Below are 72,089 nucleotides of genomic sequence, written 5' to 3'. Positions count from 1 at the left end.
TGACTGACTCATCATTTTTCTCCAAGTAAAAGTAAATTTAAATTTCAAAATAAAGCAAATTTTACTTATATCTTTGGCACAGAAGCAGATGTTTCCCTGACATGTGCACACAAGCTGTTGACTGTGACCTTGCAGGATAAAGCAGTTTTGAAAATTAGCTTTTGTCTCCCAATCTGGGGAAAACAATGCTGCAGTGAAGATTTAATAAAAAGTCATAGCTTCTCGCAGAAGCTTATTTCAGCAAAGTAAACTATTAATTAAAATAACAAATGTCAGCTGTTTTGGAGGCTGACAGTTAACACAACGCAGCATTTGCTTACCTTGACGTACAGGATGCATGGGACACTGGAAGGATCCATAATTCATTCTGGGTATGGCTCTCTCATGCCCTAATATAGTGATAACAGAGTGATAAATTAGCTCCCGTTCAGCAGTTTCGTTAGCAAAAGCACTTGGGGACTTGGGGAAAACCCATCTAGAGAGGGCCTTTTGGCAGGCTGAAGGAATACACGCTTGAACAGCTTGAGTGAAAGTTTCGTGGCATTCCTGGGAAACTTGAGGACCAAGAAACACAGGTGGGGAAAATGTAAAACTAGGTGAGAGACAGAGTAAAAGCAGTGCATCACAATCTGCTCTTGGCCACAGTGGGGGGAAAAAGTTATTAAGTGTGGGAAAGACTGTATCACCTCCAAGAGACTGGGGGAAAAAAGAGGTTGGGGGAAAAGAGAGGATCAGATTTCAGAGACAGAGGCTAGATCCTGGAGGGAGGGAAGGAAGGGAAATTGACAAACATCCCTCACCATCTCTGAAGTCAACAACTTAAGAGGTTTGGGGGCAGATGAGGCAGAAGTAAGACATGTGAGGAAATTGGTTCCAAGCTGTTTCCTAATATGATTACATAGGTGAGAATAATAAATAGAAAAAGCTACACCGACTCTACGAGGCATACTGGTGGGGAAGTCTGTTTCAGGGCTTTTTCACTGAGACAGCTCAGTAATACATTATACAATTAAAGAGAGAAGAAAAGTCCTTTTAGTTGGGGCACCCTGTAAAAATGTGTATGGAAGGCCTGAAGAGGTGACAAGTGGAAAGGGAAAGGTGACCTGGAGGAAAGGTCTGGGCAAAGCAGATTAGCAGGGCGGTGGGGGTGGTGTGGGCATGGTGGGTGGTGCTGAGGGAAAAGCAGTTTATTATTCAGGTAGGTGCACTTAGGGACATGCAAATCGCTTCAAGTAAAAGTAGTTCTGCTACCTGTCTCCGTGTTGCAGAAAACAGAACAAAAGCATGTATCCCACAGTTCAGGTATTCCATGCTTCTTTTTAAAAGAAAAGAAAAAAACTTACTAAATAGGAACCAATTAAACCAGGAGCTGGCTGTGTGAGGTACCCGCTATTTTCTTTTACAAAACCTAGGATGGGCCAATGAGGGTTTCATCTTCTCCCCCATTTCTGGGACGGTTTTAATACGTTGTTACAGTGGAGACATCTACATTTTAAAGCTCACTTATTATCATTTCTACTGGAGTCAAAACTTAGTGCATCGTTAAGCATGATCCAGTTCACTGGTCCAAAATGAACCAATAACAATTAGAGTCCAGAACAACCCTCGTGCATCATTCCTGTTCCTCATTATTCTCTTGTTCCTCATTGGCTTGGGGACTTTAGCTAAGGTCGGGACTGTAGATGGAAGGTATTTGGCATTCATAAAAGTGAAGAACATCACAGGCACATGAACATGGTCACGGACATGGGCTTCAATCAAGCTAGAAGCCTGCCCCAAAGTAATGACAGGAATCAATATGCAAGGCACAAAGGAGGGTGAGCCAGTTTGGATGAAATCCTATCTCACCCTTTATGTAAAATACAAAACAAGCAGGATCTTTTCAAATGATCCAAGAGTCAGCAGCCTTCAACTCTGAGATTTCTTGTTGGTGGCCAGAATTCTTGGTACTGGGTAGTGCTGTCTTTGTTAAGTATGGTGGAGCTGGGCCCTGAGTGCTCTCTCGCAGGAGGCCTCCTCCAGACACCAATCACATGCAAGGGCTACAGAGCTACCTGCTAACCAGGGGTCCCCCAAGCAGGAAGCACAGATTTGCATCCGTTGTAAATCTGGCAGGGGCTTCATGCCCATCTCCAAAAAGGATCCTATCAGCTCACACCTCATGTAAGAAACCCCTCCACAGCATAGCTCTCCTTTTCTCACTTTGCTTTTGCTAAAACACCGTGGAAGTTTTAAGGCAAGTTGGGTCTGGACAGTGTTACTACAAACTCCCTGAGCAAGGGAGAGAATCTGCATTCCCATACAAATCTACTGAAAGCAGCCTAAATCAAGGGCACCCGGTATTGGATGATTTCTGCTTTCTCCCTTTCTTTTTCCCCTGCAAATGCTTCTGCAACACTAAGTTATCCCATTTGATGGGCAATTTGCTTCTGTGCCGTGCTGCCATTAGCACTTGTCTCCAAAGCGCTTCTCCCTCAAGGGGCTTTTCCACCAGAGTTCAAATCTATGGCAAAGTGCTGGCTGCAACCGTAAGTTTAATGCTTGTGTAAGATATGCAAAAAGAAAAAAAAAAAGGTTGGAATACCATTGAAAAACTAGGACATGGATCTTTGCGTTGCATTTATTTTGGGAGGAAAACCGAATTCTGTCACTGCTGCAGTGTGTGGATACTTTACCTCTGTGTAATCGCTGAGGAATTAATGTGATTTAATAGCCACAACAATAAATATAGCCTTGACAAGGTGATTATCCCATAAGACTAGAATCATGATATAGCATAAATCAATACCAGCCTAAGTATGTCTCCGAAAGGGGTATATATTTCTACATTCACTGCTAGCTGTTGAACTAATTTTGGAATTAGGAGCTGTATGAAATGCAAAAGCTATTTTTCTAAGTGAAAAATTACAGAATATGTATGACGATCACTCAGAATATATATTGCTCATAAAACGAGTAGAAGGAAATGAGTAGGTGGGAGTAGTCAAACTTTTAAAGCTAGCTCAAGTTCATATCTCCGCTTCTGGGGGCATGCTGCTCTCACGCCAAACCGACCCAACTCAGCTGAGGCCCCTGACTGTCCTGTTTCTGCCCCGTCTCCCGCCTGTGGACCACTAGGCCATCTGAGAGACCTTTCTTGCAGGGACTAGCCCTCTCGGCCTATGCTACTTAGGCAAGTCAATTGATTCACTTGCTTGAGAGAGCTCCGCCTGGTGCAAAGGCCTCTTAGAGAGTCTCTGTGGCTGGAGTTGAGTCATACAGAAGAGGGTATTGATCAGGAGCAATCTGGCTTAGCTCTTCTGGGGACGTTTCCCCAGGGACACAGGCACTTCTCGATTTTTGAAGGTCAGTGTTAGCAACTCTCTGAGCTGTCCGCTAACTGAAGTAATCCCAGTTGAGCTGGCTTTTCTGGAAGCCTGGCTCTGTGCATTTCAACCACCCCCTCCCTCCAGGGAATCGGGTGGAAACTTACTTGTAGGCCAACCGCCCCCCAGCCTCGTCAGTCCTGTTCAGATACAGGGACCCCACCTCGCCCGGCTGCCGGTGCCCCGCCTCTGCCCAGCAGAATTACACTGGTGGGCACCAGACCCTTCCCAACCTCCGCAGCAGCTCTTGCTTCTTGAAGAGGGCCCTAAAAAAACTATTTAAAGCCTTAATATATGAAGTGCCTTCTTTGAGAGCTGAGTTTCCCACTGCCAGATAAGTGCCGCCTTAACTACATTTTTGTGGAGTAGCTGCAGTAGCACTCGATAGTTGATTATGTTAATCCTTTAGGGATATTCGAGAAAATATCTGCAGATTCTTCCTATAGGAGAGTAATCAAGATTTGATTCAGGTATCAACCACCCGACAGGCTTTCTGACTTACATGTTCTCAGTGTGCCACATATTGTATTTTCACTTTTCAATATTGTACATTTTTCCTGTTTGCTCCCCCCTCCCGCAGTGCACACAAAGATTTCCTTAGTCACAAAGGATTAAATAATTCACCTCTGAAGAATCCTTTTAAAGCATCAGTGCCTGTCTTGAAAATTGCTTCCCCTCCTTGCCTTTTTTTTCCTTGCAGAACAAAGAAAAGTGTTAATCTTTTGATAATTGACTCTATTTTTACTGGAATTTCTCTTGTGATTATTTAATACATCTCCAGTCAATTTCAAACAGTATCTGTTTTCAGCATACATCTCTAACCAGAGACAAGTTGTCCAAGCAGGGTGCTGGGGAGGGCTGGTTTGGCAGAAACGAAATCCTAACACAATAATGAATGCAGCCCGAGCATACTGTTTGAAAATGAAATTGGCATTACTTATTTAGACAAAGAGACAAATGCACTTGTAGCTTCATTTACCACACAGAGCTCTCACAGAGACTGTCTGCAAAGGGACTGAGAACTTCCTACTCTGATAGGCGTATCGGTAGGGATTTTATTTTGTGTCTTCCTGTAAATGCAGGAGAGCTCAGCTATTGATGACTTTAATTCTACAGGCACCGGTGGTTTGTAGTTAGCCTGAGAAATAACATTAAGCGAGCTGATCGAATGGGCCCCGAAAGGTTTAGCAGTGCTGCGATGGACTGGGGTACAATGTGACTACATGCACGTTCTGGAACCCCTTCCTTTTTCGCACCCCCCAACCCCTGCCGTTCTTTACACAAATGCAGAAAATTCAACGGATGTACACTACTTCCTTCATTATTTAGGCTAATGCCGCACTATCCATTCAGTCTGTGCTGTTGAGGTTGTGAAAATCTGTATTAACACATGGGTTAAATGGAAAAATATTTATTTAATGTTTTTGTTTACTCTTCCTCCTGCTCCTGACCCTGGGAAACATGCAGAGACAGGAGAGGCCCCAGCCGGGTTCTGTCTGGCTCCTTCCTGGGTTAATCACATTTCACACATCCCCATTTCTGGCAGATGCAGCACCTGACCTCCCCTTTGTCCCTCTCTGGATGAAAGTGTGAGGCTCCGTAATTTCCCTCAGGCACAAGAACAGTTTGCTTTCCTGCTGGAGGTGAAACTGACTCCCTGAGAAGGCACAGCTGGGGCTTTTATCTCCCCTCCAGCCAGTACCCAGCGGCTGATCTCTCTCACTTTGCATGAAAATAAGGCTGAGGTTAGAGCTGCTTAATTTGGCTCTTCACAAAGTCGGGGGCAGGGGTGGGGGGTGAGATGAACCTTGGGGGCTTGGTTCACAGTGTAGGAATTAGTCTGGGAAGGGAGCCCGCTCCTCGGGAAGGAGGTGGCGGTGCTCCCGCCAGGGGCCGCGCTGTGCCGCTAACGCCACTGCAGCAAATGGAATGTGCTTTGCGGGAGTGAAAAGTGTTGGCACAGCTGTGAGAGCTGCAGGAACTGCCTTAAGGGTGGGAGGTGGAAGGGACAGGTCTGTGACAGCAACTTGCGGAGCACAACCGATCAGGAGCTCACTTACAAGGGCACTGCTCACCCTGGACAGCTCAGTGATTTATCGTAAAGGCATTTCTCTCCCTTCTTCCTTCCCACTGTTTTAAACACTCGGTAGGCTGGCTGACCCTTGCTCTCCACGGGTTGGCCTGCTGCGAAGTCAGTAGCCGCTCTCTGTGGGACTGAAGTCAGCAGATCCATTAGGTTGACTAATGGTGATGGAAGGATCTGTGGCCATTGGGTTAGGGTGACATTTATATTTGGACACCCTATTATTACTGGCAGGCCCCCGGGTTGCTTGCAAAATGTTCTGGGAGCTGGGGCTGTGGAACACCTCCCTGCGAGGGTGGCAGGGGTGAGAGACGAGCCGTGACAGGGAATGCGCCCAAGTGGCAGCGTCGCGTTGGAGGCTGTGCCGAGTGGCAGCCGCTCGCAGACGCCTGGCAGTGGAAGGCCGTGTCCTAAGGTGTTCTGCCGACATCCACCAGAGCAGCTGGCGCCTGGTGGAAGGCAGATGGTGTTGGATCCCCCAAGTGTCGCTGTCTAGCAAGATGCCATGTCCACTGATTAAAAATAATTAAACATTCCTTCCTCCAGTGAAGGAGAATGGCACGCACGCCAGGCAGGGAGGTTGACAATGGCATTACGCAGCAAGACATGGCAGCAGCAGTGAGCGCCCAGGGTAGCAGGTGCGCCTGGCTTGGAGAAGGTGGAGTGGGAGTGGGGCGCCTGGTTGAACAGTGACAGCAGGAAGAGTTTAGTGAGGATGCATATGCATGAGGGATGCATGAATAGGATCATATTGGATGACTTTCTACTGCTCAGCTAGTTTATGGAGAACATTTTCTAATTTCTAAATGGAAATAACAAATTTGATGTTCATGACCTAATCAATGCGCTGATCACCTGGTATGTCTCTGGGCCAGGTGCTTCTCGAACAGAATATACTAATAGATGACAGTGTCCATAGCCTCGTCATCCTTACTTTAACTGAATCTACTCACTTTGTTTCTCCATCAATGTTTTTTCTTCTGCAGGAAGAGAGGCCTGGAAAGTTTGACAAAAGGGTCAATGATTCAGCTGTATTCTTGTGAATGAGATGGTTTTCCAAATCTACCCAGGCTATAAATATCCCTACCCTGCCGCCTTCCCGTACCACATCTCATCTGTGTACAGGCTCTTCCCTTTTGTGGGTAAGCTCCTGAATGTTCTCAGGAAGTGACTGAAAAGGCAGGTCGGTTTACCATTGTATTTGTCAGTTATTTTGAATTTGTAAATGGCTGACTTCTTTTCCCAAGCTTCGAAGACATAGGAAAGATTTTTTTTTATAATTTTTTTTAACGTTTATTTATTTTTGAGACAGAGAGAGACAGAGCATGAACGGTGGAGGGTCAGAGAGAGGGAGACACAGAATCTGAAACAGGCTCCAGGCTCTGAGCTGTCAGCACAGAGCCCGACGCGGGGCTCGAACTCACGGACTGCGAGATCGTGACCTGAGCCGAAGTCGGCCGCTCAACCGACTGAGCCACCCAGGCGCCCCAACATAGGAAAGATTTCAATTTGGACTGAATGAGTTTGATTTCAGGCCAATGGGCACTTTCTAAGTTCCCATTGGCTCTAAAAGGAAGTTTCCTCTTCTTATTTGTATTTGAAACGATCAGTATTTATTTGGTAAGTATCTATTGTACGGGCATTACGTGCCACTCCATTGTGAGAGGTGAGCTGCACGAACAGTGTAACATGTATATGAAGCCAGAGTAAATTCTTGTAAAACCAACATCACTCAGCCCGGGGCGTGGGGAGACTGAGGAGTTTGGGATTGAAGGGGTGATCACAAGATGATAGTGTTACTTAGGGAAGTGAGGTATAAGTTGGCTCTTGAAATCTGGGTTTGCACACATATTTGTGGTAAAGAATAGGAGAATTTCCTAAGAGAGATTTCAGCAAAGGCAGAAAGAAAGGAATGAGTGAACCAGAAGTTCGACTTGGCTAATGGAGGGAGTCCACATTTGTTAAAGGAGACCAGGAAAAGAGTACTTCCTTGAATATTATCCAAGTAAGGACAGCTGTCTACCCAATAAGGCATCCTTACAGTGTTCTGTAAGGACTGAGGGAGAGATGCTGGAATGTTGACATCTCAGAATTCCCTTGGGGTGGACTCTTCTTGGCTCTTTCAGTACCCATTCTTAATGGTTTCCTAGCTTGATTCTTACCTCACAGTTACTTGGAAAACTAAAACTTACATTTCTCCAAGTCCTTTGCAGCTAAGGTTTTCTGCATGCTCTAACTAGTGCTGAATAGATATCCTCTCGTGGGACTTAGAAATGGAGATGAGCTCCATGAGGCAGCAGATGCCGAAGGTAAGACCCAGTCACCAGGTAAGCCCAATGACAGGGGTATCTGGTTCTTCAGGGAAGCCTGGGTAGAATTTCTAGAGTTACTCTGGAGTGACTAAGCAGCAGGTGCCAAGCAGCAGGTCTGGCAGCAATGGTGTTTCTCTAGAACAGTCCTTAGTGATTAGATATTTTTCTAAGCTGCACTGTTCCTGGTGGTAAATCTTCTAAGCATGGTTTTCTGGTTCTACTTGAGATTTTATACGCTATCTGATACCTTTTACTAAAACTTTTTTTTTAACCTTAAATTAGGTAGCTATTGCCCATAAGAATACTGATTATTATAATTTCCTTATGAGTGTTCCTTCTACATGGTTCTAGGTAAATGAAGAAATATTAGGTACATAGAAGTGACCCATGTGACATCCCACCCCACCTTGGACACAACTGATTGGATCAGGGAAAGGCATCTGACCCAAAGAGAAAATTGATTGGTTGATTAGTAGCCAAAGGGGTGGCCTTAAAAGAGACATTTGCCATATAGAGCCAATGATTAGAAACTAGACCAACCAGATCTTCTTTATCAAGAGTTTGAACTGCAAATACCCAGAAAGTCAGCTGACAGGGAAGAAAATATAAAAGTCTTACAGAAAAGGATGTAGCCATGTATAACAAGAAGCCACAGGCACATACAGAACATAGTGCTCTTTGGTTAATAGTAGCAAGATTAGCAAAATAATGTTCACGGTTTTTAAGAGTATGTCAAACACGGTGCCTGCTATACCTAACCACCCCTTCTAGATGACTCTACCTCATTCATAGCCTCCTGCTTCAGAAAGCAGGGCTAGTCTTTTTTGTTTGTTTGTTTTGTTCAAAGACAGTCATGAAATTGGACCAGGGGCCCATCTGCAGGTTTGCAGGTGATTTATGGGATCACTGGTTTGAGGTAATATTAGCCAAACCAATCAGACCAGTTTATTTTGGGTTGGGTTGGCAAGACAGGAATGAGATGAGAACAGAGCAGACATGAAGAAAATGCAGAGATACATGAGAAAGAGAGAGAGCGAATGAATGAAGCTGATCCTAAGCAGCCTCTGTCTGGCATGCCTTTTCCATCCCAGTCCACGTACATCTCTAGGACAGCCCCTTTGCTGAAGGTGGTATCAGGGAGCCTACCTGTCCAGCCCAACGGGGTTTCTGAGCACACGGCCACAGCCAGAATGAGGCTGATTTGCAGAAGGGCACTGGATCCTAAGTAACCTTCCAGCCTCCAAACTCTCCTGGCTCAGCAAGACCAGCTCCATTATGCTTTCTGACACCCTGCTGGTTTAGTTTTCTAAGTTTTTGGTTGTTGTTGTTGTTGTTGTTGTTGTCTAGGCCTGGCTACCCAACTGAGATGGGTACCCCCTGTTACTATGAAAATACCTGAGGTTATGCTCCCATCTCACCCACAGTACTTAAGATACCTTGAGAGCCTATTTCTTGCATCCTAATGAGCCCAGATAACATAGCACATTCAACTTAAAAAAAAAAAAAAAGACCATTGTTCTGTTTTGCTCTCTTAGAAATTTCAGAAGTGGAAAAAAGAACAAAGGCAGACATCCTTGACTTGGATTTAGAAAAATCTGAAATGATTTGATTTTAATTCTTCTGCATTTAAATGGAAGTGAATAACCTTTGGAAACAGAATGTTGCCCAACTGATATGTGGGCCACCACTTAAGTCCCCCCTTAAATGTAGTACTTGATTACCACGCCTACTGAATAAGAGCTCACAACTAACATTATCATCAATAGAAGCCACACGAGCAGATCTCAACACAAGAGTGGAAACGTACCCTTAAATTAAACTATTTTGGCCTCTTTGAAAGTCAAACCATTTTTAGAAAGTTCTTTCTGAGGCCTCATTATTATTATGACTAGTACTAATTTATACATATATAATGCACTCTGCTTTACTGTATTCCGAACATTATATTTCAGAATAATTTTACCCACCCGGAGAGAAGCACAATAGCTACTCCATAGCACTCAACAATGTCTCAGGCCTGGCAGTGAACAGAGGAAATGGCTGTAAATATGCCATTTACAACGGAGAGGTGGAACATTCTCCCAAAGAGAGCTTGGCTTTGATGGGTGGTTCAAGCTATTTGGGAGGATTGTATTTCTTCATCTGTACCTGTCATTCATCCTGGCCTAGTTGGGTGCAGAAAGACACCCATCAGCGATTTTTAACTTTGGCTGAACACTCAAATCTCCTGGGGAATTTTATAAACTATCTATGCCTAGGTCTCAGTCTGACCAACTGGAACTATCTCTGCAGGTAAGGCCAGGGCTTAAGTATTTTCAACTTCACAGATTACTCCAGTGGACAAGTGAATTTGAGAACCACTGATCTACAACACTGATTTTCAAATTTTGGTTTTCATCATAATCACTGGGGAAGATCCTACCCATACTTAATCACATGATTCTGATGCACAATAAAGTTTGCAAACGACACACTTACACAGAAAGAATTTGGTTCTTTCTGTCTCAAGGCTTCTGCTCCCCTCTCTCCCCCTCAAATCCTGCCCCAGTCCTGGCAATAGCTACCATTAGATATCCTGGTTAAAATGCAATAATCTTAATTGGAGTAATAACATATCAAACTAATCAGCCATCATGAGAATATTCTTAGCGGAGTGCAGAGCCCTGAAGGAATGAACAAAGGACGGGTAAATTTTGCAGATAATAAGTGTGGTCCTCACTTCATCAGGTTCAAAACACATCCAGCAATCACTGTTCTCCATAATCAAACACCGAGTCATGGCTCTTTATTTTTTTCCTGGCAAAGATAGAAAAAATATTTGTTATTTCTTAAGGGATTACTCCAATACTGGTATTATCTCTATTCTTACCGTAACCTCATTAGGTGTGTATAATTATTTTCAATACCCAGATGAGAAATCTGAATTTCGGAGAAATTAAGTACTTGTCTAAAGGCCTATTACGATTGAAGATCAGACCTCAAGCCCCTAGACCAAGGCTGTTCTCTTGACTTCCATATTATCTTGCATCTGGCGGATAGTATAAACAGAGAAGAAATCTGGGTTCAAATCCTTGAAGGGCTGCCATACAGAGGGAGCAGAACTAGGCTGTGCTGTTACAGAGAAGAGAATATGGCTCAGTAGGTAGAAGTCAAGAGAGACATGTTTTGCCTTAATCTATTATAATTAATATCAATTAAAGTATTAATGATTGCTATTTCTTGAACACTTTGTGTTCAGCGCTGAATATTAAATTAGTGCATCTCACCTGAGACTCACAACAACCCCATGCTAACAGAGGTACTATTATTAACCTTATTTTGTAGGTCAGGGAACTGAGTCTCAGAGAAATTAAAGAAGTCACTGGTGGCTGTCATGGCAGAATCAGATGTAACATGAAAGAGAAAAGGAGTTCGATCCAAGAACCTCAAATCACTTAGGACAGGAGTTCAGAGTTACCACCAACGTACGCCACACACTTGGACTTGATTATCATGTCACGTTCACAAATGAAGATTTTCCTTATGATTCAGGATCCCCATCATAATGGGCAAAGGGAGTTCTGTTGCTTCATTAGTAACCTGGCACTGTGTGTGGTGGAGATATCCCATCGGTAGAGAGTCCAGCAGCCTTCAGGAAATTCAGCGAGCGGAGCGTTCCAGGAAGGGTTACCCCCATTCATGTTCACACTGGGACACACAGTGTCATTCCATGCCCTGAGGGGCAGGCAGAGCAGGAAACTTCATGGTGAGATCTAAGGGGCATGGAATCTGTACCTGCCCTCCTCTCTCATCTTAAAATGTGTCTCTGTCATCTTGCCACAGAGGCTTCCAATCTGTTCACTCAGGGCTTTCCAAACTTTTCTGAGAGTACACCTAAAACTATGGGTAATGAGTGGCTCTCAGTGGCTGCCTAAGATAAGATATTTTCCAAAACCCAGTGTTTTAAAAAGTTTCTTATGAATCTTCTTCTGCATATCTACATGTGATTTATTACGAAAAAAAAGTTCTTTTCCGCTATTTTTGAGTAAAACATATCTGTCAACATCTATGTCATGTTTAGTTTGTGATGAGTGTACCCTTGATAGGTCAAAGCTTAACTTGGACACAGCATGGCTACTGTTTAAGATACCGTGCCTCGCTGAATATTCTGTGAAAATGTTAAGTTTCTGGAGGAGATACCCTAGTAAGCCCTTAACACCTTAGCCTAAATCTACTTTCATTTTTCTTAAAAAAATTTTTTTTTAACATTTATTTATTTTTTAGACAGAGAGAGGCAGAGCATGAATGGGGGAGGGTCAGAGAGAGAGGGAGACACAGAATCTGAAACAGGCTCCAGGCCCCGAGCTGTCAGCACAGAGCCCGACGCGGGGCTCGAACTCACGAACTGTGAGATCATGACCTGAGCCGAAGTCGGACGCTCAACTGACTGAGCCACCCAGGCGCCCCTCTACTTTCACTTTTCTAAGGTAATTTTTATATTTGTCAAAATATTGCATACATATCACTAAAGATATTAACTACTAAGAAGATCCCTAGTCCCTCTTTGCCATGGGTTTTTCCTAGACATCATTGATTCTAAATAAAGACCTCTTGGAATTATTTCCCTTTAAGTGGGGGTAGCTCCACATTCTGGACAGTCCTGAATTATGTTTTATCCCAGTGTAAATTATTATCATTATTTCACTCCAAAGTATCTTGATTTGGACCTAAAATTACATGGTCGCTGTACCCACCCAGAGGCTACCTAGCAGTTACCTCCGTGTGTTTCAATTTATGGTTATGTCCTTGTTTCTTCATATTGCCTCTAATTTAGACATTTCCCACTGACTTCCTGCTCTCATGATTAAGTATTTTGCTCACATATACCTCCATCTTTTCTCCTCACTTCCTCTGAATAAATACATTGCTCTTTAGTTCCTCTGCTCATTAACTTTGTAACTCTATTTCTTGTTCCATTTATTATAGATAATTTCTCTTGAGTTCCTAGTTTTTATGATAAAGGTATTAGCCCCTCCACACTTTTCTTTACCTGTCTTCCCTTTTTCTTTTACCTTTACATCCTCAAAGTTGGTAGCATTTACATTCTGTCCTATAATCAAAAATTAATCCTGTGCCTAACCTATAGGATGACTCTGAATGTTGAAGATCAGTGGTAGCATTTATGCTATTATCCATGTATTTATTCACTACTAAATAATAAAACAATGTGCTATAATTTCAGGCTTTTTTTTTCCCCAATGACTTTCTGTCTGCTTCAGAATTTCCCCTCTTGTATTCTCTGCCTTTACTTTTAAATTCTTTCAATGTCTCCAATGTACCATCTATTCTATGAAAGCATCCCTCTCCTCAGAGTCCTCCCTTCTGGAACCATCTGTCCTCCTGCTCCAGTCTGGACTTAGTGCTCACCAGATCTGCTATAAAACCATCATCCTGAGATTTGGCTTCCCGGCACTTCTGGTTTCAATGCAACATTCCTCAGATTCTATGTCTCCCTCCTTCTTGGTTTACTCTCTTTTTCCAGTGGGCATTTGGATGGCCACACAAACATTTGTTTCATCCACCTCCATTGTGCAACAGCCATACAGTCTGAGAAGGATTGCCCTCAATACCAGTTTCAGAGGTTGGCCCTAATGGGTTTAAGCCAATCAGGATAAGCTCATCCCTCTTGGTCACAATGATAGTTTCAAGCTGGGCTGAGGGGGCCGGGATCTCTAGGCTTCTGGAATGTCCTGCCTGATAGGAGTGTCTCTGGTCACCAGGAAGCCTAAGAATGTGATTTATGATTTATGATGGGTGCTTTGGGTCATGTGGTATCATTTCCTACCTCTGAAGGGACTAGAAATCAGCCTGACCTCTGGACGGGCAGGAGAATAAGGGTCAACCATATAGGCAGTATGTGGTCAAGCCCCAATAAAGTCTGGACATCAAAGGCTTGGATGAGCTTCTCTGATTGAATGGCAATATCCTGTTCATTGTTATACATCATAGCCAGAAAGAGTTAACACTCTCCTTAACTCCATGGGGAGAGGATAAGTGGAAGCTCTACATTTGGTATTTCCCCTGGACTCCGCCCTATGCATCTCTTCCCTTGGCTGGTCGTAATCTGTAACCCTTTCTTGTTTTAAACATAATAAATGGTAACCATGAGTATCACAGCTTTTAATGAGTTCTGTGAGTCCTTCTAGTGAATTCTTGAAATCGAGGGATTTTGAGAATCTCCCCAGTTTGCACTTGGTATCAAAAGTAAGGGAGTCCGAGGGACTAACTTTACAGTTGGCTAAACTCCTGCAGGTGGTGAGGACAGCTTTGGAGACTACGCCCCCAAATTCTCCTCAGGATTTAACCTAATCAGGCTATGCATTCCCCTGGACGCAAAGGTGGCCTAAACAGTATAAAGCTTATGATTTTAGTACAATGTTTGAAGCAAATCATATTCCCTCTTCTCCTGGATATTACTGAAGTATCATGTGGCCACCAATGCTACTGCAGGCATATTATAGCCATGAGAGGAGCCAACCTTAGGATAGCGCCAAGGAGGGCAGACTGAAAAATCACAAGGAAGCACAGCCAGAACTCTGACTGAATTGCACCATGAGTCTACTCTGCTTCTGATCTTTTCAGTTCTATAAAGGACTAAGTCATCTTTATTACTTCATGTCAGTTTGTCTTGGGTTTTCTGTTCCTTATAACTGAAAGCATCCTGACAGATCACTAATTTAACTCATCTACATCCTCAAATAATTTCCTAAGAAAGGGTACAAGTAAGGTAAACTTTTTTTTTGGTCCTGGAATTTTTTTTTTCTTATTCAAGAAAGACTTATCTAGAGATTACATTGTGACATGTTTTTAAAGGGATTTTATGAAAATTAACTCATTTAGTCCTAATAGCAACACTGAACTTGAGGGCTATTATGATCTTCTTTTGACAGCAAAGGAAACTGAGGCACAAGAAGGTTAAATCATTTTCCCAAAAGCACAAGTTATTCATCATAATCAAATTTGAACACAACAGCTGGTTCCAGAGTCAGGGCTCATTTTGTCATTCTTCTGGGCTACTGCTCAATGGCTAACGTGTCTTTACTCTTTGCTTTTGCTTTAAATCCAGTTACTGATGGAAAGTCTAAGGCCAGTCTGGTGGTTCTTCCTTTACCAATGTTACTTCTTGCCTCCAATCTCTACTCCTCAGGATATTCTCTTTATTGTTGATATTCTGAAATTCCACAATAAATTTTTTTAACATGTATTTATTTTTGAGAGAGAGAGGGAGACAGAGTGCGAGTGGGGAGGAGCAGAGAGAGGGAGGGAGACCCAGAATCTGAAATAGGCTCCAGGCTCTGAGCTGTCAGCCCAGAGCCCAATGCGGGGCTTGAACTCAGAATGGTGAGATCATGACTTAAGCCCAAGTTGGATGCTTAACTGACTGAGCCACCCAGGCGCTGCTCACAATAAATTGGTTAATGATGGGTCTCTTTTTTCAGTAACTTCGGTCATTATTTACAAAATCCTTCGAATTGGAAGATTCATATCCCTCTTCAACTGTAGGAAATCATTTTTGTTCTTTTCACTGAAGTTTTTGCCCTCACTGTTTCCACATCTTTCTAGAATTCTTATTAATCACATATGGAATCTACCATGCCTCTTACATCTCTTATCTTTTATCATGTTGTCTCTTTGTTTTTTGATTTATTTTAATCCCAGAAATACTCAGTGAGCACCTTACTTCTGAGTGAGGGGCACAGAAAATGGACAAGTAAGCAAATAATCTGATTTAGAAAGAGGTAACTATATAAAGAAAATAAAGCACAATATTTGGGGTCACTTGTATTTTTGTTTTATCAACTGTGAGATTTCCTATGCTTTATCCATTTCTCTATGGAATGTTTAAAAATTTTTTTTAATGTTTATTTTTGAGAGAGAAAGGCAGAGTATGAGCAGGAGAGGGACAGAGAGAGAGAGAGAGAGAGAGAGAGGGATACACAGAATCGGAAGCAGGATCCAGGCTCCAAGCTGTCAAGCACAGAGCCCGACGTAGGGCTCGGGCCCACGAACCGTGAGATCATGACCTGAGCCAAAGTTGGACGCTTATCCAACTGAGCCACCCAGGCGCCCCTGGAATGTTTAACTTTTGACAATGATAGTTTCGTTTCCAAAAGTTCCTTCCTGTTCTTTTTCAAAGACGCCTCTTTTTGTTTTATAAATGTAGTGGTTTCTTACATGTCATGGCATCTCATGATGTCATATCTCTAAGGATAACAAGGTATTGTGAAACATCTTTTTAATTTCTAAATAATTCCTAGTTATTCTACTTTTCTCCCTTCCTATTTTTCTTATTGTGGTATTTCTCTTTCACATTTCTGGCTTTTCTCAAATGTCTTGACTTTCCATTTATATTTAAGAATGAGGCTGCAGACAGGTTATCTGGGAGCCCCGTGGATGTGGTCATGGATTGTCAACTGGCAGGCTATAGTATAAAGGAAGCATGAGTGCTAAGATGCCCAAGAATTTTATCTGGGATGCTGGAACTTATGTCATAAACCTTGTCTTTTCAAATGATGCGTTCAATTTATTTTAAGAATATCCCTCTAGTTTTATTAAGACTGAGATATAATCTTGTGGTTTTGGAACATCCTGTATACACAGGTGAGGAAGGGACATCAGGGGTGTTTCCATTCCAAATTAACCCCCATTCTCTTTTCACTCCTGCCCTCAATTGTAAAGACTGCCTTTGCACATCAGGCCTAATAAGGATTCTGCTAGGCAGGTGGGCCATCTCTTTGCTGTACCTCTGACATCGGGGAACCACAGCTTCTTCCACTCTGTTTCAAAATTTCCAGCTTCTAGAATATTTGAAAAAACTCTCATCTTTTTATGGCCTCCCACTTTTGTTATTTTTTTCCTTGACTGCAAGTGTATTGGGATTTTAGAAGTGATAGGATAAAAATGTAGCTCTTCAGCTTACCATCAAATTCTCATAAATATTTTTAGAAGGTGGTATTATAAGGGTGGGTTTTAAGTCCTGGGAGAGAGGAGCTCTTGATGGGGAAAAAAAAAAAAGCCTAGAAAGATCTGAAGAAATACTGTTCCTGGGAAGGAAAAGCTGGGTTTGAGGAGCTTCATGGTTCTCAAGGAGCCATTTGTTATGGACTGAATTGTGCCCCTCTAAATTTGTGTGTTGAAGCTCTAACTCTCAATGTGACTATCAGGAGATAGGGTCTTTAGGGGATAATTAAGGTTAAATGAGACTATAAAGGGGGGTCATACTCTGATAGGACTATAGAATAAGAAGAAGCGTAAGAGGAGGAGGAGGAAGAAGAGAAGGAGAGGAGGAAGGACTCTTTCACCACCATGTAAGGACACAGTGAGAAGGTAACTATCTGCACACCAACAAGAGAACCCTCACCAGGGATCCAATCAGATAGCACCTTGATCTTGGACTTCCCATCCTTCAGAACCACAAGAAAATACATTCTGTTGTTTAAGCCACCCAGACTATGAAGTTTTGTTATAGCAGCCTGAGTTGATGAATACATCAGTGATAAGCACAAAGTTCTAGGAAGAAGGCACAAGAGAAGTTGTTGACAAATTTATTAAGGTTCAAGGTACTCTTAACGAAAGAGCCAGGAAATCTGGCTCCACTATTAACCTGCATGGCATGGGCAAAATCGCTTAACCCACCAGCCACAATTTTCTAATCTAGAGAGTGAAGCTAATAATTCCTATCCTGTGAGTCTTGGTGTGAGTATTAAATCTGTTGTGTTTTATAATAATCATTTATTGTACCTAACTACTTATTCACAGTTGGCTTCCATGACTGATCTGTAACAGACTTGACAGTTGAGTTTGTGAGCTAGAAAGCACGGACATGTATTAATGAACAAGGCCAGCATGGTGCTTGGCACTCAGTAGGTACTCACTAAATTCAAATGTAAAGTCTGGTAAAACTAGGTGGTTATGAAAGTTTGCGGCTTTATGATGGCGATTTACCACCAAGTAAGCTCATGGAATTCATGGAAGCTACCATTCTTTGGAAGGGTTGAAGGTCCTGCTGCTTGCACTTGGCCAGTCCAAGACAGCACTTCTGGCCTCACCACTGCTAAGTATCTTAACTCAGCTTTCTGCATTGCTGGGAACCCCTATCTCTACCTATATTTAGCATCTTTATATTTAATACTTTTAATCGAAGTGATCTAGTTAACCCTTACGTCTTTCTTTCTAGACTGAGATCTCAAGGGTGTGGACTCTAAATAAATTATTTTTATTCCCAGTGTGTAGCCCCCATTGCCCATCAAACAATAGGCACTCAATATATATTTGATTCACTGGAAATTCTTATCTTGGAGACATCAGGACTTCTGCTTTCAGCAGCTTGTTCTTTAAAACTGTTTGAGGTCCTTCCATGCTTGTCCATCTTTCTGTATATGTCTAGGACAATAGGTTTCATTTCCAGTTGCATTGACCTAAATGCGATCAGACTGTGTGACTCCAGGGCCATGTTACTGCCATTTTTAACTTTATATTTGATGTGAATTATGGCACAATGGTGGATTCTGTTGAGACTGTTGACGAAGCTATATGTATCATGTGTGGCAGCATCTGTTCCCATTACCATAGACCACAATGAACACAACTGCTATGCAACTGACCTTTAATCTGAGTCTGGAGATGAAAGCTTTGTTGACACTATGCTTTGTCAGCCGTTCTCCCGAAGAACATCCTGGCCTATCGACACCTTTCCCTACTTTGAATATAACACATAATCTGTCATTGTTCTCTCAAGGAAGTGAAAGTGGAAGCAATATTCAATTCTCCATTTCTAAGAGCAATATTGGGATTTTTTTAGTGTTAAGTGATGTTAGATCACTTATTTCTTAGATAATTAGAGCATGGCACTTTATAGAATCTGCAAACTGGTTTAGAATTGACTAGTTTGTCTCTGGTGTTTATGATTTCAGAACTTAACAGATAACTGTAATAAACAAACTCTTTCATTTGTCTTCCTTTGTTCAGTAAACATTTATAAAGAACCTTCTCTGTCAGGTAAAGTATGAACTTCCGGCCTTCTTAAATTCACCTTTTAGCTGGGGATGTTCTCAAGCTATTAAGCTGAAAAAAAAAATACAAAAACATTTGGCTACTTCTAACATTAGGTCTCATACAGTTTTCTAGGTAGTAATACTATCTATTGTACAGAAGCATATCTGTATAAGTATATATCTGCACACTTATGTTCGTATATATTGCTAATACTAATATCTTCAAAAAGTACATGGTGGTTTTTGGTTTTTTTTTGGATTGATAAAGTACTCACACATTTTTTTAAACTAACCCAATTTCAGTAACTCTGGGAAGTATTCAGGATGCATGGCATTTCCACATGACTAAAATGGGTTTCAGACTAGATAGTAACTTGCCCAAGGGTATAGCACCAGTAAGTGGCAGAACTGTGCTGGGTTGATTATTAAGGTGATCTTCTTTTTACTTGAGGCCTTTGCCCTCAAGCACTTGATGGTTTAGATGTTGTTTAAGACACGCGTGCACACACACTAATGAGTTAAACACTGCTTGGCAGTATGTGATTACATGCCCATTGTAAAATAAATGCAACATTTTCAGAGACAAAGCAGAGTGGCACCGGCTGGAATAATTGAAGAGCTTCATGGAGAAATGGTAGATCTTGAAGAAAATATATACTCAGGGGTGAGGAAATAAAATTGGTTAACTCAGTTGAGAAGAGAAAGTACAGTCTTGAATATCAGGCTGAGAACTACAGAGCTTTATTCTGTAACTAGCAGTAATACTAGTAAAGGTATTTGAATAGATAAGTAACTTGTCACAATACATAGCTTCTCTGCGACAATCTGCAGAAAGGATGAGAGTAAGAAGATTCTGGAGATTTTGAGTTTTGTTGTATGGGAGAGTGGTGACAATACTGTGCTGTCTATTTCTTAACCTTTCTATCTTCCTTTGATCCACAATTGGGACCATTTGGGGCCTGCTCTGTCTGATGAGCCCTGCCTGGTTCCGGTGAAAGGCTGCGTTTTGGGTCTCCACCTTTTGAGTGTATTCATTCCTGGTCAGTGAACCAGAGTGAGCCTGTCTCAGCCTGAAATATGCCTGTGCCATGGACTTTGTCCATAAATACTAAGACAGCTCAAGTCTCAGTGTCTTGATGAGACGCTCTAAGAATCCAGGCTAATTTACTAGCTGATAGATTCTTAATCTATCACTACTGACAAATATGACAGGTACACAAGCTTGAACATATTTTTGGTGGGTCTTTATTAAAATGAATCCTAGCAGGATCTCTTTAAAATTTAATATTGCAGGATTTCCCCCATATTACTTCAGTCAGCTTAATTTTCTTTTTTCTTCTTAAAGATAACAATCCAATATTCTCAAATACTGGGGGCATTTGTGTTGCACTTATTTGCTAAAGGACAATATGAGTATATATTTAAGTAAGCCCTGTCAGCTCTTCTTGGAAGCTTAGTCAGCCGAGATCATTTGTACCATATGGAGATGTGGCAAGGAGAGGGGCCCTCAAATAAACAATTGCAGTGTTACAATCTTGGGTGATGAGGGTTGAACTTCACTCACGTAAGGCCTGTCTAGGGGCTCTAGAAAAGGGAATAACGTTAGTTTACATGGGGAGGGGTTGTGGTTAATACAGGACCACTGACAGGTGTGTCATGGGGCAATAGTGTTATCAGATTGGATTTTAGAAATGACTATGGGTTGTGTGGATGAGGAAGTAAAGAAGGGTAAGAGGGAAAGGGTCCTGGAAACAGACCAGTCAGGGGCTGTATTAGGGTTCTCCAGAGAAACAGAACCAATAGGAGGTGTATGTGCAGATGTGTGTGTGTGTGTGTATGCACGCATGCGCATGTGTCCATGCATGCGGATGAGGCTGGCAAGCTGGAAACTCAGGGAAGAGTTGATGTTGCAGCTTGAGTCCAAAGGCAGTCTGGAGGCAGAATTCCTTCTTCTTTGGGGGACTTCAGTCTTCTTTCTCTTAAGGCCTGACTCTCTTAAGACTGATTAGCCTACCCGCCCCCCGCATTATGGAGATTAATCTGCTTAATCAAAGAATACTGATATGAATGCTAACCTCATCTAAAAAATAGCTTCACAGCAACATCCAGACTGGTGTTCAGCAAACAACGGGGTACCATAATCTAGCTACATGACACAAAAAATTAACCATCGTAGCAGAGAGTGAAACGTTATCCTCCAGGTGGGAGAAGGATCATACCAGAATTTAACTGGATGGACTTGTTGAGCAATTGGATGAAAGTTGTGAGAGAGCAGTCTGAACATCTGGGGAATGGATCCCATCCTGCCGATTTATCCGTAGAGATGATCCCTTCCCCCTTCCTCCTTAGTTCCCTAATTCTATCCATTTATTGAGCAACAATGTGCCTGGCACTCTGCTAGGAACTGGAGACACATGTTGATAGAACACATTGCTTACCTTAAAAGGTCCTGTAGTCTATCCATAGCTCTGCATAGCAGCTTTGCAGACCAGACTAAGAGCCACTTCATACATTTAGCCATTCCTCCTGCCACTCAGGCCGTTACTGGAAATGAGGGCAAGCATTCATGGTCAAAACAAAACAAAACAAAACAAAACAAAAACCAAGCAAACCAAAAGCAACGCAATCTTGTTTACACTACTTCTAGTACCTTTCTGTATTTGTGGGTGATGGTGGAGTCTGCTTTGCTCTATTAGCAAGTTGGTCACAGACTCATCAGTCCTGCAGAGAAGACTAGTGTGGCAACTGATCCACCTATGCCTCTTCCCTCCCGATGAACAAACAGGCTTGCTCACTGAAAGAAGGTCATGCTGTAGGGTTCTATGCATTTCCTGTAAAAATGGAATCTCCACAAGTTCTTTTGCCCTGGTCCCTAAGAGGCTTACAGAAGTTGCAATCAGAATGACAAGAATAAGAGTTAGGAGGAAAAAAAACAACAACAAAAGATTCTTTGGGGAAAGATATACTTTAAAACGTTTAGTATAATGTTATATGGGATTCCACATCTGGTTTTTCCACATTTATCATGCCAATAAAACATGCACCTGTTAGTTTTTCATCACAAGCCATATTTCTCATCTGTCTTGTTTGACCTTGTCACAAGGCATTTCCCTTTTAGCACTCACTTGGATTTTTGTACTGAGTAGAAGTTGGAGGTGATTGCAAAGGAAGGCAATTTCTTTTGACATCTTGTGTATGACCCACTTATCTCCTTATGGAATATAGGGAAAGTATTAGAGGGGAACACTAGAGAATAATAGATATTTGTACAAATATGTAAGACTCTAGTTTCCTCTTAGGTCTGTCTTAGTGAACTTAGCCAAAAGATACGGTGTTAATTGTGTGGACGTTTGGATCTGGAGATTTGGTATACTTTATGGGAGGGAAAGGGACAGAGTAAAAGGCAAACTGTTTTCTAGATTCCTATGTACTGGCCTCTTCTTATTCTTCTTTTTTCTTGTTTTCATTCTTATTTTTCATTTTTATTATGGAAAATTTCAAACATGTAGGGAAGTAGAGAGAAGAGTATAAAGTACCTCATATACTCATCATCTAGCTTCAACAGTCATCAACAAAGGGATAAACTTACTTGATCTCTACCCTTATTCGTCCCCACCCCCTTTTGGAATATTTTGAAGCATATCCTAAATATGCCATTTCATCTGAAAATGCATATGTGTATATATGTCCCTAAAAGATAAGTAATTTTTTATAACAAAACTAAAATACCATCATTAGACCTAAAACACGATCCCTTAATATCATTAAATATCTAGCCAATACTCAAATTTTCTTGATGGCATCATTTGTTCAAATCAGAATCCAAACAAGGTCCAGATACTGCATATAGTTGACATTTCTTAAGTATCTTTAAATCTAACCCCTAACTTTTTATCACCTTTTAATTTATATGTTGAAGGAACTGGGTCATTTGTCATGTAGAGCTACTCATACTCTTGATGCACTAATTGAATCCTATGATATTACAGAATGTATTTCTCTGTCTCCCTACCAGCCCCCAAGTTGTATTTCCTGTAACCTAAGATCTGGAGGCTTGATCAGATTTGGGTTAGAGTTTTTGGCAGGAATACCTCATAGGTGGTGTGGGGAATGGTGGTGGCATCACAGTAGGAGGCATATGTTATCTGTCTCTCTGCCCCTCTTTGGGTGATGTTAAGATTGATTGATGGGTTTAGGTTCTGTCAGGCTGGTCCATTAATATCAAATTTCCCACTTAGCAAGGGTCAATGACCACTGGCTAGCCCTAGTTATATTTTCATTAGATACTGCAAAGTGGTTATATACTATGTTTATCATTCCTCCTTCGGTCAGTGGGAGACTCTTTGGTTGATTTTAAAATCTTTCTGATGTGACCAGATTTTTTAACACAAAAATTAAGAGTTAAATGTTTGTAAAGGAAGGAAGCATATTCAATACTGTCACGCTGAGAGGGAAATTCAAAAGCACTGATAGTTTCTTAAAACAGTAGTTTGACTTGCAAGGACTTTCGGGAAATTCTAATAGTTGAATGTTTAACGCCACAAATAAAACAGGGCAAAAAAGTGGAAAACGAGATGCCCACTGACAAGAGGAAAACTTGAAAAATAATCCTAAGGCAAAATGCCAATGAAAGTCGCTACTGAATTAAAAAATTAGCAACTCAAAATGTCAAACTGGTAATTTAATTTCAACGTGTTCAACCAAATTAGAAAGATGAACATAAAACCACTTTTACTGCTTTTCTTTTGATCCAACATAGTTTATATCTGGATAACTCTAAAACAGAGACACTTTATTTTGGTTTAAAAAAATTAAAGGCTGAAATGCATATATTTAGATAGAGGAATGTATGATATATTTGGCTTACTTTTTGCCTTTCTAGGTGATTTCAATAATTGTGGCTTATAGACATTTAATACATCAGAGTGGTTTCCCAAGGTTTATTTTCCTGACTTTGTAAATTTTCCTTGGAATACGGCAGCTGTTTACAAGATCTATTTGTGTCCACTTTCCCTGAAATTGAACCAAACCTTATCTGAATGTTTCTCTTCTCACCTGCAATTTATCAGATGTGGGACAGCAGTCTAAGCTGCTATTTAACACATTAGGCACTGGGTCACATCCATTGAGTTAAGAAACTTGACTTGTTCGCTCCAACGCTGTAGAAGTTGGGAGGTGGAGAAAGAGAGGGAAAGGCAGAAAAGCTATTCAGTACCTTTTAAGTTCCATGCATGTTGCATATCCATTTAATCTCCTCATATTTGGGTGGTTAGGGGTACATATATGTAACTTTTTATAAATACCACGAGACTCCCACTCTTGCTGGATACGTTCACTAAGACTAAGTGTTGAAGTCATCATAGAACCATATTTGGTAAATATTGTTATAGTCATTTTCGAGACAAGGAAACTGAGACTCAGAGCATAATCTGTGCAAGTTCAAACAGCTAACAAGGATCACAGTCAGAATTTGAACCCACACATCTGTCTAACTCATAGGCTGGCTTTTCCCCCTCTGTCTTCTGCCCGCTAGCCTAATGTCCAAAGAAGGGGTGAAAGGCAAACTAGATCAGTTTTCAGAAAATGTGCTCTATCAGTCATTTAGTATAGATTTTATACTTACTGGATGTCACCATGAGCTTTTATTCTTTGTGAAGAATACCCTGTCTAGGAGACAGCATCTGCCAAGGAGGTGCACACTGCCCGAACTGTGTCCTCATTGGAAATATAGAATGTAGAATTATATAAAATAGGGGTAACTTGGTATGGTGTTAGGTGAAGTGGAATTCTGTAAGTTCTGGCTCAAGCAAAAAGTCAATACATTAAGAGCCAGGAATCACCAAGGAGCAATGTGCTTGGAAACTCAATACAGTAATAAGTAACTCAGTATTGTGTCTGTGAATGATCTCTTATTGTCCACCAAAAAAATGTTAATGCACTGCTCCTTGGTGTCAGTCTTGCATTTTAAAATATCACATAAAATATGTCAATGGAGGATTTTTTCTTCCTTGAAGTTTGCCACATAGTCGTGATGATTAAATTACCAGGGCAAAATTTTTAGATGCATTTGTTGCAAAATTGAAATTAAACTGAGTACATTCAGAACAAGCATTTTTGTGTAAGGTTTATAATCATATATGTATAATTAAAAATTAAGAGAATAAACAAGAATGAAATCTTTCCATTTGTGACAACATGGATGGATGTTGAAGGCATTGTGCTAAGTGAAGTCAGAGGAAGACAGATACTGTATTGTCTTACTTACATGTGAAATCTAAAACAAACAAACAAGTTCATACAGAGAATAGACTGGTGGTTGCCAGAGGTGGGGATTGGGGAGTAGACCAAATAGGTGTCGGGAGCAAAAAAAGTGCAAACTTCCAGTTGTAAAATAACTAAGTCATAGGGGTGTAATGTACAACATGGAGACTATAGTTAATAAGACTGTGCCGCATATCTGAAAGTTGGTAAGAGACTGAGTTTTAAAAGTTCTCATCACAAGTAAAAAAAATTCTGTGACTATGTATGCTGATGAATGTTAACTAGATGTATTGTGGTGACCATTTTGCAATATATACAAATGTTGAATCATTATGCTGTACCCCCAAAACTAATATAATGTTATATGTCAATGAGACCTCAATAAAAAATAAACAAAATAGACTTGTTCTCCCTACACAGAATACTTTATTTCTATTATTAAGTCAGCATATAAGTGGTGATTATGAACATAGCCAACGATAATAGACCCTCTGCATTTCATAGTTTTGTACAGCCAGGCACCAGCCCACCTTCATCAGGACTCTTGGTGACACTATGTGTTTATGGAGTGCCTACTTTAATGCTAAGTTCCTGCTAGGCTGTGAGCAAATGATGAGGCATACGACCAATTGCTTCCTTGCCTTGGGTCACGTATTACAGGTGAGGACAGCCCTACAAACGATCAATAATTGTATTGTGTAGTGAGTATTTTGGCACTTTCAGAAGCATATAACAGTCATCAAATGTAGTCTGGGGCAGGGGTGAAGAGGGGCTTCTGAGAAAACTTGTAGGAGACAGTGACACAGCTGAGAGAAGGAAATTTGGAGTTGGTCAGACAAGAGAGTGGGGTAGAAGGGGCAGGTGGGGGAGGCATGCACGTGCCAAAGTGAGTAGCCTCTGGTGAGGTCTAGAGGCTAGTGAGAGCATGGAACGGTCAGGAAGGTGGGAAGGAGGGTGATGGGAAATACAAAGGGCTGGCCCTGGAATGGGAAGTGAAGAGATGAGGCTGGAGAAGTCAAGAGCCTTGTACATCATGTTCAGATGACTGGACTGACTCTGAGAACAACTAAAGGGGAGGGTGAGGTCATCCAGTTTGTCCTTTCGAAGGGACATCTGGCTGCCGGGGCGAGAATGGGTGAAAGGAGGTAGAACCACTTGGGAGGCTTTGCAGCAACCCAGGTGAGATATGATGGTGGCCTCACCTGGAGGACAGACAAAGGTGAAGACAACGGACCGAAATGGGCAGCTTTGGTAGTTGACGGGACATAGTGATTGGCTGAGGATAGTGAGAGAGGGGATAGACTCCAGGGTGATGCCTGGTTTCTGACTCGGGCACTAACTGAGGCGGTGCAGATAGAGATAATAGGATGAGGAACCGATTTGCAGGGGAAGGTGATGCATTCATTTCGGGACATGTTGGGTTTGAAGTACCAGCAAATCAATCCTCTTCACTTTCTAGTATTTTCTAAAGAATGAGCTGCATTGTCCCTGGGAAATAACGGATCCACAAACTCACCTGGCTGTCTGTGTCGGTGCAGTGACATTCAGAAGTCATAAGAAGCCGACTTTCTGATGCTACTCTTTTATACGGACGACAGATACATGTGTGGGCCCTCAGCATTCACGAAGAATGCATTCAGATGATCCCTTTGATAGTTCTAGCTGGCTAAGAATTATAAAAATAGAAAAGCTGCGGTAGCAGCGACGGGTGAGGAATCACTTCTCCAACCCCCAACTCTGCGCCCTCTCTCTGCCTTTCTCTTCTCTTCCAGGGATGATCAAGGATTTCAAGGATTTGATTGGGAAAGGCGCGGAGCTGTACTGAGATGACTGACTCACTTCCTGGGACAGGGGAGGCTGCGGGAGTTCCCTGAAGAGAGTGACTGTTGGGTTTATTTATTTTTAGAAATAGCTTTATTAAGATTTCATTCACATGCCATACAATCCACACATTTAATTAGTTAATTAATTTTTATTAGGATTTTTATTTTAATTCCAGTGTAGTTAACATACAGTGTTATATTAGTTTCAGGAGTACCATATAGTGATTCAACAATCCATGCATCACTCAGTGGTCATCACAAGTGAGCTGTCAACCCCCCTCACCTATAGAATCCATCCCCCCGCCACCTCTCCTCTGGTAACCACCAGTTTGTTCTCTACAGTTAAGAGTCTGTCTCTTGGTTTCTCTCTCTCTCTCTCTTTTCTCATTGGCTTTTGTTTTTTAAATTCCACACGTGAGTGAAATCATGTGGTATTTGTGTTTCTCTGACTTATTTCGCTTAGCATTATACTCTCTAGCTCCATCCATGTTGTTGCAAAGGGCAGGATTTCATTCTTTTTTTTTTAAACATTTATTTTTATTTTTTTTAACGTTTATTTATTATTGAGGGACAGAGAGACAGAGCATGAACAGGGCAGGGGCAGAGAGAGAGGGAGACACAGAATCCGAAGCAGGCTCCAGGCTCCAAGCTGTTAGAAACCGCGAGATCATGACCTGAGCTGAAGTCAGGCACTTGACTGAGCCACCCAGGCACCCCAAGATTTCATTCTTTTTAATGGCTGAGTAATATCCCATTGTATTTATGTATATACCACATCTTCTTTATCCATTCATCTATTGATGGACACTAGGGCTGCTTCCATAACTTGGTCATTGTAAATAACCAATAAACACAGCGGTGCATGCATCCCTTTGAATTAGCATTTTTGTAGTATTTGGGTGAATACCTAGTAATGTTATTGCTAGATTGTAGGATGGTTCTATTTTTAACTTTTTGAGGAACTGTCGTACTGTTTTCCACAGGGGCTGTACCAGTCTGCATTCCCACCAACAGTGCACGAGGGATCCTCTTTTCTCCACATCCTCACCAGTACCTGTTGTCAATTCACACATTCCAAGTGTACGATTCAGTGTTTTTTATTATAGTCACAAAAATGTGTAACAATTACTAGTCACTGTTAGAACATTTTCATTACCTCAAGAAGAAACCCCTTATTCTTCAACTATCACCTCTTTATTCCCACTTTCCTCTGGCTTTAAGCAAGCAGTAATTTATTTTCTGTCTCTATAGATTACCCTGTTCTGGAATTCATATGGATGGCGTCATATGTCACGAGATCTTTTGTGACCAGTCTCTCACAGAGCATAATGTTTTCAAGGTCATCCAGGCTGGAGCATGTATCAGTACTTCATTTCTTTCTTATGGCTAAATAATATTCCTTTGTACGGACATGTCACATTTTGTTTATCCATTTGTCTGCTGACAGACATCTGGGGTGTTTCCACCTTTTGGCTGATGTGGATAGTGCTGCTATAAATATCTGTGTGTATAGTGATTGCTTTTTATTCATCTGTGTGCCTCCAGGCTTAGCTCAAGGAGGAATGACCCCTTCTGCCACTGATACCCACGCAGAGAGCATCCATACAAGCAGCTAGTTCCTAGGCACAATGGTGAAGTGGGAGCATTTCTTCTTGTTTCTATTCTTTGATGTACGTGTCCTCTTCTTGCCTCCCTTCCTGTTTCCATTAGTACCCTGAAAGTCCGAGGGAGCCTTGATTGCTTTCAAGAACTGCTCTTTAGGCTGTCCAAGTGTCTGCCACTCTGGCCTGCTCGGATCCACACTTCCATTCTTTAAGGGTGGCTAAACAGCTGATAAATCCACATGGAGGTGTGAATGAGGCTTCAGACACAAAAATTCTTTTGCCTTTTTTTCACACAGGGGCATTGGCTCAAAGGAATCTCTTACTGTAAGAGGAGAGGTTTTTTGTTTTTTGTTTTTTTAATTTGAGTTTGGGGAGCTTCTAAGGTCTCTTGACTGCATCCAGAAACTCCCTTATCCCGTATCTCCCAGATCCTGTACTTCCTGGTCTTTGTTAAGTCTGAGAATTAAGCCATGAGGCATTACTTGGCTTGAGTGCCTAAGTAAATTTTATTAAAAAAAGTAAATACTCAAAAGTAATAGATCTGGGAATGCAACCAAAATCTTTTACTATTTCAAATAATTAATAAAATGGAAATTGGACAATAACAGACCATGTGTTTGTGTGATCTACATCCCTTGGAAAATGTTCCATTTATAGAGGCACCCGTTAGCTTTGCCTGAATGTGAAGGAAGATTTAGCAAGATTCCTGAAAGTATAATCTGTGTGCCAACTGTATCCAGAATCACTTTGAGTGCCAACTCCAGGGGCTCCATTCCAGCTACTGAAGTAAAATCTCTGGGGGGATGTGGCCCAAGCATCTGTCCTTTGAGCAAGTTCCTCGGATGATTCATGTTCATATTCATGTATTAGGACTGTTCAAAAATATCAGGGCTTCAATTATACCCATGCTAGATAAGTAGGGGTTGCCATAATATTTTTCATCTAAACTTTGGAGAGTTAAAGGAGGTGCTATTAACAATCTTGCAGAGAATACAGGTGTAAACGGACTGCCCTGGCAAACCAGAATGTAAGGTCACCTTGCAAATAAACAAATATCACCCTGTCCAAGTAAGAATTTATTCTGCTGTCTTATTGTGCCTTTCCAACTCCCCAGAGCCACATTCTCAAAGCTCACCTCATGAGTCCATGCCTATGAGCTTCCTACTTGTGTTGATTGCATGTCCTCTACATGTAGTCAACTTCACCGTGGCAGTCGTTAGTGCAGCTCCATATTTCCCGGTCCTCTTCCCTTTTTGACATAGACAAGGCTGAGCTTTCTGGTTGGGCCCAGTCATGGGCTAACATCAAGGTGTCAGTGGGGCCACACTCCCTCTTAAGATTGTAGGGGAGAACCTGTTCCTTGCCTCTTCCAGCTTCTGGTGACCGCCAGCACTTCTAATGACAGCATCCCTCTAGTCTGAGGCCAGCATCCTCAAATCCCTCTGTCCTCATCTTTCTATCACCCACTCTTCCCTGTATGTCTAATGTCTCTCTGTGTTACTCCTACCAGGATACATGTGATTGAATTTGGGTGCCCTCCCCCCACCTTGGATAATCTGGGATAATCTTCCCATCTCAAGATCCTTCCTTTAATCACATCTGCAAAGATACTTCCTCCAAATAAGATAATATTTACTGATTCCCAGGATCGGGACTTGGTACCTTTTGGGCCATTATCTGCCCATCACAAATGGCAAATCTTTGTGGATGGTGAGAGCAGACAGACATCATCATCTTCATTTCGCAGTCAAGGCTGAGGTTGAGGTTCAGAGAATTTAAGTGACTTACACAAGGTCATGAGCCTGTCTGATGGGAGACAAGGAAGTAGAAATCACTGTGCAATTCCCTTTAAGCTGTGCTGATTCCCCAGGAGGGACCAGAAGATAGATGGCATACAGTCTACCTCCTGGCCTTCCTGTACACCATTGGACAATGTGCTCCAAAAATCTAACACAAAAAAATGATTCTTGGGGCTGACTTGATGATGGAAACATTAGCCTGTGTAGGACTTTCCTGGCACCAGTAGGAACCAGCAAAATGCCTGGTGTGGAAATCTAGGTCCAGCTGTGCCATTAATAAGTTGTGTGAGTGTGGGCAAATTTCTATGACTTTCTGCTTTTCAGATTCCTAATATTTAAGCCAAGGGGATTGGGCTAGAAGATAATATGTTAAAATATAGATACCACTGAGTGTCCACAATGCACTAAGAATCTCCATGCTGGACTAAGAACTTGGCTTACGTTATTTCATGCACTCCTCACAACCTAATGAGAGCGGCATACTTATTATGTGCATTTTACTGGTAAGGCTTAGAAAGATTGAACAATTTGATCAAAGCCACACTGGAAGCTAGTGGTGGAACTAAATGTGATCTACCTGTTGGACTCCAAAGTCTTCTGACCTTCTGCCTGCTCATTCTCAGCATACTCCCCATCCATAGGACTGTGATACCATGATGCTGGCCTGGCACAGGGGTCTGGACGATATAATGGCCAAAGACATAATATAACTCTCGTGTCTCTGCTATTTTCCAAGGAGCTAGCTGATGGATGGCAGCCAGATGCAGGATAGTCCTTTATTTAGAATATTGTGTGAGAGAGATGTGGTTCTGAGGGAAGCTAGGAATTTACAGGGAAAATTCTCTCATGGGAATGCCACAGGAAGCAGAACTCTGTGGAACACAGGCAAATCATGGTCTACTTTTATAAGTTAAACAGCTTGTACTCAGTAAGTATTTGGGTCTGTTTTGGTCTATAAAACCTAGGTTCTTTATCTCTGTGACTTTTGAGGCAGCTTTGTAGAACCATTGGCAGGTCAGGCAAGGGAGAAGCCCTGGGGGCAGGGTAGTCTCACCTCTACATTTTGCATTTGAAGGAACGGAGGCATAATTAAAGGAAATTTATTTATCCAGGAAACATTTCATGAGAACCTGTGTTTTGTGTATAGTGCTAAATGCCGGGTACAGAAATGAAACAATACAATCACTGTTCTAGGATCTCTGTGCCTAGTGGAGGAGGCAAGCTCTAAACATATAATTTCAATAAATACGGTAAACACTGCAACTGTGCTGAGAATTCCATGGGATCCTGAGGGAGTCAGCAGAGACTGATGTTTGAGCTAGAAGAAGGAAGTAGGAAAAGACAAACCAGGCAAGGGAAACAGGATCCTGGTTGGGTCAAGTGTATTCAGAGAACAGTGAGATGTTCATGGTGGTTGGAACGTGAGGTGATATGAGAGGAGGTCACAGGGGCTGGGGTGAGACTTGCCCAAAGTCAAATAACTTCTGGGCTGTTGAGATTGAAGCATTTCAGTCTATACCCTCAAGTAGGTTTTAATGACATTTTCCTTTCACTGGGTCTATTTTATGCACCTTGATTTTACTAGGCTAGACTTGGCATCCTTCACCAGGGACACAGGATCACTTTCACATGCTGCAGAACTTCTTAGGGCATCTGACAGGTCTGCTGACCACATGGAACAGTTTTGTGATATGTGGGAATCAGCTCAGGCTCTTGTACCTTGTTTTGTTTCTGTATCTCGCCTGCAGCAAAGTCTTAGCCCCTGCCCAGCACGGAGGCCTCAAGTTACACTGTGATCCTGAGAGTACCTGGTACATCTGGGTGTGGGCAACATAGTTGAAAATGCCTTTTGAATAAAGTCATTGGTTTTTAATCGCCGAAGAAGAATAACTGAAAATTCAGAGATTTGCGACTGCTCCATCTCCTATAGAAAGGGGAAGAAAGATGTACTGCTCCTTCTCTTGATTTTGAGATTAATCCATGGCCCTTTTTATCCCGCTTCCGGGTTTTCCTTTAGAATTCACTGACCACAAGTTGGTTTCCTGTCCCCACGGTGCCTATGTATATTTGATGTACTTTTACTGGCTGGCTGAACAGCATGATGGAAATGAAGGTGCTGATCCACTACTACTATTGGTCCCATGGCTTTCCCTTGTCCCTTAAAATTGGGGGATCCTGCCAAATTCCTTTCCATTAATTATAATAACAATAATAACAAAAGCTTCTTTGGGGGTCTCCTCCGTGCCTTTACAATGCAGTTCTTTCTCTCCTATATTCCCCTTAGGATATTTTCTACTTAATGAGATGCAGTGATACATATTCTTTCTTGCTGTTTCTCTTCTGGCTGAATGTGATTTTTTTTTTTTTTTTTGTACCTACAAAGGCCCCACAGTTTGAGTCCTGAGTGGCAAAAAATTATTGCTTAAAGAAGGAAAGCAAATACTGAGGCCGAAACTGTGAACTCTGAAGAACTATTATTTTCTTCCTGTAGCATGTTTTGAGAGCCTACTATATCCTCTGCTAGATTTTGAGGACATAAAGATAAAGCAGTCTCTGTCCACAAAGAAGTGAGTTGCATGCAGAAGACTAAGGAGTAAACCAACAGACACACAGAAAAGATGGGCATCCCCAAAGGGCTGTGGGAGCATGGAGGAAGGGCCATTTAGTCTGGGTAGTGGGTTGGAGAACACAGGGAATCCATTTCCAGAGACGTGCTGAGTTGCTACTTTTTAAAAAAAAATTTTTTTTTTAACGTTTATTTATTTTCGAGACAGAGAGAGACAGAGCATGAACGGGGGAGGGGCAGAGAGAGAGGGAGACACAGAATCGGAAGCAGGCTCCAGCCTCTGAGCCATCAGCCCAGAGCCTGACGCGGGGCTCGAACTCACGGACCGCGAGATCGTGACCTGAGCCGAAGTCGGACGCTTAACCAATTGAGCCACCCAGGTGCCCCATGAGTTGCTTCTTAAAGAATAGAATTGAATAAGTATTGGGTGGAAAACTAGGAGGAAGGGGAGGAGAGAAAATGGAGGAGGGAGAGATGTCACAAAGGACGGTGGAATAGAAGGAAACATCATTTGCAAGGAACTGCGGGTCAGAAATTACATGGCATGCAAGAGCAAGTACAAAATGATGGGTTAAGGAGAGGATAAAGATTTTTAACTAGTATCACTGAGGGCTTACTAAATAGCCTTTCGTATACCATTATCTCACAAACGGTTGGGTAAGTGTCTGTGGTAGATATTACTGTATCTAGATAAGAACACTCTAGGCCGAGGACATTAAGTCGCCTTCCAAGTCCTTACAGCCACCTGATAAGTGAGGGAGCTGGGATCTGATTTCACTTCTCAGGTGTTTGGTACAGACACTTTGCAGTGGCCTCACGTGCATTTGCAGAAGCCCTTGTCAGGCATCCTTTCCCGAAAGGAAGGCCCAGCAGCGAGATGGGGGTTAACAACCACATTCCCTAAGATGTTGAGGAAACTTTTGTAATGCGTGTGGTTACAGGTAAGAAATTGAGGGAGGAAAAAAGTGGCTCTTTAGAGGAGGATGCTGGATGGGTTAAAAAGAGAAACCAAGGATGAAGGAGGTTAAGCAGTGATGAAGGAAAGGAAGAAAGTAATTAGAGTTCAGTGAGCTAAAGACACAATTTAAAGACTTTTCAGGAAGGAGCCAAGGTGGGAATGGAAAAGATTACATTGCAAGGTTTCTATGGGCTGGTGAAAGCTTTAGGGTAAATCAAAGGACTGTTACCCATTCAATAGAATTTTATATTATTTTAGGAAATCGAGTAACAGTCCATTAGCTGCAAAGTCCAGGATCAAGAAGACAGCTAAAAGACGGGGCAAGTTCTGGAAGCCTCATATATCTAAGGGTTTCGGCTGTGAAACATGTTGATGTTTTAAGAGTCTTGGAGATCATCTCCTGTGACTTTCTGACTTTGCAGTTGAGGAAACTGAGGCCAGAGAGATGTTGTTATTTTTACATAAGATTGAGCCCCCTTCTAAGCAGAGACTGGATTATAACACTCAATAATTAACACTCAATGTTAAAATGAACACAGCCCCTCGGTAGCTCTGTGATCCCCATGGGCATAGATCTCTGATCCTCAGAGATCAACCTCCCCTAATGTCATAACCCTTTCTGTTCTGACCCCTTAACTCCTGTTCCCTTTATGGAAAAGCTCCTCAGAATGGTGGTCTGGCTTCAATGTCTCCACTTCTTCACCTCTCATTTTCTCTTGAGACTTTTCCATGTGGGCTCTCATCAGTAACACTCCCTGGGAACCAGCCCGTTTTCCAATCCAGAAAGCCATTCTGCCTCCAGTTGTGATTCTAAGTTTTACCAATGGGATGATTTTAGAAGGACATTCTTCTAAAAACGTATAAACGTATTGCTCTCTAAAGAAAAGCTGTAGAGGTCAGAAGGTCAGGAGTATGACTTGACCAGAAAAGCTCGTGGAGGAAAAAAATGACAATAAACCCACCCACTTCTTATTTCATATCATTTTTAGATTGGCAAAGAGTAGACACATCATGTAGGTGGAAAATATTCAGAATTACTCGGAATGTTTTCTTGAGGAGAATGTTAACATTAGCCCCGGCTTTTTAAATGGCTCATTTTGGAGGCTAATCAAAGGTTCAGAGAATTGAAGAAAAATCTGAATTTCTTTCTAGAGGGAAAGTATTGATGATGAAACTTGTTCCTCATTCTGCTTCCTTTCTTTGACAATAATCACCATCTCCTCCTCCCTCTCTAATTTATCAATGCATTTTAGGCTGCAGAGAAATCTGAATAGCCATACTGATTTCACGAATTAGGGGTAAATCCTACAGTTTCGATCTCTCCACAAAATCCCACCAGATCTGAGCAGCACTGAAGCTACTTTTAATCCACAAATGACACTAATCTGGGCTCTATATTCATGGGGGGAAAACACACAGTCACCCTGGAACCAGAGCTATGTATTTTCTTTTAAGTAAATAGTTTGAATATAAGCTTTGACAGGCCGGAGAAGATTTCTTTGAAAGAAGCCTTACAAAACATCTTTTCTATTAGAGCAATCCTCACCCACCTGCACCCCTTTAAATCCTCCTTTAAACCTTCTCTTTTACTTCTTCTTCCTATATCCTTGACTTAATACTATAGCTCAGATAGTTTTCCCACATCTTGCAAAGCATATCTTGATCTTCATCATCTGTAGGAAATGAGGTTTTTTTGTTTTATTTGTTTTTATTTTTTTATTTGTTTTTTGTTTTTGTTTTTTATTTTTGAGAGAGAGAGAGTACAAGGGTGAGGGAGAGGGGCAGAGGCAGAGGGAGAGACAGATTCTTAAGCAGGCTCTATGCTCAACATGAAGCCAGACTCAGGGCTTGATCCCATGACACTGGGATCATGACATGAGCCGAAATCAAGAGTCAGGCGCTCAACCAACGGAGCCACCCAGGCATCCTGGAAATGAGGTTTGATGTGAGAGTTAAGATACTATTGTGAATATGGAAGCAGCCTAAGTGTCTGTCTTCAGATGAATGGATAAAGAAATGTAATATGGGTCTCCTGGGTGGCTCAGTCAGTTAAGTTCCTGACTCAATTTCAGCTCAGGTCATGATCTCATGGTTCATGAGTTCAAGCCCCTCATTGGGCTCTGTGCTGGCAGCAGGGAACCTGCTTGAGATTTTTTCTGTCTCTCCCTCTTTCTCTGCCCCTACCCTGCTCATGCTCTCTCTCTCTCTAAAAGAAATATTTAAAATGAGAGAGAGAGAGAGAGAGAGAGATAATATATATCATAGGGAATATTATTCAACCAAAAAAAAAAAAAAGAGAAAATCTTGCTATTTGCAACAACATGGATGGAACTTGAGGGCATTATGCTAAGTGAAATCAGCCAGACAGACAAAGACAAATACTATATGGTCTCACTTATGTGTTGAATCTAAATAAAAACAAAAACAAAAGAAGAAAAACACATCCCTCCCTAAAACAAAACAAAAAACACAGCTCAGATACAGAGAATAGATTGGTGCTTGACAGAGGCAAGGGTTGGAGGTGGGCAAAATGTGTGAAGGTGGTCAAAAGCACAAACTTTCCAGTTACAAAATTAATAAATCCTGAGGGCATAATGTTCAACATGACTATTATAGTTAATAGTACTGTATTATATATTTGAAAGTTGCTAAGAGAGTAGACCTTAAATGTTCTCATAACAAGAAAAAAAATGTGTAACTATGTGTGGTGATGGTGACCTACAATTAATGTTATATGTCAATTATATCTCAATAAAAATAAATAATATTATGAAAGAAACTGGTCTTTTAGAAGCACTTGGTAAATGTTTGTTTATTCTAGCTTTAAAGCTGTATTCTAGTTTGTGTATCCGCAAATGAATTTTATTTACTTATTTATTTATTTATAGAATTTTTTTTTAATGTTTCTTTATTTTTGAGAGCAAGAGAGATACAGAGCATGAGTGGGGAAGTGGCAGAGAGAGAGGGAGATACAGGATCTGAAGCAGGCTCTAGGCTCTGAGCTGTCAGCACAGAGCCCGACGTGGGGCTCGAACTCATGAACTGTGAGATCATGACCCAAGCCGAAGTTGGACGCTCAACCACTGAGCCACCCAGGTGCCCTTCCACAAAAAGAATTTTAGGAATCTGTATATTGTCTTTACTTCCAAAGAATCTTCCAGAGGCTAGGGGGGTTTGCATGACAGCCTCAGATGACTGAGGCCAGCCTGACCTGCTCTGCATTTCCAAGAAGTTCCAGCCTTTCTAGGAATAGATGCTGTTAGATTCAGGGCGTCAACTGGCCCTTTTTGCTTTTATTCAAGGCATGAGATAAGCTACCAAGGGACTCTCCACACTGCAATGAACATTCAGACTCCTAAACTGGTCCATGATTGATTAGGAAAATGAGAGCATCTACAGATGTTCTGGTGTCCTCATGGAGGTAATTGACTGTGGTAAGACGCAATGTCGAAGATGAGACAATGGATCAGAATAAGAAAATGTATTTGTTTCTTGATATGGCAATAGGCACATGGACTTTTAAAAATAGGGTTAAATTCTGGCTTGCGAACCATAATCAGAGCAATGCCAATCAGTTACCATTCAGAAACATATAGCAACCAGCTTTAAGTACCCTAGATTAGGAAGCACCTTACATAATATGTAGGATTCATCTATTTCATATTTTAATAATTCTGCATCACAAACACTTCTATTGTACTGTGCAGGCAACTAATACTTCCAATTTTTCAACAGGTGCAGGATAAACTATTTAATTGATAGTGTAATTACCACTACCCTTATTTGGGTAGATGGAAATGTAACTTTTATAAGACGCTTGAAAAAACAGTCTAGGATTGACCATAGTTATTTTGAAAGCCCTCCTGGGCAATATTCTTTGATTGCATTCCACCGATATTTTAATCTTGTCATTTTTGTTCAAGGACCAGCGGTGACTCCCTATTGATCCTGACATCCGATACAAGCGTCTTCACTGACTGCCAATTGCTCAGCCCATCTTTCAAATCTAATTTTCATTACAACTCAACATTAACACTCAGGTCTGTCACGTTAACATGCTTCTTGCTTCCCCCAAAGCCAATTATAGAATTAAAGAGTTTCTTTAGAAAGACCATCTAATTTACTCACTCCCTTATTTTCAGATAAAGACAGGCTAAGAGTGGCTGACTCAGATGGCTAGTTACTAACAGAACAAGACTTGGGCGCAGGTCACCTTATGTTCCAGTTAGTCATGGTTCTCCCTGACTATGCTACTGCTTGACTCTCATTTTCCCCTTTGTGCTACTGATGAGGAATGATACTGCCCCAAATGCCATCTACTTTCCTTTTAAGATGTATGTCTTTCCAACATTCCAGAATACTGCTCCAAAACTCAGCTCCTCTAGAACCTTTGCCCTTTAACCCCAGGTAGCTCTCACATACCTTTATGTCATATCAAAATCTCTCCCCAAATTCCCCCAGGGCCTCCTGCAAACACTTCCTTCATGTCAAACCAATATGACTTTGGGTTATTCTACTTCTTAAAATGATGTGATTTTTGGTTCTCTAATCACGAATTCCTTAATAAGGTCTTCTCTATCCCCACCTCCTATCCTGGTGCCAAACACAGTGGTTCTTCACACAGATAGAGCTCAATATTTATTGACAGTAAAGCAGAATGGCAGGGGGCAATTTGCCTCATCTTTTCTACATTCTATTGCTTTTACAGCATATAGAATTCTCTCTCTATTGATGCAGTGCCTGTTCAAAGCTGCCCATACTAGACCAAATATATTCTATGTCAATTCTTCTTGGCCTTAGAACTGTGACATGGTTGAAAGGTACATTGTGAGTCAATTATCACTAATAATAGTTATAGCACTGACATTTGGAAATGATTTACATATTTCTTTAAACAGAGAAAATTCAAAGTTATCTAATATTACCCTTACCACTTTACATTCATGGAAGTTTAGAAAGGGGTGGAGTCATGGCTTGAAATTAGCCTCCCTTTTTATTTTTATTTATTTTTAATGTTTATTTAATTTTTATTGAGAGACAGAGAGACACAGAATGTGAAGAGGGGAGGGGCAGAGAGAGGGGGACACACAGAATCCGAAGCAGGCTCCAGGCTCTGAGCTGTCAGCACAGAACCCGACTCGGGGCTCAAACTCACAGACCGCGAGATCATGACCTGAACCAAAGTTGGACCCAGACGCCCCTGGCCACCTTTTTAAAGGTAACCTGGCATAGCTCTGCTCTGCTCTACCATACATTAATTTCGAGTCCAGTTTATTTACCATATTTCTCCATTCTTAGAAACATGTAGTCTGTCAAGAATAGTGAAGGAGCTGAGATTTCACCCTATTTACCAGCTACCAAGTTGGCCTGCCACAGTTTCATCGATGCCAGCAGAAGACATGAGATCCCTGAGTCAGAGACAAAGAATAGTTGATCGCTTATAGCAAAAGCAGTAGTATTAGCATTGTACGGGTTCCCAAGCTCTGTTTCCTATAGAACAACGAGTGTGTTGTGTTACAGAACATTGAACTTAAGAAATCCAAATGCTTTATAATAGGCTACATTGATACATTGGGAACAAACCTACCCAACCTTTGCAGTCAAGGGAGACATTGTCAGTATAACATCATCCTTGAAAAAATAGTCTAAACGAAAGGTCATCAATACCTCTGTTCCTGAGATATAAAGAAAAGGGAGAGAACCATGGAGAACTGCCTCCCAACTAAGCTCATTGCAACCTTTGTACCAAATACATGGCTTCTTGTTCATAGATTAGAGCCATGGAAATGACTGTGGTAGGCAACAAAGGCCACATGGAAGGTGTTATGGGCCATGACAAGAAGAGGACCCTGGATAAATCTTTGCAAATGAAGGGAAGGAGGCAAGTGATATCTTGCTTAGTTAAAGAGGCAAAAGAAAGGCAAACATGAACGAGTTGTTATGTATAAAGGCCTATTTCACCATTCAAATGAACAGGACCATGGTCCATGGAGGATAAGTGGTAGTGACAAAAAGGAATGGTGAACTAACCCAGATGGAGACCAAAAAGAACTTTGATGAAAAATGAGTAAATGCAGAAGGTGAAGTAGGGGACAGGCGGAAGAGACTGGGACAGAGACAAAATGTTGCTGGCTGACAAAGCAAATAACTCATCAGCTTTAGTTTTGCATCTATCTCTCTCAAGGAGAACAATGCTTACAGTAGAATTAATTATATCAGGGGTCAACAAACTATGGCCTGTAGGCCACAAACTTCCTGCTGCCTATTTTTGTAAATAAAGTTTTATTATAACACAGCCACCCCCACACTTTTTTTTTTAATCTTCTATGGCTGCTTTTGTATTACATGGGCAGAATTGAGTCGTTGCTACAGAGAACAAATGGCCTTAAAACCTATAATGTTTATTATCTGTTTTATTATAGTAAAATTTGGTAAACTATGATTAGATGAACCTACTCAGCTGGATTTGAATCCTGAGTGGCTTGGGCAGAATTTACGGCAAAAACAAATACCTGACCACTAATATCTATTCTCCCCTCTTTTGGGCACACAGCCAGGCCATTTTCCCAGATTCTTTTGTTGGTAAGTGAGGCCATGCAATCAAGATCTCTCCAAAGAAATGTGAGCAGAAGCGACGTGCCACCATTTTGACCAGTTTATAAAATCTCTACACATGACTACTCCTTTATTCTCCCTCTTTTGGCTTCCTGGGACTTCAATACCCATCATGACCTTACAAGCTATGTGTCGAAGACAGAGCTTGGGTCCCGGAGCTTCACTGCTATCCCAAACTCTCACCCTGGACTATTAAATAAAGAAGAAATCATCTTCTTGTTGGCTACGTTGTTCTGTGCTGTTGAAATGTTGATATATATATTAGTTATAGACATAGACAATTAGATATATTACTGCAACCTACTCTAACACTAATTGAGAGAGAGCACTTAGCCAAAATCTATTCTCATTGCACCTATGGGAATGTTTTTCTCCTAACAGTTAATCTGACTGTGGGGTGTGGTTATTTGTCTTGTTGTTGTTTTTCTGCAGCATCCAAACAACTTTACTACTTTAAGAGAAAATCCCCAAAGAGATGGAACAAAGGGCCCTCCCTGTCTCAATCTATGGATGCCAAAGTGGGGCAGATATTTCTTTTCCTCATCTCTGGCAGCTAGCATAGGTGTTTGACCACAGCTTGACCCATCAGATACTCTACCACTTTGAATCTTGAGCAAGTGGTACAAAGATGCGAGGGTCCTCAGAGGTTTTTCATGGCACTTTTGGTGTCAAAAATTGCGTTGTGTGGGACTGAATGGCCAGTGGTGACGAGTAGTGTTGCACCAGCAGTGTCTTTCCTTCTTTCGGAATGTTCTTGGCCATGTGTTGTTTCTGTTCCCTTTTCTTAACTGTGGTAGTTTACACTGTTCAATTAAACTATGTCTTCTAGAATTTCCTTTTCTGTATGTAACAAGTTATAGTGGGCAAAAAAGGAATTTGTGGAGAGCCTGCGTGTCTCAGTTGGTTAAGCATCTGACCCTTGACTTTGACTCATGTCATGGTCTCATGGTTCGTGAGGTGAAGCCCCGCATGATCTATACAGATCTCTCTCTCCCGCTCTCTCTGCCCCTCCCCTGCTCTCTCTCTCTCTCAAAATAAATGAATAAGCTTTAAAAAAAAAAAGAAGAATTTGTGTAAGACTGTGAACTCGGAAGGCAGAAGTGAAACAACAAACGTTACTCTCTGAAGGTCTTCATGACTAGATGCGGTGACAGAATTAAAGGTTCCAGGCAGTACTTGCTCTCTTACCTCCCACCTCCAGCTTTTCTTCCCAATTAGTGGCCCTTTGACTAACAGCAGCCTCAGGACCACCACCATTCATTTGGTGTGTGGCTCGCTGAAGAGAAGCCCAGCTTCCTTAGGTAATCCCACAAGCCTTGCGATCCCACTTTGGTGGCTGGATGTGCTTGGTGGTTGACTCCTTTCTGATCCTCCCACTTCCTACTGGACGCCCACTTCCCAGCAACTCCTATAACTGTCTTTTGGCCTAATTTCCATAATAAATTCCTCATCATAAAACACACATGGTTCTGCTTCTAACATCTCCCTGTTGATCTCTGAAAACCCACACTGTTTACCCTGGCCAGCAAGGCCTTCTGTGACCAAGGCTCTGACTCTCCAGCATCATCTTGTGAAGTTCTTGTGCTTCAAACTGAGTTTCACTCTAGAATACTCTAGCCTCTGTGTATCTGATATAGTTTCACACCTCTGTGCTTTTTGCTTATTCTGTTTTTCCCCTCAGAATACACTCCTTTTGCACGTTTGTGTAATTAATTTCTGTTGCCTCCTCAAGCTTAGGCCCAGGTATTATCTCCTCCAAGAGTATTTGGCTGTCACCATGGACCAGGTTAAGTGCCCCTCCATTGGGCTTCCATTGGCCTCTCCATGATGTCCCATATACATTGTTTTGAACCCTGCTATTTCCCCTCCCTGGACTATATCTTTCTCGGAGACAGGAACTATGTCACATTTGTTTTTAAATCCTTAGTGTCTGTACAGAGCCTAACACAAAATAGGCTTCCAAAGTGTTTTGTTTTTTTTTTAAATTTTTTTTTTCAACATTTATTTATTTTTGGGACAGAGAGAGACAGAGCATGAACGGGGGAGGGGCAGAGAGAGAGGGAGACACAGAATCAGAAACAGGATCCAGGCTCTGAGCCATCAGCCCAGAGCCTGACGCGGGGCTCGAACTCACGGACCGCGAGATCGTGACCTGGCTGAAGTCGGACGCTTAATCGACTGCGCCACCCAGGCGCCCCCAAAGTGTTTTTTAAAGTGAGCAGAACTAGCTGTTCTAAATGAGTTTGGCTTGATAAATTACATCTCGGTATCTTCAGAAAATCAACACAATGCTAAAACACCATGTATAATAAGAACAAGCAAATGGAGGTAAATATGGTAGAAAATGGGTGGTTAAGGTAGTGGATTTTATGCCCCAATAAATAAAGAAACAGTAATCACTGGAAATCAGCAAAGGGTCCCCAAGAAAATATTTGTTGGTTCCCAGTCATTTATGACAAATCTTCTTTGAGCCAGGCACTGTATTAGACACTCAACATACAAAGGTAGCTAATTTTAGCCCTGAAGTGAGTTCAAGTTTCATGGGACAGCCACACCTGAGCAGCATCTGCATAGGTACAGTAATAGCTGCCTTCATGACCTATGGAAAACTTTACCCTAAAGCTGGTGATTAATAGATCAGTGTTTACCCGAAGATACACTTAAAGTAACAAGCACTGATCTTTTTCTCTTCACCTACTTTTGTTAGTGATATATATCATGATATTGGAGAGATAGTTATATCGGTGGCTGAATCAAAGTTGGGAGGGATGGTAAAGATGGTAAGTAGGATCTAGAACTCTTTGTGGTTGCAATAATAAAAACAAAATTCAATCAGATGAATGTAACGTTCTGTACACGAGCCTTAAGTCCCAGTGTCCCTAGGTAGAGGTTACCGCAAGATGCATTCCAACGGGAAAGAACTTTCTAACAATAGGAGCCATTGTCCAGAAGTGGAACAGACTATCCTGGGAGATCACGTGCTGCCCTCACCGGAGCTCTGAAGCAGAGGCAGGAAACCCCCGTGGATGTGGTGAGATCTCAGCGTTGTGTTGTTTCACACACCCTGGCCTCAACCACATGAAGAATCTTATTTGTCTGTTGTTGGGTCAAGAGATGTTCTCTCCAGCTGTTGAGAATCTTGTCGCCTGGGTAAAATAACAGGGCATATTTTACAAGAGCTATTAATATGGGCTGTAAGTGTGCTGTGAGGCACCAGGCCAACAGCTGGATGGAAATGGCAGGTTCTGGGCCAGCTGAAACCCTGCTTTCAAGTGTTGCATGTTGCGCGCACACACATAAACACACACACATGTGCGCACACGCATACACACAACCAGCTTGGGAATGTTAAACGGCTCCAGATTTATTTTTTAATATGAACTAAAATGTGGAGTGTGGCCTAGAGGTACACAGAACCCGGCGAGCCTGCTCCTTCACGCCACAGGCCGGAGGCATCTGGCCCAGGCCTAAAAGCTGCTGGAGCTCGGCGAAGATGAAGCGTTCGGGAAGGCATGCCCTCCTCCTCAGCCAGGTGACCGGGCAGAGGAACCGCAGAGCAACCCGGGCCGTCACAGCATCTGGGTGATTACCTAGTCAGATTGCCACCGCACAACAGTGAGATCTCTCTTCTTCAGGCAGTCAACGTCCCTTGGTGAGTCATTAGAAAAAGTAAGATGCTACCTATATTCTACATAAAATACAAACACTTGTATTTTATGTTCCATCCCTCAGCCATCGTGTTCCTGTCTCACAAAAGTCACAGATTTACTCCGGTCATGACCGAAAGGAAAGGGCGGCGAAATGGTAACACATTGCTCTGCAGCTTCCAGAATGTCGTCTTAGGGAAACGGGCAGTATCTTAGGCGGGACTGGGGACTGCCAGTTGCAAGCTTTCGGTTTAAAATGATTAATAAGGGGAGGCGGGAGGCAGGAGGAAGAGGTGTCGTTTTTGTCTCTGCTATTGTTCTGCAGTCGTTTCTGTGATGTTCGGAACGACACTTAATCAGTCGGGGCCCCTGTTTATCAGCTCGCCCAAGACAGGCCACGGGATTTATTTTGTCAATGAGCCTTGTTGTCTTTCAGCAGCCTCCATTCCAGAGAGGAGCGTTTACTACTTGGCTCTCTGAACAACGTCTGATAGAGCTAACTAATAGCTTGCGGCTTTTTATCCGTATCCACATTTTCTATCTCGCCCGTAGCGCTGAAGGTGGAGTTGAGTGAAATGTTTGCACTTGCTGAAAGTCTGAACTCAGACAAAGCGTCAGGATTTTCTTACTGGGACCAGAGGCTGTCAGGCTGATTTGATAGGGTGCTATTGCCAAAATCAAAATACATCTGAACAGGTATTTTTAAGTCTTCATTGAGGACTTTTCTCATCCTTCGTCAATGGTCTTGATTTCATTAAACAAAAACAAAAACAAAAACAAAACTCCGCCTGGCTTCTACTCTGTCAAAAGCAGACTTATTGTTACCCTAAAACGGTACAGCACTTGCCAGTTGTGTTTTGGTTTTCAAGCTGTTCAGCATCTGAGCACAGAAATGTATTGTTCTGTCCCAAATAACCTCTTTATATATTTTGAAGACTCAAAAGCAACATAATTAGCTTATATACTTTTACTCCTAATGTAATTGTGTATCAATTTTTGTCATTTTCAAAATACTGTCACAGTAAATCTGAAATGATATTATCAGGAGTTTGTTATTTGGGATCCCATGCTGTATTTCAGTAATTATGCAAATTAATGAAGTAAGACAATCTTATTTGGAAGCGATTCACATGATAAATGGAAAATAGAACACAAGAACATAGTTAAACTCAATTCTCATTTTTACAAGCTGTGCCTTATCATATTACTGGACTGAAACACAGGCTTTCATTGTGAAATGCAGCATCTGTAACAAGTAAGATCATTATTAAAATTAAGCATTAAAGAGTATATTCTTTGCTCTTTCTTTATGCAGCTTGAGAGCATAATGTGTTCTTCAAATTGCTACCATATTGTTTCAGAAATGCTTATCAATGTGAAGTGTCATTCAATTTCATGGAGTCCTCTGTTCCCATTCCCTCAATTGTAAACCAAACAAGAAAACAGATGCGTGATTGCAGCTCTTTTGAGTATTAACTTTCAAAAAGATGTGCCTTTCCGCCAAATTCCAAATATTTTTGTTTTGTTTTAAATTACTCTCACTCCAGATAGCTGCTTCTGATGACTCGGAGAAGCAGTAGTCAAAGCAGTACCATGAGAATTTGTCTTCAGAACCATCAGACTTCCCTTGCCTTTGGAGACATATGCCTCTCCCTTCTGCCTCCATCTTCGGGAGCTCCACGCTGTCTCCTGTGCTGTCCTACCTATTATAGCCGGTGCCGAGCAAAAAAAGTGACATCACTTATTCCCTAGCAGGGTTCCGTGCCCGTGATTCCAGGGGGTACTTGCACTTACTCTGTAGAGAGTTAGAAACCCTATGTTGGAAGGGATCCTTGCAGGCTGATACGCCATTTTCTTCTTGTCACTTCAAAGACAGTTTGTTTACTCTTTTTCTGCCATTGTTAGTGAGTGTTGTTTTGTTTTGTTTTGTTTGTTTGGATGTTCTTGCTTTTGGTGAGCTAAAAAAATCGGCCTCTCTGTACTTCATAATCACTAACCTTCATTTGCCTTCTAGGGTAACACGGGACAAATCGACCTACCTTCTCCACTTGACAGCTTTCCAAATATCTGAGGAGAGTAACCACATCTTTCCTTCGCCTCCTTTTAGCCAAGTTAATCATTCCCGGTTCTTTCATTTGTTCCTCATTTGACATGGTTTCCAGATTCTGCCAGACATTTTCCCTCCCCACCGCCCATCTGGACTGCCAACTCTGAACAAGCTCTAGTTTCCCAATGCTATAGAATATGGTATCAGAGACGGAACACAATTCTCCAAGGTTCCAGAACTGACATAGAGATAGCACATGACCTAGAATTTGGTATCTATACTTCCTTTGATGGGGTTTGCTAGCTACCCCAGCTTTCTTTCGGTGAAAATTTTTTAGACATACTGTGCATCAAGCATGGCACTGGAGAGACAATAATGAACAAGACCCAGTACTCACCCTTGAAGAATCTGTAACAGAGATCCACTCACCTATAAACATCACATGAGGTGAACACACAGAGATAGGCCTGTGGATAAGGTACAGGAGGGAGAGGTTAACAGTGACGGACTTTGCAGAGGAAGTAGTACTAAGCAGAGATTCGACTGCTGCCAAGCCAGGTCTTTCCTTCTGATTGTAGATTTTCAAGTATAGAAGTGCACTTTTTTTCTGGTAGCTGTCAAATGACAGACTGTTCACTTTTAAAGGGAGTTCAGAGCTCCAACTTCAGTGACTATGGAACTTCAACTCCACCTTCTCTAGGATGAGACCAGCACACCCAGTGTACCTGGAATTCTGAAGAATTCTGCTAGTAGATATCATTTTGTTACTTAAAAGGCCTCTAGAACTTATACTTGAGGTGATCTTTTCGCCTGGTACCAGCATCCTGTTAGGGACCCTTGGTCTTACTTCTCCAAAAGGTGATAGCAAAGGTTCAAATCTACAAACTCAACCATGTTGTTAAGGAATACACACTTGCAGATGCCACTTTGGGAAAAAAATGTAAACATGAATTTATAGCAAAGGTCTGTCACCAAATTCTGGCTTGGTGACTTACGCCAGGAATCGGGTGGCTGTTAATAATTTTCTGCTCTCTTAACTAAAGCTGAAAGCAGGGGTGCCTGGGTGGCTCAGTCGGTTAAGCATCCGACTTTGGCTCAGGTCACGATCTCATGGTTTGTGGGTTCGAACCCCGCATTGGGCTCTGTGCTGACAGCTCAGAGTCTGGAGTCTACTTTGGATTCTGTGTCTCCCTCTCTCTCTACCCTCTTCCACTTGCACTCTGTCTGTCTGTCTCTCTCAAAAATAAATAAACATTAAAAAAAAATGTAAAGCTGGAAGCCGAGATAAAGTGTCGAAAACCAAACTTTGCATACTGAATAAAACAAAGCAGAAAGATGTGTTTAGTGCAAGGCTTCAACCTGCAAGCCAGGAAACTCAGAGCTATAGGAACAATGAGCTGGGTTGTTTCCAGACTAAGGGATTTTTGGGGGGCGGGGAGTAAATGCAGAAGTTATTTGGCTTTTCAGCTGATTGGTTTCCCAGCGGGCTTCTTTCTTATTTGGTTAGGGGCAGCTAAACAAGGGAACAAGGAAGTCCAGAGATGGCATGAATAGATTTGGCACTTAGGGTTTGACTAGTGTTCTCTGCTGATATCTGAGAAGAGTTATAAATTCCTGCAAGGTTAGGTTAGGTTTCCTTTATGCTCCTGTGTTGACCATCTCCATTGTTCCCCTGACATACATGACTCCATTTTAGTTTGGTTCTGTAAAAGATAACCCCAACCTACCTCTATTGTGCGCCCTGCCTGGAAAACAGGAATCAGTTCCGTACGCATCTTATCACATTACTCCTATTGATTTGCAGTTTCTTTGCTTTTCCCATTAAACTCCAGCCCTTTACAGTGGCCCATTTTGTTTCTAGCTTATGTCATTGCTGCTTCTTGCTGTGGCTGAGGGTGGGCACCAAGGGAGGGTTGATGAGTGATGTAGTGAAGCGGGAGGGAGGGTGGAAATGTGGGAAGCTGGACAGAGGACTTAAAATTTCCTTGAGGGTAAATACTGTGTATAAAAACATTTCTGGGGATTGAAGCCCAGTGTATTTGGCAGGAAGCAGAAAACATTTGCTTATTCTGCTTGACAAGGTCTAGCCTATGTGAGGCACCATGAGAAAAATACTGGTTGGCCACCTTTCCCACATACAGTTTACTCTGCCTTCTGTGTGTACTACTGCTGATAAAGTGTAGATGACCATAAGGATCAAACACAGGGGGATAAACAAAAACACTCAAGGAAATGCTTTATTTATGTTGCCATTTACCTCTGTAATCATGGGCATAGATCTTTCTTACATAGGGTTGAAATACAATTTCATCTTCTGTTGTTAATCTCTGAGAGATTGGAGTTTTATGGCTCTGGGCTTTAATTCTTTGGCATCAGAGGTGACCTTGACAATGCCAAGTTATAAAAAATAGCTTAAATTTGTGCAACACTTTAGAGTTTAATAAAAACACGGCACAGGATAATGTTTGCACATTATGCCACTTCGAGTTAAATAGAAAGTTGCTATTTCTGTCTTACAGGAGAGGAAACTGAGGCTCAGAGGGGCTCAGAGTTGCTTCAAGGTCATCGGTGGTAAGTTACGGAGTTGTTGGTATGTGCAAGTCTTTGCATTCTGGCCCCAGAACTTTCTCTGCTGAACAACACTGCCTCTACTTGTAGTAGTGGTTATAGTTTATAAGGTCTCAGTGCATGTCTTATTGTAAGTGATCCTCACAATGTCCCTCTAAGGGAGATTAGGCAGACATTATAAGGCATATTGCTTCCTTTGCTCAATCAATTAACAGGCTAAACTAGAAAGAATCATGCTTAATTAAAAGTCAAAGACATTTTTTGATATCCATAGTATTTTATTTGGCTTTCAAAGCTCTAAGGCTCTTTCATACCAACATTCATGCAGCATACCTACTATTTAGGGAAGTTCTATGGCTAGTATCAGTTTTTATTTGAAGAAAGAGATACTACTAAGTAAGAATTGACACTCTGTGGTTTCCAGGTAGGTCTCCTGGATGAAAGCTGGCTGGCAAAATGTAAAGTCACATTGTTAATCTTTCTTTCTTTTCTTCCTCTTGCATGGCTACACTCTTCTATTTCTAATAACATTCAAACTCAGTCACCACCAGCAGCTTATGACTTGTCTACACTTTGAGATAGTCATTCATTACCAGAACAACGTTCTGGCTACCTGTGCATTTTTCCTGCTGTGACTGCCAGCTGCCCCCACCGGACAAAGTTCTCTGCAGATCGGCTCCATGGGCATGTCACCTGTGCAGCTGCACGGGACATCATCCTCAGAAAGATCCCATGCTTGAGTGCTCCACTGTCACCAACTTGAAATTTTTACTAATTTTGAACAAGGGGCCCTGCATTTTCATTTTGTCCATAGCCCCACAAATTATATAGCTGGCCTTGGCTATCCAACCAAACTCACTGCAACATACACAGACATTCACATTCTTGTTCCCTTCATTTGGTTCAGAGGTGTAGACGTCTATCTAAGATACCAGAACTAGTCTTTGGCTGAAAACATTTTCTAAAATACAAGGGCTTGTGGTTATATTTTCTTTCTTATAAGAAAACAGAGTTACACAGCTATCTTTTAAAAAGTTCTTACAGTAAAACTCGGGCTTCTGTTGCATAAGAAAGTGCTCTACTAAAGAAGTGTCCTGGTTGACATAGACAGAGAGAGACAGAGACAGAGAGAGAAAGAGTGCCAGATAGGGAGAGGAGTCATCTGCAGATAGTTACAAGTGAGTTTCAGACTCCTGTGCTTGGGGACTGAAAACCTCAGAAAACTGGAAAACACAGGAAATGTTGAACTTTTTCTTTTTGCTCTCTCCTTCACTCTGGTGCTGACTTCTCCATAATCCAACCCCATTGCTTTTTCTTTTCCTACTTTCTAGTTCCTCCTCAATTCCTTTTGCCCTCCTCTTTTTCTTCTCTCCTCCTTCCTCTCCAAGATGCATATTCTTTTATTTGGGTTATTGACTATAAAGGTATGTCCTTTGTTCTTCATTCAAAAAACAACTGACCTGCCATATGATCTAGTAACTCCACCACTGGGTATTCCCCCCAAATAAAAAAACACTAATTTGAAAAGATACACACACCCCTGTTTACTGCAGCACTATTTAAAATAGTCCAATTATGGAAGCAGCCTAAATGTCCACCAACAGATGAATGAATAAAGAAGATGTGGTACCTACATACAATAGAGTATTACTCAGTCATAAAAAGATTCAGATCTTGCCATTTGCAACAACATGGATGGATCTGGAGGGTATGACGCTAAGTGAAATAAATCAGAGAAAGACAAATACCATATGATTTCACTCATACGTGGAATTTACGGAAAGAAACAAGTGAACAAAGGGAAAAAGAGACAAACCAAGAAACCGACTTAACTATAGAATAGCTACCAGAGGGGAAGTGGGTTGGGGGTTGGGTGAAATACGTGAAGGGGATTGAGTGCATTTATCATGATGAGTACTGAATAATGTATGGAGTTGAATCACTATATTGTACACCTGAAACTAATATAACATTGTATGTTCCCTGGAATAAACATTTTAAAAAGAAAGAAAAAAAAAAGAAATTTTATACATTCCCATTTTTTTTTTTGAAGTGCAAGCTGAGGAATAAAAAGCTAAACTAGAATTACATTGGAAGGAAATACTTAAGAAGTTGACTAATTGAAGAGCCCATGATTTTGTATAAAATAATTGTTTTCTTGTCAGTTGCTCCTGGTTAGTTATCAAGTTCTCCAACCCAAATTTATTTAATGACTATATAAGCATTTTTTACTACATCAGACTGCCTTCTCATTAATGGAATTGGATTATAGAATTAATTTAAAAACCCTAAACGTAGCACATGGTTATCTAGGTTCTATAGCTAGTGAAATTTGCATCTTCCCGATCTGAGTAGGGCACAAAGAGAGGCATTAGAGTGAATAAAATGAAAACGCACGATCCCTCCCTGAAGAAATTTACGGAGTAGTTGGGGGAAAATGCACCAATAATTACAGTGGAACGTGAGAACCGGTAGTCGGGAAATGGAACCACAGTACAGGAACAGGGCCTTCAAGGATGTGAGTATCATTGAAGTCTCGAGTGAGATCGGAGAAGGCTCTTGAACAGCACAACTAGCAAACAAGGAGGGGCATGACTTTCAGCAATTTTCAAAGTTATGAAAAATAAAAAAAAATCACACACTTGAATTCTGATAGGAACTGGACTCTTCCTTTTGCTGGGAGTTTAGAAATGTTTGATAAGCACTGTTAGTAAGATAATTTTGGGAAAGCGATGGAGGGTAGCACAGCTTTTTAGCTCGCTCCTCAGGTCTGTGACAAATATTAGTAATTAATATGATTTAGAGTAAGTTACCTAACCTTTTTTTATGCCATTACTTCCTTACCTGTAAATGGGTTTATGAAGAGTATTTATCTCATGGAGAATTGCTATGAGGATTAAGGGAATTTATATGCTTAGCAGAATAAAAGTATAGTCAATATTAACATTATTATTATGTTGACAGTTTCAAAGGAGTGTTCACACTTACAGGAATTTTCTTCATAAGCAATCAAGTCAGATACAGATTTTTTTCCCTTCATCTTAAAAAAAATTTTTTTTTCAACGTTTATTTATTTTTGGGACAGAGAGAGACAGAGCATGAACGGGGGAGGGGCAGAGAGAGAGGGAGACGCAGAATCGGAAACAGGCTCCAGGCTCTGAGCCATCAGCCCAGAGCCTGATGTGGGGCTGGAACTCACGGACCGCGAGATCGTGACCTGGCTGAAGTCGGACGCTTAACCGACTGTGCCACCCAGGCGCCCCACCCTTCATCTTTTAAAGCTGAGTGTCTGGAAGGCAAATTTGAGGACATTTTCTTAATCAGTGGCATTGATTCTCACTTTTTCAACATATCATTGCTCATTTGTATTGAAACTTGATAGTAAATGCTAAAAAAACCCTGTTGACCATTGGCTGGGTTACTGACAGAGTCATGGAAAGAGGGCCAATAATTAAGGAGGAACTTGGCTTCACTGGCTGGTGAATGGGGCCACGAAAAGAGTATTTTCCATGGTTCACACATGAGTGAAAAAGGTGGGCATCAGAGCCTAGGAACATTTTGTGCTTTCCAGCCACAAAACCTTGGGCAAGTCATTAAGCAGCTCTGAGCCTCTGAAAGAAAGAAAGAAAGAAAGAAAGAGAAAGGAAGGAAGGAAAGAAGGAAGGAAGGAAGGAAAAAAAAGAAAGGAAGAAGGAAGGAAAGAAAGGAAGGAAGGAAGGAAGGAAGGAAGGAAGAAAAGAAGAGAAAGAAAAGAAAGGAAGGAAGGAAAGAAGGCTACTCTGCTTTCTTCACAATATTATGTTGAGCTTTAAATGGAAAGATGTGGGGCACCTGGGTGGCTCAGTGGGTTAAGCCACCAATTCTTGATTTCAGATCAGGTTATGGTCTCACAGTTGGTGAGATTGAGCACTGTGTAGGGCTCTGGGCTGGCAGTGCAGAGCTTGCTTGGGATTCTCTCTTTCTCTGCCTCTTCCCCTTTCTCTCTCTCTCTTTCAAAATAAATACATAAACTTAAAAAAATAAATGGAAAGGAGTGTATAAAAGTAGCATATAATTTGGCCCTAAAATTTTAATTTTTTTTTCATAAAAAACTAAACTCGTATGTGAACAGTAAAATTATGTTTACCTTTGTCTGTGTCAAGTGTTTCATTCTTCCTCCTGCTTATTTCTTAGTCATGGATAATCTAGGTGAGCGTTCTGTTACAGTGGCAGCACATTGGAATACCTCAGGGGTTTTAAGAGATGCAGATGTGTGGGCCCTACACTTAGGTACCTTGACTTACATTTTCTGAGTCCAGCTCAGTCACTAACAATTACAGCAGAGGAGAAGGAACACAAGCTGTCTTTGTGAAACATTTATGAAAAAGGCAGGGTTGGAGAATGGTTGAAGCTTTGAACTAAAGAGGAATTCACAACATGTTCTGCTTAATTTTCTAAAGCACCTTTTCAGAAGCATGACCTATGAATTAAAGCAGGTTGGTGGTGGACCTTCTCACCATGATGACTTCGCTTTGGCTTCTCTTGTTTGGCTCCTCACAGCTGTACTGAGAAAAGTTCTCATATTTTCTACATACTTAAGTTCCATAGGTGAATTCAGGGAATGCTATATTACCTACTTGTTTTGCATGAAGTCTTTTCCAATGTCTGACCTGTTTTTTTTGTTTGTTTGTTTGTTTCGACTCAGAATCTCTTCATCTTCCTCTCCACAGACAAGAACTTTTGCCTTCTGGGATGTCTGTATGAAACTTTATTAATCCCCCTTGGGTGAAATTCTGTAGCACACTCCACATTTCCCGTTCTTTGCAGTCTACCCTCTTCTCCCTACCTGCTAGTCAAAGGGTAGAGACCATGAAGTTTCCTCTGGGCCCAGGGCAAATAGAGAGGTAATAAATGAGCGTTTTGTAAGCCCCAGTTCTGGTACTGGTGATTATCTTCCTTTATGAGAAATTGAGAGGCCATATCTGGGTAAGGAATGGGGTCTCCTCAGAAAGTGAGTAGTCAGCAATTTATTTCTGGATTTGGATGCCCAGGAAACCGGAGAAACCTGCTTTACCAACATGATTTGTTATCTAGCATAAAGGGCATTTTTTTACGGCCCCTGGTTCCCCGTTCTGAGAGACTGGCTATAACTTTCAGGAGTATCTAGTTTGTGGCCAAACACAGGTCCATTTTGACTTATTAGGAGAAAAAGCAACTTGGGGACAAAACAAACTGCTTTTAGAAGGGAGAAGAGTTGCTTCTAGCCATAAAAGTAATCCACACTCATTGGAAAGGTTTTGGAAAATGAAAGAAGATATATAGAAGTAAAATAGACTGAATATTCACCAGCAAGAGAGACAAGAGTTGTTAGCATTTCGCTGCATTTTATAACATATTTTCTCTACGCATGTAGAATATTTTACAAAATTAGAAAATTCTAAATATGAAGTTTTGTATCCTATTTTATACTTAATTTTATCTTATTAGCATTTTCCACATCAATAAGTATCAGCTGAAATTCGCACTTTTTTTCCTTAAGTAATCTCTGCACCCACTATGGGGCTTGAACTCATGACCCCGAGATCAAGAGTCGCATGCTCTACTGACTGAGCCAGCCAGGTGTCCCTCAAAATTGCACTTTTAATGACTGTATAATATTCCACTGTGCATGCTCTTATTTTTAATAATAAAAACCTTATATTTTTAAATATTTGGGGTCTTTTTATTTAGTATAAATGAAGCCTAAAATATATCTCCATACACAAACTTTTAATGGGTTTCTCATTTTTTTAAATGGGTCCTGAAAAGAAGGACTATGGGCCCTTGGTGCATGTTCCCAGATTTCACTGGGGTGAGGTTGTTTCTGCCTCAGAACATGCAGAACATGCAGAACATGCGTTGCAATTTACCTTTGCTGAGCAAGGCACACTTTACTCGAAACCACATTTCTGGTTCATTTCCCTATAATGGATTACAAAAAACAGAAAGAACCCAACCTAAGACTCCATCAGTTCTAAGATGTACCATTATGTAATACAGCAACGAGAAAGAAAGAATGCTACTGATTCAATTAGGATGCACCAATTGTAGGACGTATCTAAAATGCAAAAATGTTAAGGTTTGTAAAAATGTGCAACTCAGAAAGGAATATGCCTTTCATTTTATTCTCTTTGAGAGCATTTCTTTGGACCTTTTGCAAGTGGATCAAGATGGATCTGACATCAAATTCAGGGACAATGGCTGTCTTTGTCTGATGCACTGACACAGCCTCTCTGCCTTCTCTCCGTTACTTCCCCACCCCCAACCCCTCTCCAGGACTATCCCCACCATAGCCATCATTACAGTTCTTCTGATGACCCACCTGTTGTTCTATTCTCTTCATTATGCTTCAGAATCATCTGGCTGGAATTAAGAGAGCTATCTAGGGGTGGTGGGGGGAGTAAGAGTAGAGTTTGAATATTGAGTCATTTGAAATTTTAACCTACCCATCTCTTACAACATATTTGGATTACTGAGTTATTTTTGTATGACCACCCATGCTAGCCAGTTTTTGCTTTTATAGGTCAATTCCTACTGTTCTAAAAACTAACTCCCAAATTTCATATCTATTCTTCCCTATTTACACCAGGAGAGAAATGCACACACACACACACACACACACACACATAAGTTATACCACCTTCCCTCCTCTCTCTGGAGTATGTGTATGTGATGTAGATACATATGTACATATCATATATACATATACACTTCTATATATACTTGTATATGTATACTTCATGCTTATAAGTATATATTTTATACTGTATGCCTTATACTTCTTGGAAGAAAGAGGACATTCATATATATGTCCATATTGAGAAACACATATCCATACTTTATTAATCTACATATTTCATAGAAAAATGTACACATTTATCCATAGTCAGCACCATGGAAGAGACTTTAGGTATATCCTTTTATTTTGTTTTGTAAGTGGGTCAATATCTAATACCTTTCTTTTCCCCACCAGAGTTCTGGGCTAGTTGAGATAAATAAAAGGTAGATGAAGATAAAAATATCATTTTATTTCTAATTAAGCATTGAGCTGAAGAATGCAGTATAGACATGAGGCATAATAGGCTTACTACTAAACATAGCCCAGAATTCAAAGAACTCTGCCTTCAGTCACAGAAACACTGGACCACTACAACGTTCCGTCTCCCCCAAGAGGGGCAGAGACTTAATCCCAAAGGTTACTGCATGGTGCAGAGCTGATGAGAAGATGTGCTTTCCAAGGGCGAGTCATTTCCTAAACACAGTGAGGGGGAAGGGGTGAGCTGGCCATGCCTGCTTTCTCATGCCTGCGTAACTCATCTATTACTCATGTCACTCCATGACTGTGAGGAGTGGTGCAGGAGACCAGAAGCATTAGAGAAGAAAACGCTCCTCTTGGAAGCCTGATGAGTGGGAAAGACAGATTTCTCCCCCAACACTGGATTTTATTTTAGAGGAGAAAACTGAGGCCAAGAAAATTTCATCCACTTTGTCAGAATCATGTAGCTAGTTAATGGCAGAGCGGGTCTTAACATTTTTCTTCTCCTGACTCCTACTTTCCTTTTCTTTTTCAGAGGAGAGGGAACCAATGGGCTAATTCATAATGCAAATAAAACCTAGTAATTCATTCAACTAATACTTATCGAACACCCACTGTGTGCCAGCCACTGTCTGGTCTCTGGAGATAGTGCTGAACAATTTAGAACAAGTACCTGCCTTCTTGAAATTTACCTCCTAACTGGGGAGACAGATAATAAACAACCAGCTTCAAGCAGGCCACATGGTACAAAGACAAGTGAGACAGAGTGAGAGTGACAGAGGCTACTCTTTCCAGAGAGCATCCTGGGAAGGCCTCCCCGAAGAAGTAAGATTTGAAGAGAGGAACCAGCTATAGAAATTCTGCAAAAAAAGCATTTAGGCTGAGGGGATGGCTGATGTCTTAAAGACCCACTGAGTCCCAATGTGTTGGGTTTTGAATGCGTGTTTGTGCTAATTTAAAGAGAGGAGGAAGGGCAGAGAAAGTAACAATCAAATGAGTAGACACTTTGGACCCCACATGGAGGATGACTACTTTTCCCTATTCCTAAGGCTAATCTTGTCAGCAGATACCAGTGATTAGAATCCTGGGTGAAACATCGCTAGAAGACCTTGCAAACTCTCCATTTTAATTCTCAGTTGAGCAGTGTTACTCTAGGTTACTCATCTGGAAGAATGCCTTGGAATGATCTTTATTGTCCTTTGGTTCTCCCACGCTAATAAGGCAGCATGCTCTCCAAGCAGGGAATGCCATACACATTCAGGGCTAGAGTCTCTCAAAATCCTGAAGCCGGCTGTATTGCTGGTTTACTGTCATCCCTTATTAGTGAAGGTGTCACAGACCTGACTCATGTCCCGTTGGGCATTGGTATGTTTCTAGTGAATGCTTATATTACATTGATTTTGAATCACCAGTGGTATTAAGCGGTAAACAACACAGCTTTAGAAGAAATCCTCTGAGCTTTTGGATATTAAGATATTCTTAACTTCTGCTCTGTTTTTGTTACAGCCAAGTCTCTGGTAAGTTCCAAAGGATTGTATAGCCTAGCTCATCATTAGGCTCAGGATCCATAAAACTTATGTTTCAAGCTAGTTACTACCGTCACTACAGTGTGACACGATAGGGACCCGCAGTGGTGTGAGATTTCTGGGAAACTGCACATTAAGAGCCAATCCATTCAGTTCACCTGGAAGAAAAGTCGTTGGGCAAGAAGTGGGAGGGTAGCAATGCCCGGGAACATTAACTTGCTCAGCATGGTGCTGAGCTAGTGTCTGCCAGGGGGGCTACATAATTAAGGTACATGGACTCCCCTAACTATGGGAGGGGAGGAGAGGTAATGGGGACTGGAACAGATCTGGAAAAAGCCTAGCTGTGTATGCATTAGTGTCTTTAAAAAGCACAGGTGAGGGAAATGCCTCTCAGAAGTAAGGGAAGAGAATTGAGGTGGCTAATCACATTCCTCTCTACGTTCCATCTCTCTGTGAAAAGCCAGGATAGAAAAGATGGGGAGATAAAAGTGCACTGTGAATTAACAACAAAGGAAGAGCCCTGGGTTCAGGCTGAGTGTGCCGTGCCCATCGTTGTATTCTCCCCTCCCCCAGCGCTCTCTAACACAGCGCCCCGTGACAATAGGAACTTGATTCTTATTTGTTGAAAGAGTTAGTAAATGAGTGAATAAATGAATGAGGTATGGATTAGGTACCTCGAATCAAAGTCCAGTATGCTTTTCAGGGCCTACCTGATAAATTAGTCTTTATGTAAAAATGAATTGTATAAAAGCAGGCTATGTAAGTGAACTCCAAAATCACATTATATTTGACAGGATGACTTTGAATGTACTAATCTCATGCCTTCAGAAAGTTTAGAGAGGACTGTGCTCATGAGGCAGAAGAATAAATATGAACCTGTTCCTAGATTTAATATGACACAGAAATATTTATACGAAGTCTTTCAATGTAAGGTTTGTTATACCACTCAATTTAATATGGGCAAAATTTTGCTATTTATACACACAATTCACTTCTGCTGAGTTTAGCAGGAACTTCAGAAGTGCCTCCAAGACCTATGTAGGTTACACAAGATCCCTGAGACAAAGAAGGCCTTATCCTCTCTGGCCAGCATATTACTTACTTGTACTCAATTATCTGGATAGGTGTACATTTATTCACATCTATCCACCCAGCCTTCATATTCTTATCTATCCATATCCATCCATTTCTCAAATTCTCCATTCATGAATCTATCCATACATACATCCATATATCCATCCATGGATCCATGGATCCATGGATCCATGGATCCATCCATCCATCCATCCATCCAATTCATACTTTATAAGCACATGCTATATGCCAGGTCATGTGTATTGGGAATAGACATAACAAAGATGTGGTCTTTTGTCCCAATAGCTCATTATCATTTTTGTTATGAGCTACATCTTGGGTAGACACAGCATGTTGTTTAAACTTCTATTGTACTCTAATGTGGTACACTTGCCCATTTGCACAACTACAAAATTAGCTGATTAGGACCATGATTTGTTCCGATTTTCTAATCATGTCAATGAGAAATCTGTGCATCAGGGGAAGTATACAGTTTGCCTTAAGTTCTCCCAACTGTTGATGGCAGAATAGAAACTAAGATGTAGGCGTTCTTTATTATAATTCAGGGTTCCTTCTATCACCTCCTGTGCGTAGCTAAAGTAGGTGTTCACTTCCTGAACAGAATGTAGAGTCTATGGAGAGTCAGAGGTCCTGGGTCTAACTATCATTCAGGAAGACCCTGCAAGCCTTGGGAACCTAGAGACCAAAGAGTCTTCAAGAAGCCAAAAAGAGATCGGTGCTACAGCATCTTTTAATTTTTCAAAGAATATTTATGATGTGTCATTAGAAGCCTTCAAGCTTACACAAAACACTGCATTTACACATGACACCCACTTCAGTAAGAGCCTAAGGGGGGACTCATTAGCAGACAATTAGTTATTCAACTTGTTAAACATTAATTCCTCTTATGCCTCTGGTCTGCCTAGTGAAATATAACAGGGGGAAATATAGCAAACTAGAGTTACTGGTCCTTGTCAGCTGGCCTCCTTTTATTCTATATATTTATTCTATAAATATTGCTTTGGTATGTCCTTCCATACCCCAGGGGCTCATGGAGGAGGAGGGCCACTAAAGAGAGGGGTAATGTTTTCTTTAATTTTTTTTTAAATTTATGAATGGATGCTCCTTTGCATGCAAGTACCATGGTAGTCTCAAGCTCCCACCATAGAGGACAGCCCCAGATATCTCGGATGCTAAAGTTTTTAAGACTTTTGGCACGTGAGGCTGTTGGTACCCACTGACATAATGACTGTACTATGGGAGAAAAGATGATCCAGTAGTGAAGATTTGGCAAAGGAAGTATGGAGCAGAGAAAGGGAAATGAGAGCACAGATTCTAGATCCCCAGCATCTAGGGATCTTTGGGCAGGAGAAGGGAAGAACATGTAGGGAAAAAGAGGCAGAAAGGCAGAGGACCAGAGATGCTGCGTTCCACAATGGAAAGCTTGCAGAGTCATGTCTGCAGAGGCATGGCAGCTCTTCTGAAGCATGGTGCAGGGTGAGGCTGATAGGATCCAGGCAAGGGGTCAGGGCATAGGCTACATGCCACAGGTATGGGGCAAGGCTTCAGAATCAGCAGTCCACAATGTAGCTAAATAACCAGGGAAGGTTGGGTAGAGAAAGACCACCAACTTGAAGGGCCAGAACATTCCCAGACCTGCTCCTGGTCTCTGAGCATCCGGGTGGTCTGCAGGGCGAAGATGCACTGGTCTGAAATGACCTATGTACTAGGTGGTAAGGACAGTGAAAGCCAGGGATTCTCAGACTTATGAATGAAGCCAACAGTTTGGAGACAGGACATTGACACCAAAAAAGAAGGAGAACCAAGAAATGAAAGAACGGGGACAGCCTTGGTGATATTAGGAGGAGCCTTTACCCAAAGTCAACTGTGCCTCTAGACTCAGTTGTAAAAGAATCAATGCATTCTCTCCTTCTGCTTAAGTGACTTCAGTTGTCCTTTGTAGCATTTGCAACAGAAAGTGTCCTGAACTAGCGAGTTCTGGTTTCTTCAGGTTAGGACTCGCCTTAAGCTAAATTTTAAGAAATCATTGTTGTCATTCTCTGAGCAGTTTCTGAACCAGAAGTCCAGGACATACTCACAACTCCTCTTGGTAGAGACCCTTCTTCTCATTTTATAAATAGGAACACCCAGTCTCAGAAAGGTGGTCTCTTGCCCAAGGCTACAAATCTGGCAAAATTGTAAAGCTGATTCCAACCGACTCTGAAGTTCTGGTGTTTTCCCCTCTGCCATATTGCCCCCAGCCCCACCCCCCAGGTGAGGTTAATCCCCAAGATTTCTGATGACTCTTTAAGGCTTCCATTCCACTTTCCTGCCTGCAGCACTGTTAGCTTTATTTCTACCCTTTACTCATCAACACATACGGTTCTCAGAATAGGCCCCCAGGATCCTTGCTCATGGCTGGGGATGGCTAACTAATTATCTGTGCCTAGCATGCCAATGAGCAAAGACACCCATTATATATATGTATGTGTGTGTGTGTGTGTGTGTGTATCTATCTATCTATATCTATCTATATATCTATATATGCTATTAAAAATACATAGAAGCTCTCTCTAGGGGCACTTGGGTGGTGGCTCAGTGGGTCAAATGTTCGACTTTGGCTCAGGCCATCATCACCTTGTTTGTGAGTTAGAGCCCGCACCAGGCTCTGTGCTGATGGCTCAGAGCCTGGAGCCTACTTCAGATTCTGTGTCTCCCTCTCTCTCTGCCCCTCCCTCACTTATGCTCTGTCTCTCTCTCTCTAAGATAAACGAGCATTAAATTTTTTTTTTTTAAAAAAGCAGCTCTCTCTATATATAGAAGTTGCTGCTCGGTTGATGTTGGTGATATAACTCAGGAGGGGCACATATTTTCTCTTGGAAGCATTTACTGAACCCCAAGGCATGATGCTGATGCAGGCTAGGGGCAATAGGGTCTGGAGAGGAGCCCCCTGTCCTCGCCTCTCTCTCTCCCAGCCTCATCTCAGGTAGCTGAGCCGTGCCCTGCATGCCTGTCTGCCAGCCTGCCAGGTGGGTCTTCCCTGTTAGTGCCAGCCTGCTGCTTTATGTGGCACCGTGTGACTGATTTGATGACCTGTGACCTGACTGTCCATCTGGCCACTCAAGAGTTCGCCCGGCTGTTTACCTTTTTTTGCTGTGACTGAATTTCCATTGCCTCTCTCAGCATCTGACTTGCAAACCATTCTGCTCTGTCTGTTAAATGGATGAAAAGAGAGAGTGACCTCCTGCTGCCAGTTCCGCCCTGTGCCCTCCCCGTCTTCGATCAGAATGCACCTGTGCTTCGGAGGCTTCCGCTTTCTCCTGAACTTGCCATTGCCTCCACAGCCGCCATCCCAGCTTGCCATGTGTGCGGTGCTCTGTGAAAGGAGAGACGTTTCATTTTGTACTTGGCAGGCGCTGAACTCAACTGGACAGTGAGACCCAGGAAATATGACACCATCTGCTTCCTGCCATGTTCTGGCTCCGGCACTTGATGTCAGGGCATCAGCTGTTACCTGAGTGCACTGGGTCCTGTGAAGTGAGCCATTCAGGAAACACCTTTGCTAACACTTTCCTCAACAGCACAATTTATACTGGCCAGCCTGCACTGCTGAGCATTTTTCCTTCTTGACTCCCAAAGTAAAAATGTCTTCCTGCTTTCTAAGTTTTCCAAACAGAGTATATATGCATAATTATATAGGCACATAGTAGAAATGTTTGCTTATTTGGCCATCCTTTTGTGTATGTGGACTTTTTTCTGCTAGAGAGGTAGCTTTCTCAGATCAGTCCCTGGCTGCTTGAAATGTATCAAGTGCTCTGTGCTTTGGTCTCCTCCCCATTCCAGGAGGTAGTGACGTCCTTAACTAGTGGTTAACTGAGGATTAGGTAGTCCAAAAGGAGGATTAAGCGAAAAACTGTGTCATGGAAAATAGGAGAGACTGGTTGGGCTTCCTCCATGCTGGGAGTACCTAATCCAGCTGGCAGCACTCAGGGCTATAGGAAGGAATAGGGACTGTTTCCCTCTTGCCATGGTTCCTGCAAATCTCAAATTTCCCTGAACCCCTGACCTGCTGCTCTTTAGTTCTGGAAGCTGCCAGGCAGGTGGCATGGGTGATGCATTCAAGGCTGAGTTCTTTCCTGACTCAGTGGTTGTAATCCCATTGTGGACAGACAAATCAAGCCACCTGTGCGGAATATTAAAAATGAAACAAAACGCAAAAAACAACACTGCCGATCTGTTAATGAATTTTCAGACTCAAAGTATGCCATCTGGAACAGACACGCTGGCTTCTGGAATCTGTGTTGCTTCTTTCCTCTTTCTTATGATTTTGACATGGCTTTGGTTAGCCATTTCTATTTTGATGTTTAAAGAGTGATATTACACAAAATATGAATCTTAATTGAAAATGTATGCTTTTCTCATTTAAGTTGCTGACTCTTTGAAGAATTATAGCATTGCAAAGTTTTCCTGGTGGGGTTCCTGAGAAAATTCTTTTTGGTCACCAGATTGTTTCCTGAATTAGCTGAAGCCTCTAGGTCCTAGGTCATAAGAAAAAATGAAACAATTTGTCACAGTGTTGAGTATGACGTTAGAGAAAATGCTGTGTATGAATTGTAAGCAATGCATTGTTTTTGTGAAAGACTGAGAGAATGGGTGGGCTGCTCATGAACATACGCTGCAGCCCCTGACAGCCAGACAATTACCATGACTTTTTAAAAAAAGTTTATTTATTTTGAGCGAGAGCACACGAGATTGGGGGAGGGGCAGAGAGAGGGAGAGAATCTCAAGCAGGCTCTGCACTGTCAGTGAAGAGCCCAACGTGGAGCTCGAACTCATGAACCGTGCAATCATGACCTGAGCCAAAATCAAGAGTTGGATATCCAGCCAAGTGAGCCACCCAGGCGCCCCATTGCCGTGATTTTATAAATTTTTTTAATGTTTATTTATTTTTGAGACAGAGAGAGACAGAGCATGAATGGGGGAGGGCAGAGAGAGAGGGAGACACAGAATCGGAAGCAGGCTCCAGGCTCTGAGCCATCAGCCCAGAGCCCGACGTGGAGCTCGAACTCACGGACCGCGAGATCGTGACCTGAGCTGAAGTCGGACGCTTAACCGACTGAGCCACCCAGGCGCACCCCCCCCCCCCGCCCCCGCCATTACCGTGATTTTAATAAGAGTCATGGCTATACTCAGCCAGCTCCACCACCCACTGGACTTTCCTCTGGGAAGCCTGATGAAATGCACGTGAGCACCATACATTTATGTGTGAACACACACACACACACACACACACACACACACAGTGTATCCATGCCATTGTTTTTACACCTGCTAAAACCTATGGACAGAACTGCTGTCTCCTCCCTGTGACCGATGAAGACAACTCAGAGCCCCTTCTGATCCATCTGCCTCTGCCAGGCTAAATTCTCCGTTTTGTGGGATGTTGAAAACTAACCTATACTCTGGTCCTAGAGATGGCAGAGGTGGCATTAAAAATTTGCTCATGTTTTCAACTCAGAGGGTTAGATAATTATGTGGCTTGAATTGTCGCATAGACTATGGTTTGCTTAATTACTAATTTCTGGTGAACCATGTTCTATTGTTTAAGATCCTATTGTTTAATATGTCCTGGCCTTTGGACATTTGTAGAAATATCTGTGTGAACAGCACGGTAGTTCTTCACTGAAAAGAAGGCAATACAGGCGTGGTCCTATGCAGCAGTGGCCACTTTGTTGGCACTAAATGATAACTACTTTGGGCATCTTAGAGGATGCCATGTTCTCTTCACAGAGCCCACCACACACAGAGAGTAAAGGATTAGGAGTCCCATAATGGAGATCCATTAAATGTTGTAGTGTTAGAAATAATTAAGCAGCATTTTATGATAGCACCAGCAGGCTAGTCAAGTGAATAATTCTTTTCAGGTTTGCTCTTTCTCTCCATAGGTAAAGGATTTAGATGGATTTATGACATTGGCTGAAATGAATCAGTGGATAAACGATTATAGGATTTGAATGTGGTTAAGCCAAGATTAATGCTGCCGATTCTTGAGAACATAGGAGATGACTGTCACCCAAGTAAGTGAACTTGCAGTTCAAGATGTACTGTTTCTGGCCAACAGTTCAAATTCTCTGGGCACATTGACGTGCACACACTCTCTCAACCCAAACCCAGCATTCCCGTGTCACACTGTGAAGGATGGTAAGCAAACAATAATGATAGAGGGCTTGAGATGTGGTGAATAAAGTACTCAATGTGACTAAACTGCTGCCTACTAGCATTCTCAGGTCACCAGGGTACCATTTAGGCCGGGGCCTTAACGAGGTCATTTACCTTTACCTACACCAGAACCATTACCTTAATTGCTACTCAGCCTTCATGAAAGTGTTTATGGGTAAACAGTTTTCACCAAGGGAGTTATTAACTACCCCCTGGATTACCATAGGATCAGGAATCATAAAAATAGTAGCAATTGTAGTCATAATAACCTATGTTGTGTAAGTATCTGTTATAAATGTCTTAAATTTTCACCACCACCATCACCACCCAGAGCAGCTTTAGGGTGAAGCACAGCATAAGAAACAGAGCACTGGTTATTAAAAAAACATGGATGGATGAGAGGGTCCTCCTTATTCATCAAGTCTGGAAAGCATAAAAGAACAAAAGGGCTGCCATACCTTAACCTACCTATTATCTCTATCTTTTTATACTTGTGCTGAGGAACTAGTAGTAGACATGTGGATTGTTCTCACCTTAAAGAGGGGGGAAATGTGCTAAGTAAATATATTTTACATGTGTGCCCAAGGTCAAGGGAGAGCCAGAGTTTTGCAAATAGTGTCAGTTCCATCGTCATTGGCTCATTCTATAGCTACATGGCACCCAAATAAGTTGAAAGCAGATATTTCAATCCATGCCCCAGAAGTTTAAGTAAATTAAATAGGTGGGGGCTGTGGAGACCTAGCTATCTCTTTTTGTGGACTGCTTTTCCAGTCCCTTGCCATGCATCTACTTAACAGTAGATTTCCTGTAGACTGAAAAATACCTAGACTGAATTCTTGGTTGAGTCAATCTGGAAATATTTCCCACATCAGTCCTAACGTGTCTAAGCTGATGTTCCACCCATATGGACTCATAAAGTCCTTTCTGCTTCTGGACCATTGTGATACACTTCTTCTCTCTCCTTAGTTGTCTGCATTACCTACAAAATAAAACTCAGCCTGAAAGAGTTTCATTCCATACACTCTGCTTTGGACCCCTTACCCTTTTCTCTAGCTGTCACTTACAACTTCCCTACACATGTAGCACTCTGGATCATTTATGCCTCACTCTGTATGCCTGCCCTACCAGAAGAAAGCAAGATAATGTAGTTAAAGTATTTCTCAAATTGACCAATGAAGAGATCATCTTTAAATGAAACAAATGATCGTACATTTCCATACTGACTTCTTAAGTACAAATAAAAAACTTGGTATGAGCTGCTTCTTCTTCTTCTTCTTCTTTTAATATGGAATGCTTCACGAATTTGTGTGTCATCCTTGTGCAGGGGCCATGCTAATCTTCTCTGTATCGTTCCAATTTTAGTGTATGTGCTACCAAAGCTAGCACTGGGATAAGCTTCTGCAAGGACCCTATAGACTGAGTACGATTCTCTTTCTTGGTCAGTAGCGAACTAGATGGTTCTTCTTCCAAAGGGAGCCTTTGAAATATTTGAGGAAAACAATCATAGATCCTTCAAGTCTTTTCCTCATCAGGGTAATATTTCATGTTTCTTCAGCTGCTACTTACAGGAAATAGTTTCAAATTCCCTTCCATTCAGCTTACTTCTCAGATGAAATCCAGTTGTGTAATGCCTTTCTTAAAGAATAAACAGTATGGCACACAGACACATCATTCCCTTGATCCGGATTCCACACTTCTAGAGTTGTCTTCTCAAATTGTTAAAAGACGTTTTTGCAGCCACATCCTATACGATTAACCCACGTTGGTCTTGCTGTCACCTAAAAAGCCTATATCTTTTAAAAACACATGCATGACTATCTTGAAGCCATCCCTCCTTCATTCTGTATTTATGCAGCTGGTCTATTGAGCATAAATGAAGGCCTTCACATTTATCCCTGTTGAAATCCATCTTGTTAGTAAGCCCAACATTCTAGCTTCTCAAAGTCTTTGATGATCCTGGTTCAGTATTTCGATCCCCTAATGAGTTCTCTCAGATGAAAATTGATCTACATACCATTTTTGTACTTGGAAAAATGTTGCTGTCACAGCCTTACACTCGAATCAAAGGAGTCCTGTCTCAGCCTAGGTTATGAACTAAAAACTCAACATCTACAAGAGTGAAGAGGAAGGTAATAGAGAGTGGTAAGACCAGAGTGTGTTAAGGTGTCTTAGTTCACACCTGAATCACAATAACAATATGTGGACCAACAATACCAAGTGAGCCTTGGCAACTGGTGGGTAAAAGTAGCTGTGTTTCCATGGGGTCACATTCCAGTGGCATTTAAAGTATGTCGAAACTAAGGCCAAATAGCTCCTGCTGTTTTCGACAACTCAAGCTGCAACAATGTGCAGTATATTTTTCATCTTAAGATAGTGCTCATAATACAAACTAATTAAAACAGGGCACAACAAAATCATGGACTGATTCTCCTACCATGCAAGGTTATATACCTTGCTCCTGCCCTCATGAAATACTGCCTAACAACAAGGAGATCACAAGGAAGAACCCCCTGGAGACAACAGCCAAAACTTTCTACATTGCTAGTGGTAAATGTGGCCCAGAGAAGGGGCAGAGCAATTTGATTACGTATCACTGATAAGGTGAGTGTCCAGACACATGAACAAAGGGGTGATTTCTCAGGAAAGCAATAACTGATCCACACTGTTGTTGTTGTTGTTGTTGTTTAATTCTCTTATCAGACAGACACACACACACACACACACACGCACACACACACACATACACGCACACACACTGAATGAATGAATGAATGAATGAGGAAAGGGCCTATCCAAAGTAAGCTGGGATAAACTCACTGCTGTTTTCCCAGGTAATAAAGATGGCTATCTTTGTCCAGAACAGATGCTATGAGATCATGTCTCCAAGAGATGAACTGAGAATGAATTCACTTAAATTATGATGCTTACAGAGAGGATTTTAGCTGAACATTTGTTCATATGATTTATGGCACCCTCCATCCGGTGGAGTCAATGTGAAAAAATGAAACTTAATTACAGCATACAGACAGTTTGCTTAAAAGAGAGCTAAAAGTTTGTGGGGATTTTTTTTTTTTTTATGAGACAGGAAGCTTATCCTAAAAGAAAAAAAGAAGAAAGCTTTATAAAACATTTGCAACTCATCAGAAGTGTGGGTCTGGTCCTTAGTGTTGGGGGAGGGGAGGGTTTGGGCTGTGACTCCCCCTAGCCTCTAAGCAAATTACATCCAACCCCAGGTCCTTACCCAACTCCTACTCCAATATTAGCCTCTCCAGGATTCTCTTTTACTTTAGCTTCGGCTTTCCCTTTAGGGAAGAGAGTAGTATTATTGTCCTTTCTCCTTGGCAACTCAAGTCTGGAATTTTAAATTTATAGCGAAAGAACGGTTCCGGGTTTATATGGCTCAGAGGGCGTTATTATCAAATCCAATTAAAAACATTCCTTCTGCTAATAAAAAAGCCAGCACCTTCCCTTTAAACTAGGACCCACCCTTAAGTTAATTAATGGCTGTTAGCACCTTATTTGCTTTCAAGGGTCTCTTGGGTACCCAGCTTCTGTGGCAAAGCAGAGTCTAGTTGGTAGGTCAGTGGCTTAGTTTGATTCACATGCCTGACCCCCAACTTATTCTACGTCTGAAGTTGAGTCTCTTAAACTCTTTATGTCTTGAGATCTCCTCCTGAGATCCCATCCAGAGAGGCCAGGTTAATGGTACTTATTTGGCAGAGTTTTTTAAGATCTACAGATGAACCTGTCTGATGAATAATACTAATGCTTAGGATACTCATCGAATGATAATTGGCCCTCTTTGGACCATTTAGGATTCAAATGCCTCCACCCAATCATTCCGTGAACAGCAGCCAGCCTCTGAGGGTTAGATTTAGCTTTTTCACTTAAATTTGCAAACTGGTACTGCTTTCATCAAGAAAGAAAATACAACAACGAAAAGATACTAGCTAACATTTGGATAGCATTTTGTATTTTCAGCATGCTTTCAGATAATACATTATGTAACTCACAAGCAAACAGCATTTTATCTTTTTCAGGCATGCGAAGACAGCAGGATTCCTGAATTCTCAAAAACTAATCATGAGCACCTCTGAGACCGACTGTTGGGTCTATTTTCAATAGATTTTGCAGTTAAAAAAGTGATCGATGATTCCATTTCCTCTCCAAGAGTCAAGTGAATTTATCAGCTTCTGATTCCTGCTTTCACCTAAAATAAGGTGCTGGTCTGGGCGTTCAAGCTCAGTTTCGGAGGGAACCCACCCAATTCATCCTCTTTTCCTTATTACTCACCTACCAGTTCTTTCTCACCGCCGTTGCTGCTCAGGTAGCTTTAATGGAGGGCAGCAGGACCGAAGAGCTGCTCTACAAATGCAGGTGTCTTCCCTGCACGGAGGAAAGAGGAACCTCTATCACTGAAGCCTCACCTACAGACAATTTATCTAACAGATTCTACATCCTGCATGCCATTTGCCAGTATTTATCCTGTGTGTGGGCTCCCATGGAGGATCCTCATAAAGGATGGTCTTGATATAACCTAGAGTCATGTTTTTCCATCTAAATAATGAAGAGGCTTCAGTTCCCTTTCTTTTTTGTTTCCTACAGCTTAGACAAGATGTCCATAACCAGAATGGTTAATATGAAGGTTGTCCTTTTTTTTTTTTTGCCTAGAAAGGGGCCATATTTGTACTTTCTTTCCTTAAAAAAATTGAATTTGACAAGCATCCTTCCTTCTTTCCTTCCTTCCTCTCTCCCTCCCTCCCTCCCTCCCTCCCTTCCTCCCTCCCTCCCTCCCCCTTCACTTCCTCCCTCTTTCTTCTTTCTTAAATATCAATAGCCAGCTTTTTCTATGTCAAAGTGTCTTCCTTTAGAGATTAAAATATACAATAATAAAGTGCCTTTTATGTATAATCACTTGACAGGTAAACTGCTTTGTCTGACAATGTTTTAAATTAGCAGTAACCTAAAAAGCATACAGGACTCTCCATAGGGAAGTTTCTTTCTTCTTCTTCTTCATTTTTTAGTCTTCCAATTGCAAGCCATTCATTTTTACATTTCCATGTTAAAGATAGGACACTAAAAGTGCATTACCTTAATAATCAATAACTCAGTGGGAGGTCCTAATGGGGAGAATTCACTGGAAGCTACATTCCAGTTGAAGTAGCAAAGGACCACCATAGGCCTGCAGGCTATAATTAGACAACCATAAAACCAGGAGGTAAAGGGTGGCAGACTACATTAGCAGTAAAATGCTAACTTGCAAGTAATAAGTCTCGAATCTTTCATGTCTACTCGAGTGTCACTTATACTTGAACAAGGAAAATGTTATGTTAAAGAACAAATTTACATTTAGGATCCCTAAAGCTTAAGGACTGGTGAAGGTTAGTGTGGCAATGAGAAAACAAATGAATACAAATCTGCACACTTCACAATTTTCCCTCAGTGCTCTCTTCCCTCTCCCTTTCTTTTCCATCCACCCGTTTTTCATCCCCCTCTAGGGTCTGAGAAACATCACAGAATTTAAACACAGGAAACCAATATAAAAACCCTCTCATGCAAAGAAACAGTGCGGCTGACTTTACATTGTTTCTATTCATGGCTCGCTAGTTTTACATTTTCTGATCAGTGACTGCCACTGAGACCAGGAAACCAGTTTCTTCAAGAGCATCAGTGGACTGTCTGAAGGCCTTGCATTATTGATTTTCTGCTCGTAGATTCCAGTTGCTCTGTCAATCATGGGCCAGAAATACAAGATGGCAGTCAATAAGCAAAAGGACTGAGCTCCCATGAAGACAGCAAAATAATTCAAAAGATCTGATTGAAGCAGAAAATGCCAAAATCCTCAAGAGAAAAGAAATCAGATAAGCCTTTCTGGAAACGAAAGTCTATAGTACCCCCAAAGGCACATTGTTTTCGAAGGGAAAATATTCTTGCCAAGTGAGTCTGAATCTGTCCACCAAATGAATGCATTAATGCAAACATGTGTTAGGCAACATTATAGGTGGGGATGTCATAATGAGGAATATTATTCTGCTGCCATTGGATAGAAATGTATAGGGCAAACATGAAGTTGTAAGAACATGTGCTGAGGACTGTAGTAGAGGTAAATACAAGTGGATTTGTGACTACAGACGAAGGAGATGCGACAGCCTGGGCAAGTCAGGAAAGATCCCAGGGGTGACAGTTGAATTGCATCTTGAAGAATGCTTAGGAGTTCTACAAACAAAAGGGGAGCAGAACACTGCAGGTTGAGGACTTAGCATGCGGCCATCACCCTACACTTGCTTACGTTTATTCATACAGATTAAATGAGCATATGAATTATTGAAAGAGGCATTCTTTAGACTAGAGCTATGAACTGAACACTCTCTTACGTTGGTTTTCAACTGTTTAATGATTTTTTTCCCCTTGTCTTCTATGAGCTGTATCCCACAGTGTCTATCTCATGCTTTGTGCAAAGAAGCTGCTCAATAAATATTTGTTAATGGATTGATCAGGAAGAGAAAGGCTAAGCATGAACTGAAGGAAGGCAGCAAAATATCTTTAAGGAGTTATTAAATGTCATTAGGATCCTTTAATGTGACTAAAAATATTAAAATTACTAAATGATGAAAAGACAAATATGAAAATTCAAGAGTAAAGTATCTGCTACAAATCCAATGTTTGGATAATGGGGTTTTCTGCTTGATGGGATTTTCTGGTTAAAGAAAAGCTATCCTAAATCTTTCAAAGTTGTATTTGTTCAAGTTACTACCATACCTGCTAGATAGGGGGCTAAGGGTTTTTCCCATCGTTTCCTGAATAATCAGACTCCACTGCTCCCACACATCAATCTCACTCATTGGACTCCAGCCACAGTGGCTCTTGCAGAAGATGCCAAGTGTCTTCTCACTTCAGGATCTTCTTAATACGTTATTCTTTCCATCTGAAACATTTCTTCTCCTACAAGGTATGAGGGGTTTACATGCCCCGGAGAGGGCTTAGGCTCAATCTCACTGAGTTCAGCCTGTAGCACTAACTTCTAGGAGGTTGCCACTAACCTTTACAGCTGCCTAGATTGCATGGAAGCAAATGACTTGCAGGAGCTCACCTCAAATCCTCTGCAAACCTCCTCTCTGCAGTCTGGCCATGAATCTTTGCACCTGCCACTGGAGAACACCACTTTCTCCTCTTTCTCTTCTTCTCTGCCTTCCATTTATTGTCTAACTCTAAACTGGGTCCCCCAAAGGAAGAGGATTCTGGGAAATGTAGTTCCTCATTCTGCTAAGCAGTGAAATTGCAATAGAAGAGGCGGTGGCTAGGTTGAATTGACTACAGATAATCCAACACCCTGGCCAACTTCTACCCATCCTTCATTTTCCCAGACTATTTCCTGACCCCTAGACAAGATTACGCTCCTCTGTCATAGTATTTTTCTTATTGACACTTAACACAATTGCAATATTATGGTTATAGGTGTAACTATGGATTAAATGTTCCTCTTATCCACTAAAAGCACTCGTTCTTTGTGTTTACCTAATATCCTCTCACCCTCT

At 41.6% G+C, this 72,089-nt stretch overlaps 3 long non-coding RNA genes and 1 other non-coding gene across 4 annotated transcripts in view; 3 read left to right on the top strand and 1 right to left on the bottom strand.

Annotated features, from left to right (window-relative positions):
• The window catches only part of LOC122480694, a 9,321-nt gene extending 2,793 nt beyond the window's left edge, over window positions 1-6,528 (top strand). Inside the window, exon 2 of the long non-coding RNA XR_006296628.1 lies at window positions 6,435-6,528. This is a non-coding gene — a long non-coding RNA (uncharacterized LOC122480694). The remainder of the gene's footprint in view (window positions 1-6,434) is intronic.
• Window positions 6,529-36,876: 30,348 nt separating this feature from the next.
• Window positions 36,877-38,893, top strand: LOC122480693. The gene is made up of 3 exons (XR_006296627.1): window positions 36,877-37,225; window positions 37,728-37,844; window positions 38,846-38,893. It is a non-coding gene; the product is annotated as an uncharacterized LOC122480693 (long non-coding RNA).
• A 9,186-nt stretch (window positions 38,894-48,079) lies between these two features.
• Window positions 48,080-69,090, top strand: LOC122480692. Its single transcript, XR_006296626.1, has 3 exons — window positions 48,080-48,684; window positions 64,281-64,412; window positions 68,595-69,090. It is a non-coding gene; the product is annotated as an uncharacterized LOC122480692 (long non-coding RNA).
• Window positions 65,834-65,940, bottom strand: LOC122482220. The gene has a single exon (XR_006297027.1). It is a non-coding gene; the product is annotated as a U6 spliceosomal RNA (small nuclear RNA).
• Window positions 69,091-72,089: the final 2,999 nt, after the last annotated feature.

The sequence above is a fragment of the Prionailurus bengalensis genome, chromosome C1 (genome assembly GCF_016509475.1).
Source record: "Prionailurus bengalensis isolate Pbe53 chromosome C1, Fcat_Pben_1.1_paternal_pri, whole genome shotgun sequence".
NCBI classification, from domain to species: Eukaryota; Metazoa; Chordata; class Mammalia; order Carnivora; family Felidae; genus Prionailurus; species Prionailurus bengalensis.
This window is presented reverse-complemented; position numbering and strand designations above follow the sequence as displayed.